This window comes from Gallinula chloropus, assembly GCF_964237585.1.
Source record: "Gallinula chloropus genome assembly, chromosome: 8".
In the NCBI taxonomy this organism is placed as follows: Eukaryota; Metazoa; Chordata; class Aves; order Gruiformes; family Rallidae; genus Gallinula; species Gallinula chloropus.
In genome coordinates, this window is record NC_140093.1 from 14,044,486 (window position 1) to 14,116,574 (window position 72,089).

At 43.2% G+C, this 72,089-nt stretch overlaps 2 protein-coding genes and 1 long non-coding RNA gene across 3 annotated transcripts in view; all 3 read left to right on the forward strand.

Annotated features, from left to right (window-relative positions):
- The first annotated feature begins 43,114 nt into the window (after positions 1-43,114).
- LOC311194105 lies at positions 43,115-47,153 on the forward strand. Its single transcript, XR_014617432.1, has 3 exons — positions 43,115-43,251; positions 44,465-44,592; positions 46,861-47,153. It is a non-coding gene; the product is annotated as an uncharacterized lncRNA (long non-coding RNA).
- A 3,362-nt stretch (positions 47,154-50,515) lies between these two features.
- AHSG (alpha 2-HS glycoprotein) lies at positions 50,516-57,930 on the forward strand. The gene is made up of 7 exons (XM_084267745.1): positions 50,516-50,756; positions 52,130-52,240; positions 53,487-53,571; positions 54,461-54,624; positions 54,911-55,024; positions 56,370-56,450; positions 57,309-57,930. Exons 1-7 carry the CDS (start codon positions 50,553-50,555, stop codon positions 57,585-57,587), a joined length of 1,038 nt encoding a protein of 345 aa, XP_084123871.1. The 5' UTR covers positions 50,516-50,552; the 3' UTR covers positions 57,588-57,930.
- Positions 57,931-63,181: 5,251 nt separating this feature from the next.
- The window catches only part of LOC311194587 (fetuin-B-like), a gene marked incomplete at its 5' end in the record, with an annotated part of 10,066 nt that continues 1,158 nt past the window's right edge, over positions 63,182-72,089 (forward strand). Inside the window, 5 exons of the mRNA XM_084267732.1 lie at positions 63,182-63,403; positions 67,942-68,052; positions 69,424-69,511; positions 70,046-70,212; positions 71,153-71,266. Of these exons, the coding sequence (XP_084123858.1) occupies positions 63,182-63,403; positions 67,942-68,052; positions 69,424-69,511; positions 70,046-70,212; positions 71,153-71,266 (702 nt within the window). The remainder of the gene's footprint in view (positions 63,404-67,941; positions 68,053-69,423; positions 69,512-70,045; positions 70,213-71,152; positions 71,267-72,089) is intronic.

The following is a 72,089-nucleotide window of genomic DNA, read 5'->3' on the forward strand; positions in this document are numbered from 1 at the left end:
TTCAATGAAGCAAGAGCTCTGACAAATCAGTGAGATATATGAGAATACTTTTTATTTCTGAGGTGGGCCAAGAGGCTTTGAAGTTACATTAATACCTCCAGATAAAGGGCCACAGGATCCCTGCTGCTGCAAAGGAAGCCTCAGTAAAATTCTGGCTACATGAAAGTTAGCAGCAGAATTCCCACCAGTTGCACTGTGAACAGGACTTCAGGCCATCAGTCTATTCTGTAGAGGGTTTGCTGCCAAATGTTTGAAAATTATGTTTTCCAAAGGAAAAAAAAAGTCAATTGTTTTATTGTATTTTCTTTAAAGAGCCGTAACCAAGCATTTTGGTTTAGATTGGGGTCAACCCCAATTAAAAAAAATCCCAGTTCCCACACATGTCTTCATGAAGCAGGGGGACTGTATTGGTTGACAAGTTCTGATGCTAAACCAAACTGACACACAATAGCTTGATAATGCCAGGCAATATGTTTTGAACTTTCCAGCCCCACAAAACCAAAAATTCAACATATCACGGTTCTTCTCCACCTCTCAGTTTGGATGTCCCAGTTTGGACAGAAATACAGAACACAGTATTTCAATTTTTCAGACTTTTTTTAAGCTACAACTTGTGTTGACAATGGCACATTGGCACAGCCTGGCACATTGTGCCACCTGGCACAGCCCTGCCAAAGTTACCCAGTTCTTCTGCAATAATAAAGCATAATTCAGAACAGTTTGGCTTGAAGAGCTTCATGTCCCAAAGAGCCCAACAAAACTTTCCCCTTGGCTCTGCTCATTCCTTTTGAGGAAGAACCCAGCGGAAGGGAGGCAGTCAGTGTGACTGCCAGTTTCACAAAGTCCATGAAACTCTTGGGAAACATGATCCCAGTTCTCTGGCTCTTGGATTTCCAACAGAGGATTCCAGTGAAAATGATCCTCTCCGGGGTCCCAAAATCTTCACCCTTACCCTTTCTGAGTCATTAAAGACTATTCAGCCCATAAAACAACAAATAGAGCAAACTTCTATTCGTGGCAGTATAACGATCTCAGAAGCTACTGCAACATTTTAAGCTAGTGGTTCAGCAAGGCTGAAGCCCCATGAATTGAACAGAACTTCAGCACTTGCTTAAATTTAAGCAGAAGCTGAAATGCATGGCTGGATAGGAATGGCCTGAGGAATTATGCAAATGCTTAGATGAATCCGGGTCCAAATATGAATGACTTTAGAAGACAGAGAAGCAAGCGGTACAATTTAATCATTTTTATCTCCTTACCAAGAATGCACAAGTTCTTACAGCTAATATTAGAGCATCTTCTGCTGCTGCCAGAAGCCAAATGACCTATTCTTTAACAGTCAAGCTCTCCTCATTTTCAAACTGAAGATTAGTCCATTTATGCTGAACAGTGGCACGGAATGACAATTTCATAATACACGGATTGAGTGCTGTTCCACTCACATGTTACATTACCTTGCTCTTTCTTCCACTGCACTTCTACTTGCAATTGACTGTCAGGGTAATAAGGTGGTGCTGCTTCTAATCTCAAATTGTATACTTCCAGGGATGCTGTAATTCATTAGATACCTCCATGGAGTGGCCAGCTGGATCTGACCTTGAATCTGAAGAGAAAAAATCAAACCTGTGGAGATATAACTTATTCATATTAACAGTCTGTGTTAAAGTTACAACGTGAGCTGGGTGCTTCCATAAAACGCTGAATAAAATGAACCTTCAGCAATAGGACCGAAAAGGGCAGCCAGCACCTCCCAGCAGACTGACAGTGCTGTCTACAAGTGATCCCACAAACACGAAGGCTGATTGTGGAAATGCTTCTACACGACTGCTCCTTGCTTCTGTGAGTACTCTCACAGGCGTGAGCATTTTCAGGGTCAGACCCCACAGCTGGATTGCCAACAGACGGTGCAGTGTCAGAGATTCAGGCCTGCCCTCACTGCAGAAATACCAGTGAATCTGTAATATAATCTCTGAGAATGTCATGCTAGAAAACGAATGCTGTACAGTAGGATATCATGACCCCTCCAGAAACTAAAGAAAGTCCTTATTTGTGATCTGAGGAGAAATACATAGGGGAGAGTGGGAAGCAATTAAGAAGTTCTGTGACCAAAAAGAAGATTGTTGGTAATTACAGTGCAATTGCCACAGGAAGATATACAAAAGAGCTCACTGAAAAAACATCCCAATTTAGACTGCACGACTCCAGGGACTGCTTGCTAACAAAAAACGGAGTATTTTACTTGTAGGTCACTGATTTCAATCTGGCCTCAAAGGAGAGAATGACTGAAAGTTAATGCTGTCTGGCAGCGGTGTGAAAGCAGTAGGGCGGATCTCAGCCCACTTCTGAGGAGGTTGGAGGACACAACCCAAGTATCTGCGATTTGTGAAAGTGATAAAGCTAAAAATTCCAACTGCGATTCAACGATACAGTAAATCCAGCTGTAAGACTCTTAGGACAAGGAGCTGATGTGATATACAGAGTTCTGCTGATTCCAGCTTGTCTGAAACCCTTTGACAAGTGAACTGTGTACAAACAGGTGCTCGGGCAGCTCAGATATCGTTCCACTTTTTACAGCGGGAAGAAAAATCCAGGTTGTGTGTGCCAACCAGTTCAGGAGGAATACAGGTATGTGCCCGTAGCTCAGTCAGGTCCAAATGGCCTGGTATCAAGGGTCTCCAAACCATGGCCTCCAAGCTTCATCTGTCAGCGACAGCAGGTGCAGGTTAATGCGGGAACAGGCACATTGGAACTACGCTGGTTTATTGCTGCTGGTCACTCTCTGGGCTGGAGACAAATGAAGATGGTGCCTACACCTCCGTCTGTCCTATGGAAGGGTGGAGGGTGCCAGATGGTTAGCAAGTCACTCAGGACACATAAAGCCACACAGGCATTAAATAGCATCAATAGCGAGGCATTAAATGACACCATCCCTGCTGGCACCACATCCCTGCTCATCAGTGCTCCATTCATTTAGACACTTTAAAGAGAGCAGGGAAATAGCAGATTAGAGATATGTGCTGCTGCCTTTGATAAGCCTGAAAATAGGAGCAGTGTTTGTGTTAATCCTGTAGCAGTAATATAGAAAAGGCATGATTAACTGCAGTTGCAGGAACAGTCTAGTGCAATCTATTTTCCCAGTGAATTCCTCCATGGAAAGATGGGTCACAGGGCACACCTGCAAAACGCATCCAGGCGTTTGTGTCTGCACTGTGTCCACGGCCTGTGCTCCAACAGATGGTTGGCCAAAGGTTTTCTTCTCCTTTTATTTTATTTTGAGGGTTTTTTTCTGGACACACAGGAACAGAGCAAGCCCTCCTGCCAACAGTGTGGCGAGTGCAGAGCATTCAGCAGTGAAGGGGTGACCTTGCTAGTGTCTAATGAGCAGAGACCAGTTGCTTTTCAGCACATAATGAAGTAGAAAAGTTCTGCTGTGGCCTGCCAGAGTTCTTGATGCTGCTCTGAGGAATGCTGTCAGAGATGCTGTCCATAGAATCTCTGCTTCAGACCAATCTTTGGTCCCCCTGCACACATGGTATCTCCTGCTTCACTGCAACATCGCTCTTAGAGAAGACTATGTATTTATCTTTATGTGACATGATAACATGCTATCTTTTAATCAGCTGCACAAATGTCAGAGAAGCTCCAGCTGGCTTGAACCTTCAGACAGCAAATATACATAACTCTGGTTTAAATTCTTAATTTTCTTTCTTATTTCTTTTAACAATTATTATTGTATTCTGTAGGTGGCATCTGGCCCTCACTGCTGATCACAGCGGAGAGGAGTAAGCATCCCTGTAGAGAAGGAAAGAAGGAATTCTGGCTCTACTGATGTCAAGGGAAAGTGTCCTTGCAGAGTGTTCCCCTTTGATCAGTACATGGAAAGAATCCAAAAGAGGTTGGGTTAGCTAGTGTGAAGCCACATCAGCTGTGGCTTGGAAAGGCAATACGTCATAAAGGTGCTACTGAGAATGGGCAGGGGTTAGCATGGGCGTTGAAGGTATCCATCCAGGCCTGGGGCAATGGAACTTGAACAGTATGGGCATCACTTGCTCATGATAAGAATAAACTCAGGCTGATGATGTAGAGGGGAAAAAGTGGTGCCTCTTCACTACATAAGAAGCAGTGCTAGTGAGAAGGCTACAGTCCCCCCAATGCCCTTATCTGTGCCTGTAACACCACTGCATTCCACTGGAGCTGCAGAGAAAACCATCCCCTGGAGGCCATGCTACGCATTAGCAGAGGCCACAGAGGAGTAGAGATCAGGAACTGGAGGTAGAACTACAGATGCAGAATAAAACAGGGAATTTACACATGATTTAAAAGCCTGGGGCACTTGTAGAGCAAAAACTTTCCTTGGGGTTGGGGAGGGGTTGAAAATCTGTGCTTTGAAAGGGAGAAAATTTACAGCTTATAAAAAGGAGGGTGGGAGTCACAGCCCCAGGGGCCAAATGCATACAGGGTCTGCGTTCTGCACGCAGAGGGAGGAGTGTTGCAGATGGGAAGAAGGATTTTGTGCTCTTCAGAGGTTTCCAAACCTAGAAAGCTTTTGCCTGCACTTCAACATGGTACTCCTTGTTAAACATAAACTCCCTCTATTCTAGTTCAGATTTTACCTGGAGAGGAAAATGTTAAGCTGTTAGCATTTTTTAAAAAAGAAGAAGAAAAAAGTTTAAATATTTTTAATTTTAAAAAGAAGGAACTTCTTTATAACTGCATAATCAGTTAAAACTTGCCTGTAGTGTTATGTCCATGTGCTAGGTTTCCTTAGGGATCCATTTGCATCTGCAAAGTCATCTACTTTAATTATATGATGCCACAGGGTATATGCTACTGTATGGCCAAGTTAAAAGACAAGGAGATGAAGGTGGGGCAGAAAATAGAGCTACCATATTTCCATCAGCAAAACTGACTGTTGCACACAGTCATGTGCATGGGGCAGGGCAGGGATAGTCATGTGAAATAAATTCCGTCAATCCTTCAAGTACCCAAAATAAATTTCTTCAATCCCATGTGAGGCAGATTATCTCTCTCCTGTCCCACATCTCAAACCCAGCTTCTCTTCCTGCTCCAGACTGTGACAACACTCTTCCAGACAGGGCTTCCATCTTCTCCGGGCCAAGCCTCTGTGATTTCAGAAGCCCCCACCTCACTGCAAACCCCTCCTATCCCAACCCAGGATCCCACCATTTCTACCACTCCCCTATTGTAATTTATACATATATAAACATTGGCATTATCTATACAAATGTGATCAGGAACTTTTGACATCAGAAAAATCCCAGATCACTCTTCTCCCAACCCTGAAATGTTCCCATTTCTAACAGTTTTGTACAGTCTGATAGATCCCAGTTGCATGGTGGTGATACAAAGACCCAGCCTTGTTCACATCAGCCACAGAAGAAGGACCTCCAGGAGCAAGCTGGAGAAACATCAGAGAGATACAGCACATTCACCACCAGATCTCTGAGCAGCACGTGCTGTTTATCACACCAAGCCAGAGTCATGATTGCATCTCTTCCTGACAGATGCATCCTTTCCCTTCTCTTACTTTTCCCTGTCAGCAGCTTGTGTCCTAGCAGCCCTGGTCCCAACACCTCCTCATGGAGCAACAAGAGCAGTGGTATATACAGTGGCAGCATATGTACATCACCCTTTTCCAGTGATCCTTCTTCACTGCCCTGGCCTCCATAAGTTTATGCAGATCTTGTAATGATGGATTCTTACATCTCTTTCTGGTGGTGAGTCCTAGCAAATGACTCCATGAATGGAGCCACGGGACCTGTTGATGAAGCCGTCTCACCTGAGACTCTTGGCACCACCAGACTAAGGATCTACAAAGTTTCCAAACCTGAAACTGCAGGGGCTCGAACTTAGGTACAGGCTGAGACTGCCTGAGCTTTGACTCCTGAGCAGACTTGGACTTTGCTCCAACTACAAGACAAAAGATGTACAGGGCAGAACTAAGCAGTTTGGAAAACAAATGTTGTGGCTCACTTGCAGTTTTGTAAAGAATGATTTAATGCTGCCAAGGTGAAAAGATGGTCCTACAAGAGAGCAAAATACATTAAACAGGGAAAGCAGTGCTAACATGCTTCATGAAGAAAATACTCTGTGCAATTACCAAGGGACAGGATATGGATAAACAGTTTTCTGGAGGAAAGCCCCTCTATCTCATTAAACAGCTGCTTTGCTCCTGTTTTTTTTCCTTGTTCAACTCTTCACCTCTAATCTGCCACACTTGGCTATGCGGCACACACCAAGAATGCAGAGCTGACAGGCAGAGGAGGGCCTCCCTTATCAGCTTAGCGTAAAAGCCAGAGATTGAAAGGATGGATTGGCTGTGATTTCTCATTACAGACTGGCAGATACCTTTGCCCATCGCAGACAAGCTAAAGATCTGGAGACCTGAAGATTTACTTATCTTTGAAGATTTGGAGGAATATTGGTAGAAAGTAACAGTTGAACTTCCACACGGGAAAGAAAGCAGCAGTGCTGCGGTGCCCACACCACCAAACCTGCGGTCCCGCAGGGCTGTTGCTGCTGCATGGTGGGAGCTGGGGGCAGCCTGGCAGTGCCATTGCCCCTCCGCACAGAGGACAGAGTAGTGCTAGGTTTGGCTGAGGGAAGGGGAAGGCCCAATCCAACGAGTCTGCTCTCCCCACAGGCATGCCAGAAAGGGGCATCTGTAGATATAAAATCTGCATCATCCCTAAGGGACGTTTCCTCCTAATCTCAGTGACTGCCTCCTGGCCTGTAGAAGGAGGATTACAGTTTTTCCTGAGGACAGCAGGTAACCCCAGAACACTGCTGAGCCACTGCGGCAGGCTTATACCTACAAGAGGAGCACAGAAACTCCTCCGCCTGCTCCCCTCCTTGCTGCTTGAATAAAGCTCTCGAGTACAGAAAGGACAGCTTCGTCAGGGCCTTCCTTATCCTCCCTTCCCTGCTGGGATTGCAGGGATCTCCCGCTCCAGCCCTCTGATGTGTTGGCAGCCTCTATAATTTAGAGTAGCCGTGATTTATGACTTGGACAGACCCCGTACTTAGGGAGTACAAAGGTAGGGCTGGCCTGACCAGTATAGCTGTGTCTTCGCTGGCCCTTTGTATTGATCAGATGAGTGACAGGAGTGAAGAATTCAATTGTGTTTGCTCTCAGTGAGGATCAGCTAAGGGACAGAGGGCTGGGGGCAGGGGAGAGGTAGGGATTTAATTACCTCTCACACCCAGCACCGGCAGCCAAAAGTGTGATGTTGATGACACTACACGGATGGAGGGAAATCGCTCTCGGCCATCTCCCTCTGGACCTCTCTCTCTCAGTGAGGAAAGAAACAGAAAAAAGAATGAGGAAGTTCTCTGAATGCTTCATCCTGCGTTAATCACATGCCATACCCTTCTCCTCATCCAGTCTCCAGGGGAATGTCGCAGGCACTGGAACAAGAGGAATGAAGGGAAGTTTACAGTTGCCTAAATCTGAGAGAGGTGTTTGTGGCACACAGCGTGTTGCAGCTCCCACTATAAATTTACGGGCAGGTTTCCAACAAGTAATAGGGAGCTGAATCCAAACATAGCACTCAGTGAAAGGCTTGAGCAACCTTTAATCAGACTCCTAATTGGTCTTTCCCTCTGTTTCAACATTTGTTGTTTGAGGAAACCAACAGCAGTTCCCAAATGAGCTTTTTTAAAAGTAACATCCAGGACATAATCAGGTCTCTTTGAAAAGGGACAGTTCTGAATTCAGCCATAAATGTTTGATACTATTGCCTGCCAAATTTAGCAAATGGTTTTAGTGGGACCTGTATTTATCAAATTGCCACCTTCAAGACAAATGCTTATGGGGAATGCATTATGCTCAGGCTGTCTGGACCTTATTTGGCTAATGAGGGCATGCCCCGTCTTCTCTAAAACACTGCTTCTAAAACAATGGTCCAATTTCTACATTACAGCCCTGGCTGCCTTGCACTGACTGAGCAGCTGTCATTTAGATTCCTCCTATCAACTCCAAATTTCCTTTCATCTAGGGTCTGTCTTATGTGATGGCAGCCCAGAGCAGTGACCTATGACTATGCTTGACTTCTTATCTCATGACATGTGGACTAACTTACAAATGTAGGTAATTAGTTAAAGATGTTTCACGACAAATTAGACTAATGGAATTGTAATGGTTAAATTAACGTCTTGGGGTCAATTTTAAGGTCCCTTGTTAGGGGTGATAGTTCAAAATGCAAGCTGTCAGACTCTGGGAAATATCTTGTTTCTTTTAATAAAGTGCTTCTTTTGCATGTGAAAAGCCAAGGACGCAACTGCTGAGATAGGGCCTGATCCAAGGGAAACAGTCTGGTTGGCAGTTTCTGGATAAGGCAGTCTCCTCAGTCCTGCCCCCAAACTTTGTCCTGTAGGCAAGATATGCAGTGGAGCAGAGCAGCAAGCGTGAAGAAGGATCAAAGCACACAGCTTTGCACTGCTGCGAACACTAATCTCTCACTCTCCCCTTGCACCTTTCAACTGAAAATTTCATCTGACATCTTTCTTCAGGGAGGAAGTTAATTTTGCAAAATCAAACAGTCCAACATAAATTAAACAGATAAATCATGTCCTGTTATCCGCATCCTTCCTCCAGGAGGAGCCTGCGAGGCTCTCCCTGTAGGCCCTTCTAACAATAGAGCTGCTTGTTAACTCTCACACAATGCTAAGGACAAATGGGAAGGGAAGAGACAACAAAATGGAAAACATCATTCTCCAATTTTGCCAATCCCTGGCGTGCCCATGTCTTGAGCACTGCATGTAATTCCGGTCACACCAGCTGAAAAAAGTATGGCAGAGTCAAAAGAGGCAGTGAGAGAGAACATCAGAGGTACCAAGCACCTTCTATAATTGAAGAGACTTCCTAGATAAAGACTCATTCACTTATCAAACAGACAGCTGAGCTTGGATGTGATAGAGGTATTTAGCATGGAGGGAGATGGAGAAAGCAAACAGCAAATAGTTACTCTCTGCTCCTTATAACAAAAAGGAAATACTTTTTCATGATGGTAGTTGAATGTGGAGATCATGGAAATATAGTCCAAAGGAATAAGCAGGTTCCAAAAACTTAGATAAATTAATAGGAATCCACCAACAGCCACTGCATACAGCAGTTCAGAGAGAGCCTGGAAGTCACAAGTCCCGCCACACAGAGTGCCAGAAGCTGGAAAGACTTATCAGAAAAAGGACTCTTGTCCAAGTGCTCCTTTTTATGTTCTTTTCTTATGGCTCCAGTACTGCATTCCCTGAGACAGGACACCAGGCTGGACCGGGCTTTGTTCTGACTCAACAGAGCCACTATCATCACCTAATCTTGAGTCTCTCCTTTTTGCAGACAACTAATTATTCACAGATAATGCTAAATCCACTTCCCTTCAAAGGCAGCCCTGACCTCTGATGGCCATCTAAAGAACAGTTTGATTTTCAGAGAAGTGTCTCCTGCCTCAGGTTCCGGGGGTGATGAGGGACAGGGGTACGTCCACCCGTGTAAGTACGTGTACGTATGCATGGGACTGGGAACAAGATGAGGTCCCTAATCACACAGCCTCCATTTTTAACTCCAAGCACATGCTTTGATCTTTCCTTTTGCAGCACAAACACAGAGCAGAGCACACATTTAGATAGACGTTCCCTGCTGCAACAAGCTGCGCTGCTCCCTGCCCGGGCAGAGAACACGACAGCGAATGACACGAGACAGCTGTGAGCTGCGTTACTGAGCCCACCCCCTGGGTATAACGGCAAAACACAGAGCGAGAGAGGACATCTGCAGAGCCCAGAGACTAACATGGGTTTCTGTGTCCATGTACCGTTCCCGAGCTGGTCCAGGCGCAGCACCCTCTGCTGCTGTTCACCTCAGTCTATCACATCTATTAAGTTCACCATTTAAAAAAAACCCCAAAATCCACAGTAAAAGCATGGAGCCTACAATGATTTGTTACCATCTGCTTGGTCTTCTGCCTGTGATACAAATACTGCCCTCCTCAGTCCCACAACAACAGTTGGCTGTCTGAGTTGGAGACCCCTGTGTCCAGTCATGGTGTGTCCTCTTCCTGATTGGTGGCACGACCCACATGTGCCCTTGCACCTGGCTGGATCTTGGGTCAGCCCTAAAACAGACCTGTCTTGTGGTCATGTCACCCTCCTGGGGAATCTCCTTACCCAGGAAAACACTCTCCTGAGATACTTCACAGGACAGCAAAGCGTGCACCTTTCCCTGCATTTCATGAGGGAAAAGAGGTGACAGGTTCCAAAATACAGATCATAGAATCACAGAATGCGTTAGCATGGAAGGGACATTTAAAGGTCATCTAGTCCAACTCCCCTGCAGTAAGCAGGGTCATCTTCACTAGATCAGGTAGATCAGAGCCCCATCAAGCCTGACCTTGAATATGTCCAGGGGTGGGACCTCCACTGCCCCTCTGGGGCAACCCTTTCCAGTGATCTACCACCCTCAGATTGAAGAATTTTTTTGTAATATCCAACCTAAATCTACCCATTTCTAGTCTAAAACCATCACCCTTCATCCTGTTGCTACATTCCCTCCTTAACAGTTCTTCCCCAGATTTCTTATGGATAGCACTGGAACACGTTAGGTTTCTTATAGGTGCTTCATAGGCTCAGCTCCAGTTCCCCTTGGGAGCCGTGGTGCTGGGGCTCCTGCTATGGCAGCTTACACAGTCAGGTCTGGAGCTCCCAGAGTATCAGCCAACATGGATCTGCCATTGCTTCCCTTCTGTCCTGGCCTGTGGAGGCCACGGCCCAGGGGAAGACTGAAGGCACCCGGTCGATGCCCAGCAGGGACAGCCAGGGGTGGGGAACTTCCAATTTCTTCCAGCATACACAAGTGCAGGGTAACAAGCCTGACCTTTGTGCTTAAAAGGAACATTTGAATTATTGGTTGAACATCAAAAAAAAAAAAGAATTATTGCTTACTACACTCACTACATTTTTTTTTCAAGACAAAAACTTTAGGAATGGAAAATTTAGGTATTTAATGTGGATGTAGGATGGCAGTTGTAAGATGACAGGAGGAACAAGCCAAGACAAACAAACCTCCACTCAATGCCTTGAATTCCTTTATCTTTCATTTCCCTAATTCCCGGCACACGTCACTCACACCCTTTTCATTTATACATCAGGACAAATGACAGATGAAAATGCAACAATTTCCCTCTGCAGCCAAACCCAGGATTTAAAAGCCCATTAATAGAACTGTGCAGAATTCATTACGTTGCTCATCCTTGTAAATATACATGTACCCTCTGTTTACATCAGTTCATATATGGGAAATAGTAACAAGTAGTAACCATAAAAACCCAAAATGAGAACCTCCTGCTATTACTACACGACAATTCGTGTTCTTTATGTGAGAGCTTTTAGCATTAATAGCTAGAGGAGTGTGCACACAAGTCACTCTGAGTTTTGAGAGAACTAATTAAGTTTTGCTGGTTCCTGGTATAGAGATGGGACTATTTGGGTCTTGAACATAAGACAGAAGGAAGGGAATAGTGATTTATCTTTAACATAAGAAAGAGAAAATACTTCCCATCAGTGGAATAGTAACAGCTGTTAACTCTGTAGAGCATCTATGCCTTAGTTTGAACAGTCTGTAGGTGAGGAAGATATTTCAGCCTTGAATATCCTCATAAGACACTGACATACTTAAGCTGTATTTCATGACATGTTTGTAAAGTTAATGCTTCACAAGTTTTTGTCTTATGCAGAAATGATATAATTATGGTGCTATCAAATACATTATTATGTGATGCACATAACCGATGGATATAATACAAAAACTCATTTGAAAAGCAGATAATATATCTACTCTAATCTAGTATCTGTTCTTAATCTTGCCCTGAGAGAGCCAGAAAGCAAGGTTATTCAAGAGTTTGCCATTGTTAGAATAATTACTTAATACCAGTAATAAAGGATAATAAATGCTCATCTTGTTTGCTTCCACTGCACAAAGATACAGATATTTCCTAAAATCACTTTGGTACTTGCACGTAGGACAGAGATAATTAGAATCATAAAATCAGAGAAATGCTGGTTGGAGGGAACCTGTGGAGATCCCCAGGCCAACTACTCAAAGCAGGACTCCTCCCACACTAGATTGGTCCCACCATGGCTTGGCCTGATGGCATCTTGAAAATATCCAAGGGCAGAGATTTCACAGCCACTTTGGGTGACCTGTTCCAGAGCTACATCACCATCTTGATGAAGAAAGCAAGCACAGAAGTTTACTGAGAGTTGTAATATCTTTTGAAAGACTAACGAAGGTCAACTAAAGTTTGGTCTGATGGAGGAGGCTGTCCCTTCCTAAGAGTCTTGTCTCACTGCTAATTCTCACAGAGTAAAAGCCAATTAAAAATTTAACTGGCCTATCTCTGTTTTACCTCCAAGCACTAAACAATGTGGAATATTTCAATGTCTTGATCAATATTGAGAGAATATTCAATCTCTCAATATATCCTCAAAATCACCTTCTGATGGTATGGAAATGTGCTTAGTTTTATCTGATGGAAGGAACATCGAGGTGAACAGATGATGTATTCAGTGACACAGGGCATCCAAAACGAAGCCAGGAACTGAATTACTATACACTGCTTAACTGAGTTGACCACAAGATCCCTTTATTGTTACTCAGTCTTCCCATAAGCTACCACAAAGATAAGTTAAAAAAGGTCAAAACAACTCTCTTAGGGCAGCATCAGTGATGACAGCATTTGCCAGGATCTGAAATTCAGACTCTATGTAAGAAGGAGCCACACTTTATAATCACAAAAAGTATGGAGCTCACCAGGATCTGAGTCTGCCACTCTTTGACTTCATCTTCACTAAGATGGATCCTGCAGTTCTTCCTGGAGAATGTAAAACAGTTGCTGACTGACACACACACTGACTTTAGATTTCTAGATTTCAAAGATGCCACTGGAGCCTTTAGGAAGGCTTCAGTCTTTAAGGAAACACCTAAAATTGACAAGCAGGTGATGGGAATGAAAAGGCAGCAATAGGGATGGCAAAAGCAGGGTTCAGTGTGTGTCTTTACACTCCTCAGATGAATCAGCTGGAATGTCATTGAGCATCTTACCTGAAGAGTGAAAGAAGTGCCAGGTCTCTGTGCTCACTTCCTATCATTTCATTTCCCATCATCACCGTGTCGCAGAGTCAGCTCATGTAACAGTAGGAAATGACTTCATGGAAGTGGGATTTACTCCTGAGAATGGGACCACTCAAGCCCCTGCAGCGGTGCTATTCTGTACCTGCAAACCTTCTTTGCCTTCATCTCGAGAGTGATAGCTGAAAGATGCTGGATCCCATTACTATCTCTAAACACACAGTCCCTGGTTAGCCAAGATCACGCAGTGTCCCTTTTACTGCAGCAATGTAAACATTTACCAAGAGAAGACAGGGAAATATGATCTGACACACGAAGATTAAGCTGTATGGGTTTTTCACAGGAAGCCAAGTTCTTTAGCTGTCAGATAGAAGCCACAGAGTGACGCCTATTGTTTCTTAAAGAGTAATTACTTCTGATTGCTTCCGAGTACACTAATTTGTCTTGATACCGAATGACAGCATAACCCAGAGCAGTGGATAACTGCATTGCTTTACCTGTGTACAGGTTTTCTGGGGCATACACACACTGGTTTGAGTGGCATTTCTTTTTGCCAGGTCACTGTACAACCACATTGGAGCTCTGTACCAAAGCAAGCACAAAACCTGCTGCCTTGTGAAGCGAGGGGCAGTGGCCCAGCTTTGAGGTGAGAAGGGGTCTCAGAAATTCATGGCTGGTCAGGCATGGCACTGGCTCCATGGGCAGCAGCAACATTACTGAAAGGCAAGGCAAAGGAGACTAAGAACAGCCAGTTTCTAGAAAGGAACAACTAGACTGAAGTAATGGATGCCAACTGTATCCTAGGCTGCATCCCAAGAGGCGTGACCCTCTACTCTGCTCTCATGAGACTTCACCTCAAGTACTGCATCCAGCTCTGGGGTCCCCAGCAGAAGAGGGACATGGAGCTGTTGGAGTGAGCCCAGAGGAGGGCCACAAAGATCATCAGAGGGCTCCCGTGAAGACAGGTTGAGAGAGTTGGGCTTGTTCAGCCAGGAGAAGGCTCTGGGGAGACGTTATTGCAACCTTCCAGTACCTGAAGGGGCTGCAGGAAAGCTGGAGAGGGACTGTTTCAAGGGCACAGGGTGACAGGTAAGGGCCAATGTCTTTAAACTGAAGGAGAGGAGATTTAGAGTAGATATTAGAAATAAATTCTGTACTATGTGGGTGGTGAGGCCCTGGCACAAGCTGTCCAGTGAAGCTGTGGCTGCCCCTGGATCCCTGGCAGGGTTCAAGGCCAGGCTGGATGGGGCTTTGAGCACCCTGGGCTAGTGGATGGGCTTTGAGGCACCCCCCAACACAAACCAGTCTGTGGTTCTGTGATGAAGAATGATAGGATTGCAATTTCCAATATTCTGATCTGCTCTTGTTCTCTTATATTCTTAAATACATGATATGGACTGCTTCCTGAATCCACCCATGGACTTAAGAAAAGCCGTTTGCTAATTTCATCCAAAAGAATTATTTCCAGCAGTTCAAGAGAGGCAGGAATAGAAACATAGGAAAAACTTGCCACTTCCAAACTTGTTGGAAATGACAGAATACTCCCTGGACCCCAGTCTAAATCTTTTTCCTCAAGGATGATTTGGTGTGCCACAATTTTATATGGTTGTTGCAGGGCAGGAGGAGCCTCTACATTAACCAAAGAATGCTGCTTTGCCAATGCTTTGCATCTGTAGTGCAGTCAAATAAGGAAAACCTGGAAATTTTGCAAAGTGAAAGCAGAACAAAACGTTCAGGTTAGGTCACTGAGCGTGTTTTGTTGTCATAATTTTTAAACAATTTGTTTCATTTACATTTTTTTTTTCATTTAAATTTTCTGATCTCCATTTTCTTGAAACTTCAAAGTAGAAAGTGACTTCAATTGAAATAAAAATACGAAGATTTCAGGTTAAAAATGTCAAAACATCCTGTCATGCAACTTCTGAAAAAGCAGATCCATGCTTGGGCTGAGTTAGAAGAGATGGGGAAGAGAAGCCTGGTTTATGAATCGTTTCAGTTTTGATGAATCAGGGTTTTCCTGAGGGGAAAACCAGCAACAGACAAAAACCTCATCAAAGAATTGCTGACTGTCCCTAAACAAAGTTCACCCAGGATATCATCCAGTGGTACTGTCTATTTGCAGAAAAGAACATTTTTGTAGTTACTGGGTGTATTTTTAGTAGTTGATGCTAGTCCATCAGAAGCTTCCTAGGATTTCTACATCAAAACCACAGAGCCGTAGCGAGGGGTCACAGAGCTGACCATCATGTTCCCAAATTTCATCTGTCTTCCAGAAATCCTAAAGGCAGAGAGCAAGTGCTGCACTAACTGATTTTCTACCCTCCTGGCATCACTCTGCTTCTCTTTATGGCACCTTAGAAGCCGTAGCAGCTCCCTGATGCTATTCACATTTTCTGACACTTTTCTAATAATTCTGATCGTAACATCTCTTCTTTGCAGGGGTTTCAACACTTATTGTAGGGTCATTGCAACCTAAGAAAACCAATGCTCACCCCACATTATCTCTGTGGTGATAAAATTATTAATATTTAAGATTTGAATGGTCTGGCTGAGAAGTTTATCCTAACTAAAGTAACACTTCTTTTGACTGAAAGTTCACGTTCTGTGATTGTTCACAACTCCCCACTTCTGAGCTAAGGTAATACTGGGTTTACCACTCCTACAGGCTCCACCAAGAACCATGGTCACATTATGTACCTTAGATTATGATTCCTTAGAGCTGTGGCAGTTAGCAAGCTACTTAAGGAGACCAGCCTTTCCAGGGATGGAGGCCTGGCTTTGTTTGCAGTGAAATGATTGCTTTCTTCAGCTGTTTTTTTCTCTGAAACAGCATATAGTCTGGGTGTCTGCAATCACTTGGCAGAGGACAGGAGAGCTGAGGGAGAGATGCTGTCCAAATCTTTTCTCACTATGATCATAGTTAATAAAGCTTCGGTCTGACCTGTCCTAAATTGTTCTTGTGCTATTATGCTGTTGGAGCCCCTGGGTTCTCCAACACCTCTTACATGGGATCACATCCCACCGTACTCTACCTGGCCACAAGCTCTGCAAAGGGAGACAAAAACTTACCAGAAAATGCATATAAATCTATAGATATCATCCCAGTATACATCAAAGCATCCGTGGGCTGCGCAGTGGGCTGGATGTTGGTATGTGAACCAGCCAGACTGAGAACTTTTCACTGCTGGTAAGTTCACTCTAGTAAATAACAAGAACTCAGAAAAACAAAGCCTGCATAGCTTTATATAACTGATTGGCAAAATGAATGCCACAGAGATCAGGAGTAGTCATGGCCACTTATTCCTTTCTCAAACATCCAGAGCTCCTGCTGCCTGCAGCGCAGCCCAGGAGCCTGCTCTCTGAAGTCAGAGCAAACGTGGGCACAAGCTGTAACTGGAACAGGACCAAGTCTGATGGTTCAGCATCTGGTCCTCCATCATCCATCAGCATGTCACAGCCACGCGCTCCCAGTCGGCACAGCAGGCCCCGGAAGAGTACAGCCTCAGCTTCCTACGCTCCCCAAGTGCCCGAAGCACAGGGAAGCAGAGAAAAGCCCCCTACGACTTGTGCAGAGAGATCTTGGAGAAGTTATCTCCATGTGTACAGACCTTTCAAGTGTCAGTGAATGAGATGCTAATGACAGTCAGTGCAAGCACCTGTCCCGTGTACAGCACCCCTGTCACAGCACTCCAAAAGCAAAGAGCATTTCAGAGTGACTTCAGGTATGTACTCTGAAAATTTTGCTAGAGTAGCAAAGGTCGGCTCATGCAAGTATAAAAGTAACTTCAAGTATAATTTTTAGTAAGAATCTATTGATCTAAATCTGTCTACAAGTAGAACACGAGATTTAATTTTCCACTGGACATTAATTTAGAGAGTTTCCTGAATTTAAACACAATAAAAATAAAGACCTGGATGTGACCAGTTCTTGAAATATCCTACAGAAAATAAAATTGGAGAAAAGTGTTAAAATAAGTGTATAAACACATAAACAATATTTCCAGATTTGAATTATGCATTGCAAAATAAAAAGAACATAATAAATGTCTCTCCTCATTTGCGTGGGCTTCATGATGAAAAGAACTGATAAATAGGCCAAGATAAAAAACCGAGTGGATGCTAGGGCTTGAAAGTCTGGTCTTGTGTTATAGAAGTAATAAAGTAATAAATCAGCATTAACATAAATACATTTACTCCTCCTCTCCAAAGTAGTTAATTGTTTCGTGTTATCGATAAATATGTAACATTATTGATGGCATTTTCTGTTCTTAAATCAACCCTGGAGTCATTCTATCGATTTCAACTGAGTCCCTAAAGAACAGCTTAGACCCACTATATCCATTTAAATATATAACTCTGGAAAGCACCTTTCCATAAGATCTGTGACACTAGTTGCCATTATTCAGTGTTTCCAAATACAGTTCTACCATAAAAGTTATTTACCGGCTTCTTACACTGCAGTTTATCACAACCTTCATTATTCCCTATAGGAGTTGTACTAAATCACCCAGCTGACAGCTCAAGTGAGCCAGTTCCCTGACTGCTGGTGCTTCTGAAATAATCAAGGCCCCAAACCGCCTTCTATAAAGCTTCCGTTTAATCAGTGCTGACATGCACCTTAGATTGCACTTCGGAAGGTGCCAGGAGTGCCTCGGGGCTTGGTGGCTTATCGCTAGGAAGATGGACGTTGTTCCGCTGGCAGGTCACAGCAAGGAACCTAACTGGTCACGTGAAAATCAGGGACTAGGAAGGTTACTCACTTTACCCACCAAATCCATCTGCACTTTTGTAATTTTGACCCAAGTACCTGGGGGGTGGGAAGTGGTGTTATTTGGGTTTACTACCAGGGAGCAAGGAGAGCAGAAAACCCTTTGCAGGGTTGGCCAGGACCAGATGCTGCTTCTGAGGCCTTGCCTGCACGTAACGCGTCCGGTCATACGACTGGCTCGGTCAGAGGTTGGATATTTTTCTTCTTCTAACAAAAGCAGTGTCAGCAGAAACTTTTCTTCCAGACAAAGCTCATGTGGTATGGGAAACTAGTTTGAAGTATATTGGCAAAAGGTGACTATTACTCTGCCAATATAAGCCATGTCTGCACCAGGGAGCTCTGCCCCCGATGCTCAACCAGTCAAGAAGCCCTGTGGATAGACTGACAGATACACAAAGAAATTACCTTGCTTTCAGTGGCGTTAGAGTGGATTTATCCCAGTGAGACTGTGAAATAGATACTGGCCCTCTGTTCATTCTTTGGCACTTCAGTGGTATGCTGAAGAACCACAAGAGCCAGTGCTATGATGGTGAGCCATAAAAACAGACAGAAAATATAAACACATCTGTCCCTACATTGCATAGAAATTAACAGCATTGCACTAAAGAAATGCCTTCTGAAAGTTTCGGGGGGGGGGGGGGGGGGGGGAACAAATCTATTATTTGAATGATTTTTAATTTAAAAAAGCAAATTTTTCCTACCAATGGTGAAAGTTTAAGCAAAACAATTTTGTCAAGAATCCAGCTTTCCATTGAAAAGCATGGTGTACTATCTCTTAATAATAATAACAATGACAGTCACCACTGCCAGTGTGCTAGAGATGAAGTAATGAAGCAAGAAAATAGCATGTTCTCTAAGAGAACAAAAAGAATAGGCAGCATTGCCCCGGACACCATGCTAATATCAGGGTTTGATCTCGCTACAGCAGTGTTTCCTGCTAGAGAGCTACAGCTGACATGGAGCACTGCGGGCTGCTTTTCAACACCTTCACACTTGCTGCTCTCACTCAGAAAACTGTCGAGAGGGAAACCACCACATACTGCAGCAGGATGAATTTTAATTCCAGTTTTATGAATTTGCATCAGAAAACAGTGAAGGACTGATGGAAGGAGGCTTATCTGTTTCAGGAGTTACTGCCAGAAGAAGATAAGATGGAGCAGGAAAAGTTACTTCTTCCATTTCTTGAATAGAAGACTGCTGTTTGCAGCAGAGAAAATTATCAAAACCAAATACATAAATCAAGATATATCAGTCTTTGGGGTATAGAAACACACAAGGTTTGGAGCAGAAGACGGAGGAGAAGGGGGGAATGCTTTTTCAGCATGCACGTTCTGGTTCAGCTGAGGTGCCAGCCAAAAAGCAGAGCTGGAAAAGGCTGCAGGGCTCAAAAGTCCTAAATTGAACTGCAGAGAAAAAACCGATCCACTTATGGAATTCTGAGTAATGCCCATGGTGGTAAAGAAGCAGAGGCAGGAAATATCTATATTTGGTTGGTGGGGTTTTTCCCTTCTTTTTCGTAGATTGGTGCATTTTTGTGCTACTAAGTAAAACGAATTGTGCTGTAAAACCCCGTGCAAAGCCGGTGCATTCCGTGCAAGTCCATACTCCTGCATGTGTGAATGGAAAATGTCTGAGTCTCCATGTGTCTGAGTCTGGGAAAATCCGTGTTCAAGTGTGAACAGAGACCTCAGGCCAGGGCTGAGCACAGGCTCTTAAGAGCACACGCTTAACACCCACAGCAGCTAAAAAGTCAAGCCTCTCCCAGAGCAGCCTAGGCGAGGTTTGAGGCAGGGGAGCTCTGCCAGTGCTTCGTGGGTATGACAGAAGCCTTTGAATATTTTAAGTGCATGAACATTTAAGCAGGCTTGACTTAACAACAAAGCCTCCCAGATTATGCACCGGAAAGACTGCACGAGGATTCAGCGAGTACTGTAGAGCTGTGAGTGAACGTGGCTGCTGCTAGTGCAGTGGCTTAACTCATCATATGGACACGAGTGACACGGATCACAAGGTAGCTGATGGGCTTTTCCCTCTGATTGGAAGAGTGTAGCAGGAATTGTGTGACACAACTGTCGGATCATGTTCAAGCTTTGCCAGTTTTCTAAGACATGACTACTTGCTGTGTTGCTTCCTCAGAATTAGATTTACATGTTTCACCTGTTGACAGCATCAATAAATTGGTGACTGTGTGTGTCTTTGGAGCATCCTGAGAACAGTGGGTGCTTTTCCAGTGATGCCACGAGGAGCTGGGATGAGCTGAAAGGGGAGAAAAGAGGTAGATCACTTGGTGGATCTCCTTTAAAAAATGCCTTCTAATCAAAGAAGGGGCAAAGCTGTTAGCTTTACAGATGGAACTACAGTAGAATTTGGGAAGAGTTCTTCAGTGTGGTGTCTCAATGTAGGTCTCTGCAGCAAATAGGCTTCTATAGAGAATCTACATACATTTAAAGACCTAAGTGCTCAGATACTCCTAAATGGCAAGCAGCCATAATTCCTCCTGAAACCGGTGGAGTCTTATGGATTGAGCCGAGGAAACACTCTTTCCACAAGAGAACTTGCTGACAGTAAATCAGCAGCAAGTGTTGCAATTACTGCCCCACGCAGTGTGATGCCTTGCTTGATGCTCCCTCCACAGCAAAGAAATTCTATTGATGGTGTTTCTCACAGTGGCACTGGAAAAAACCCAAAGAAAACCAACTTCACAGCAATTTTGGCACAAGGAAAGCTACAGACAACTGCCAGTCCTCACTTCAATACAAAATCCTGACCAGGAGGAAAATGACTCATGCAAAGTCTGGAGCAAGACATGGTATAATGCTTTCATATGGCCCCAGACACAATTATAATTCCTCCTGTCAGCTCTTCCTGCTGGCATCAGCTTTCACATTGGTTTGGCCTAATAATTAGAAAAGTTCTTAGAACTTAACCAGAACATCATTGTTCCCATGGAAAACACCCCACTGCTCCTGTGATGGGAAATAGCTTTTTTCCTCTTTCCTTTTGAAAATTTTATTGCTGATCTGGCTAGGCCAGGCTCCAAGTCTAAGCTAGGTTGCAGTGTGCTTTTACAACGCTGGCTTCACATCAGCATCTCCCACTGCTTCTGAAATCAGCCTGAGAAAATGAGGCTTTGTAGGGAGCAAGGAGAAATGTGTCAGTAAAGCAGACAAGCAGCCTGGAATGTACGCTGGGACAAGAGTAGGAGAGGGAATGGCTTCTGATGGCATCCTCCCTGCCCCTGATCCTGTCCCTTGACTCCATCCTGCTGGGGAAGGAGGAACCTTGGGCTACCAAAAACCTGTGCAAAGCTGACAGTGGCCATGGAGACATCCATGGAGAGAAGACTAATGTCATTTGAGACAGCGTGAGCTGCTTCTGTGTCTTACTGCATGGCAAGCAGAGAAGCGATCAGAGGTAGCAGCAGCTAACAGATGTCTGGCAGTGCTGCTCCAAGGGAGCCCTGGCATGGTGGAGATGAGGGAGGCAGAGATGGCCTCTGAGGACTGGAGTGGATGGTTCCCATTTGCAGGAGGCTGCCAGGAGATGTTCCTGCAATCCCAACCCACTCTTGAGGGCTTCTCTGGGAAATCCCATCTCTCACCCTCCCCTCACTATGTCTGTATTTGATTACGAGAGGTGCTGCTGCACTGTGAATGCTCAGAGGATCAGACGCCCTTTGGATATGGAGAAGGTAAGGGCTGGTCCTCAACTGTGTCGGGTGCTGTGGTTGTAGCTCCACCCAAAGCTGCTGTGGTCAAACCATGTGACAACAGGATTTGGTTCTGTGCCTTCACAGGAAGGATTTAAGTGTCAGGAGCTTGCATGAGCTTCCAGCGGGTAAGTTACGACAGTGTCTGTCAGTTAACTGTCCCATTTACTTTTGCATGATGTTTTAGGGATTTGGAGACTGAGGCTCCCAGCTTTAAGATGGTAATAACCCTTTTGCAGCTTAAAATAAAAAACAGTAAACCCAGTAGAGGATACAGTTAAGCAGTAAAACAGCTTAAACTCAGTATGTTTAATTTGCTTTTCTCACCATCCATCATACCATCTTGGGAGAGCTGAAAGCATCTTATAATAATTTGAAGAGTGTGAATTTTCTGGAAGGATACTTACTTGAAAATAGATTTTTGACTCCTGGGCTATAGTGATATTGCAAACCCACTTCCTTTGCACACTGACCCTCTGCTGCTTCCAAGTAATAGTTGTTAATTTTCATTTTAAGGGCTCAATTTTATATTCTTCCAGCCACATAAGCAGCCTTCCCCTACCCTAGATGCTCCACTGGAAGAGTTACTCAGCCCATATTACAGATTACATATATATATTCACATCCCCCTGTACTGCTCTGCAAAGCCAGAGTGGTGTAAGGAGGAACATCAGCCAAGCTGTGGAGCAACCCAGCCATGCACCACCTTAGCAGACACTTTCAGGCATACGTACATACTCTGTTCAGTGCTACCCTGGGCTGTAGTCTGCTGCCAACAGAGATGACCACTGAAGGGACTGTGCTCTGTCACTGGAGTGAGCCAGGCAGGCCAGCCATGGCAACTCCTCAAGATGCCATTCCTGACAAGTATTTTATACCACAGAGCTGTGGTTTTAGATTCCTATGAGGTTACACACCATTGCTCTATGTGCCTGTCTTCAGGAGGAGAAAAGGCATTCCTGACTTGTGTTAGTGTTGGAAGGGGACTCTTCCCTTCCGCTGCTCTCACCAACATGTAGGGTGACATGTAGGTGCTTGCCTACAAGTCTTGCCTACACTGAAGTCTTAGCAACACAGCTAGCATGTAACAACCACTTTTATCCCCCATCAATAGCTAACATCACCCTACGGCCAAAAATAAAGTCAGAGTAATTTCAGATAAGGAGCCAGGGCTGATGTTGCTTACTCCAGGGTTAGTTCATCTCTCCCAGAAGCTGATGTGAGTTTTAGTTGAATAAACATAAGAATGCACCCAGCAATACGAAGTCAAACTAAATTTCAGGGGCACCCAAACATCCCATTTTAGCCCTCACATGCAGACAGCTGAATAGTTTGGGGTGATGTTCCTGCGAATTGTGTGCTTGGTCTGTTGAGGGCTGAGAAGGAGAATTCCTTGCTGGGCCACTTAACATAGCAACAATCCAGATAGTGAGTCATCAGAATAAACAGCATTCTTCAAATGAAGTTTAGTTTCCCATTGTGAACACAAATTTGGATTTTCATTTCCTCAAGATATCAGAAAGAAAAAAGAGTTAGTTCTTCTGAAGCACAGAAGTAGCATCAGTCGCCCGTAACTCAGCACCAAGGGGATCAAATCACTCTACAATTAACTCTCACAGTCCTGCTGTGAAGATGATTATGCCTTGATGTAGAAACTGAGTCACAGATGGTTGATGTGCTCAAGACTATGTAGTGGGCCAGCAGCTAAATCAGGAACATAACCAGGAGCCCCAGCCCACCACCGCTGGTGTCAGTGGGGATGAGGAGTTACTCTGGGATGTTGGGTGGGTGCACTCTATGCAAATTCATGAGCAGTTGCTGTCTCCAGCTACTTGCCACCAGATCAGTGGGCAGGCAGGACATAGCCTCTTAAGGGCTGATCTTTTAAGCATTCCCAACCCTTATCAATCAAAATAAGACAGGTTTACTTAAGATGGCTTAAGTAATAGCTCTTTGCTAACCCAGAGGGGTTTGTCAGAAGCAATCCAAAGACCCTCTTCTGAACATCTCCACAAACAACCTGAGGACAAGATAACATCTGGCAGGGGCACACCAACAAACAACCGGGAGAGGAGGAAAGTCTGGGAGACAATAACCTCTTCTTCTCAGCACAATTGGATTCAGAGATGGGTATCTGATCCTGGCTTATCGCACTACCTGAGCTGAGTCATCTGGCAAGACAGGTCCCACAGAGGAAAAGAAAGCTTTTTGAGCACTTACCCAAGAACACCTCCTGTGGCCCACACACCAGGTCAAGATTTTGGCACACTAAAGAAAGAGAACACAGTTAATTAAATTAGTATTTCTTTGCAGAGTAGAAAAAATACCCAGAGATGATGTCTCTTTGAGCTTCACTTTAAGGTAAACTAAGACAAACCTCTCATACGCCAGAAGAAGAATGTCCACATAAATTTTCACCCAACCTTAAATTCATGCACCAGTTTAATCCTCTATTTTCTCACATAGACAAAGCTTTAGTTATCCTGGAGAGATCATATATTTTGCAACAAATGATGTTGTCCTCCAGTACAAAAGCAGCACCGATAAGCAGATGCAGACACAGATCTAGTTTTGATTCTCTCTGTGCCATGGAGGAAGCATTGGTCAATTAGTATCAATTAAAAAAAACACCCACAAAAAAACCCAAAGAAACAAAACCCCCTCAAATAATATCTAGTGTAAACCTTTTAGAGGTTTGGGCTGTGTTTTCATGACATTGGTGTTAGTGAAGAATAACTCGGTGGAGAGCTGTGTATCAGTGCATGGAATCAGGCCTTTTATCGGCATTGAACACGGATGCTGTCCTGCTGAGGGGATCAGTGAGGCTCCATCCGAGGTCATGAGTTTTACTAAGTGTCACTGACCCCAGGCAGGCTGCTAGATAAACCCAGTTAACCAAGGTGAGGGATAAATCTGCGAGGTCTGCAGAGGTTGGTCACATTGGCATGAAGCAGAGAGGTTACAAAATCCAGCTACTAAAGTGCTCCAAGTTTGTTTTGCCCCTTGGATGACCACGAAGAGTAATACATCACTTTTTCTGGGTTGACAGTGCTCATTTTCTGGGCTACTATTGAAAGGTGAAAGTGTCACACAGGCATTGGAAAGATTTGGAGGGCTGAAGCAATTAGAGCTGCCTTTCCTCATGGCCAGGAGAGTCAAGGATTGTAATGGCTCTGTAATATTAACCCAGGGCAGCTCTGAGGTCCTGCTGCTCCCAGTCACTCCAGGGAGACTTGCTCTGTCAAAGGAGCCAGGAAGCTGCTCTGTTCTGTACCGAAGGGAGCCAGTGTTTCATATAATGGTGAGCACAACCATGAAAGCACGAAAAGCAGCACCTCCAGGTCCTTCCTGGGAGTTCAGCCACAGTGAGAACTTTGAGAGCCGTGTTTATGGGATGAAAAGATTGATTTAGGGAGTGAGTTGTCTATACATCAGAGTTCATATAAGGACATCTAAAATCTCTAGTCTGCAGAAAATCTCCGGTCTTAGGGGATGACTCTTAACTCTACTGAAAGCATTTCAGTCACTGACTTCATCTCTCAGCTGCGTTAGCCCAGTCCAGGGCCCAGTCTCTCAGGCTGCTACTCAATCAATACAGGCATCGATTTCATCAGGAGCACTGTCTGCATCAGATCAAATGCTAAGGAGTTTGCAAGTTGCCAGGCTGATAAAGAGTTTCTCCATTGAAGAGTGGCTCTCTTTGTTGGAGAAAATGGCTCACAAATGTTAACTCTTAGTGAGTTAAGTGGAGCAGAGATTCAGTTGGTGCATGAGATGCCAAAAAAGTGATTTATTAGACTATATACGTTGCAGTAACAGGCTGAAGGGGAAAACTCAAAGAGACATCAGGAGGTGGTAAGTAAGCAGCAACTAGTGCAGTTTTGCTGCCTTCTACACACCTGCAGTTTGCCCACTTGTTCTGGTTCAGAGCCTAATCTCACATTCTGCTCTGGCTTGAATCCTGCAAACCCTGGCACCCATGAGTACTCTCACTGAGCGCTGCGAGACATCACAGCATGCATACAGCTAATAAAGCAGAAAACGTTTTCTGTTGCAGACCTTGAACCAGAAAGCATCCATCCCACCATCCCTTCGGCACGGTGCATGCATTTAAAACAGCCACTGGTACACTGGTACAAGGAGAGCTGGAAGGTCTGCCTCACATTGTAGCTGTGTATAATTCCACTGCTCAGGCTAAAAATGTGGCAGTGGGGACCTGATTCCTCATCTCAGATTTTGTATGCTCTCAGTCTCATTTGTCCTGCTCTTCATCTTAAACTAAATCCTAAAGGATAAGAGAGTCATTAGCAGACTGCCATCGAATTTGACCAATTCCAATCTCAGTACCTGGAAAACACTGAGAGGCAATTTTAAATTTTTTTTTTTGTTTCAGGGATTTCTCTCTCCCCACTTTCAGCTTTGAATTCTTTGGAGTGGGGTCCAGTCCTCTGAAGAGTTGGGAAGTACATACTGATTTCAGACAGCAGTTGCAATGAGTATCATTGACTCGGGGATATTTCCGAACCTTGATTAATCCTTCCACTGCAATAATCTTGCCAAATTATTCATAAGACTGAAGTATATTTAATGCCAGTAATAGTTAACTGATTTGAAATGCATAGTTATGCTTTTTCTCCTTTTAAATGTATTTTATGCCTAATAAATTGTTCTGCAGGGTTTATAAAAATGAAGGACAACTCACATTTCCACCAAATAGAATCCTGGATCTTGCACTGGTTTCCAGAGGCATAGGACTGACCATGAAATGCAATTCTGGCCCCACACTCTTAATCTTTGACGAGGTTAAGACTACTCCCATACCACCCAGAGCATGGCTCTCTAACGTGAATAGTCTTTTAGACAGTGCTGCATGGAGTAGGACAGTATATTTAGAATAAATATGCATTGTTATTTAATACTAATACTAATAATATTTTGTAGTTTAATTGCATTCTGCATCCTAGGAGTCCAGAGCACCTCCTGCTCCCATTTCTGAATTAAGCTGCACAGCAGGCACACAACGGAGAGATTCTCCCTCCTGTTCAGGTGCAGGAACTGAAGCTACAGAGACGTTAGGCAACTCACCCAAGGCTATAGAGGAAGTCAGGAATATCATCTTCAGACATTTTAAAATATTGCCAGTGGCCTAAAATGTCTAATTTCTGAAAATTACAATTTTGGAGCGGCCCAAAAAAACACCAACAGAGATGAGATTCAAGGCAGCACTGAAGAACATATCTCTAAAGCATGAGGCAGGGAAACACAGTGATTATAAATCCCTCAAACTGTGCAGACGACACTGAGGTTCAGAGTCAGCAAATACCTTCTGAAAACTCTGGTGGGAGGCATCTAGAAAAATTAATGGTCTTATGGAAGAAGAACAGCCTTTTGCATTATTTGTCGTTCTAAAAATACCCAGCCTGTGTGTCACGTGCACTGTGAGAAATGTTTCACTGTGAGAGAAAGTTCCTGAGAGCATCCTGAAGAGACAGATCCTCGCAGGCTTGATGCTGTTCTCTCTTTCACACCTAAACCTGTTTAGCTAAACACAAGTTTTATGTTAGGCACAACTCTACCTACATCTAAACCCTTCATGAAGAAGTGCTTACATACCTTCTTTTATACTTTACTGAACTAGGTCTGATTGCAGCTCACAGTATCTGGTTTCCACTGGAATCAGTTTGTTTCTTGCATTCTGCTACTGAGAAAATGATGGGCACAAAGAGAGGATCTTCTACAGGTTTTAAAGGATGAATTTTTATGAATTTATTTGGATCCTCAAACACGAGTTCAGTATATTAAAAAACCCAATGTATTATTTCTTTGAATTAGTTCCACTTCCTTTTGCAGCAAGGCCTGACTGAAAGATGCTCCCCAACATTAAACTACACAACAGCTCCACCAGACTACCGCATCATACGAGGTTCACAGTGCTCAGTGATAGCTGCATGCTGAATTTGCACCCTCCCCATCTGAAGGCTCACAGAAGCCTGTATTCCACCCAGTAATAGCTTTAAAAGCCAAAGCTCACATCTTTGGAATTAGATGATCTTTGAGGTCCCTTCCAACCCAAAGCATTCTGTGATTCTGTGATTCTGTGATCTTGAACAGCACCCAGTGAGGAGCTGGAAGATAGTGCAGTCTACAGAGCTTCAGCACAGCATCCCCCACGCAAGAAACCCAAAGGATCACCTCGTTCTGCTTATGCTGGCATCTCCACACGCAGCATTACGTGCTTCCTTCAGATGGCAGTTCCCAGGGAGCATAACAACGTTCACATCCAAAAGGCACGGGTTAAGTGTATCCAAGAGCACTGTAAGCTGTGAGTCTTCATCAAAACAGCCGAAATCACCTTGTTCTTTACCTCATTTCACAGCAATTCTTTTCCACATTAACAGGAAATTTTTTCTTTCTCTTGATTTCCTCAGAGTGTCCTTAAGGTTCCTTTAAACTTCAAAATTACCAGGGAAATTTGGGGTTGCTAACATTACTCTGTAAGTTAGGAATCTGAGGGAGTTCATTCTTTGTGCTGGCAAGCCTTCAAACTATCTTGATTTTATCAGCTATAATTCATGTTTTGTTCACAGGACAAGCTTGTTTCTTTTGTATTATTTTGAGTCATCTCTGGAAAAAATCACCTCGCACTAAAATGTAATAAAATATGAGAAGAGATTATGACTTATTAAATTAAGCCAAAGCATACACTGTGTTTTGGTATAGTACCATCCCTGGAGGGAAAGCAAATACATTTTCAAATGAGTTCTGCTTCCAATTAGGCAGGAAAACAAGTACCCACATTTTCAAAGGAGCCAAACACACAAGGTGCACAATGAGCACAGGATACCGAAAATCTCAGCCCATAAGCAGCACAACAGAAACTGCTGGGTGCTGACAGCTTCAGCCAAGACTGTGAGCTGCACAATATGTTATTTGTAATTTTTTAACTCCAATCCTCCCCCTACAAACTCTGCTTGCTCTGCATGTATTTTGCTACATGGGTGAATCTGGAAGAAACGGTGAAGGATTTTTCCTAGGCATCTTAATTCACACCTATAAACAGCTTAAGAAGAAAATGACCTTCTGCCTGTTGGATGTGTGCCTCATACCACTATGGGTCACATTTCAATTATTTAAGTTTGCAACACGAAATCCTCCATGATTGGAACAAACAAGGACTTCAGTCACTGAATTTAACAGTAGCTGGATCAGACAGGTATTTACTTTCAGGCTCACAGGAAAATGAAATAAGATAAAGAAAAAACAACCTATCCATTCAGCACACAGTGCCCCAGTATTGATAACCTTTAAAAATTATGTCAAATATACATGGCACAGGAGATGACTCAGCAGCTACTAGATTTTCAGAGCAGATGGGATGTCGATGTCCCCATATGAGAGATTTCTATACACCTGCCTCCTGCTGAAGACACTGGTTCCAGTCACGGAAGCAAAGATTTTCTCTCCAAAGCTGGCTTTGCTAATAATAAGTGTGAAATAAGGATATTTCTCAAGGGGATTTTCTAAATTTAAAATGCATTCTGCTTCTTAACACCTCCTATCCTACTGAGTGCTTTAGCCTACCACAGCCTAAGTGCAGTAATTAAGCGTAAGTGTAATTGTTACAACTGTCTATGACAGGACAAAAGTAACTGTCAGAAACTGTCACATCTCCATACTGTCCTTCTTCCAGCCTGTAAATCACAGTTGTGGGACTGAATTATTCCTCCTGATTCAACCTCAACTCCCAGTTCCACTCCAGTGTATTTAACTTGGCCAGTGGCACCATGACAAATGTTAGTTACACTCCATCTGACTCCCAGGTCAAGAAAAGCAGCAATATACCATGCTTCTTGTTACACAGCCACAACAAAATATCAACCAGCCCCACTGATATTTAACTTCCCTGATCCTTTTAGTCGTAATATTGGTTAAGAGGAGACACAGAGTGATATCTGAATGTGAAGCTCAACGTTTGGTTTCCTTATGGATTCTGCATCCTCCGTCCATTCTCTTGCAAAACGATGGCCACTTCTACCCTTAAAATAAAACCATCATCCAAATTCTTTGACACTACTGACACTGATCTGTTTGGGCTCTGTAGCTTTATTTTCAGAATTTTTATGTGGAGACAGTGACTGTAGCATCTAGCCAGGAAGGATTTTCAAGTAGTAAGTAGTAGGGCTGGGAACTAATTTGAGATGAGGTGGGCATTTGAGATGGGCTGACAAGCTCCCCTTCTGCAGGGCTGGTGGTGTTTCCCAGCCCCTTGGCTCTGCTGCAGATGGGGCTTTGCCAGCCCAGGGAGAGGCAAGCACCACCAGAGATAGGGCTCAGGGGAGACCTTCTTGCTCTCTACACGGAACTGAAAGGAGGTTGTGGTGAGCTGGCGGTCAGCCTCTTCTCACAGAAAGTAGCAAGGAGGATGGCGTGGCTGGGTGCACATAGAGCAAGGGACTTTCCCCATACATCCTCACCCTCAGCTGGGCACAGTCCTCTGCCTTCAGCTTCCTGTTTTCTAGCCCCCACCTGCTGCCAGCACCTCCTGGACCCAGGTACCTTGCAGGATGCACCAAAAGGGCAGTATGTAAGGCAGAGTCAGCTGGAGAAAGTGCTAAGTGCTGCAAGAGGCACTGAATCCTGGGAACCAAGGGCAGAGCTGTTTTCAATTGCTGCTGGCAGCAAGACACTCTGGTCCCTGCAGGGGCTCTGAGTTGCTTTCCTGACCTGGCTGAAGCTGTCCCAGTAGTTTTCCTGTTCCTTGCCATGTCACCGGGCCTGGCAGAAGGACAGAGGTTTTCTCCTGCTCTGCAAAAACATCCACGTGGAAGGCAAAAAGCCATTTGGCCCATCTCAGAGCTCTCACAAGACCAGACCCATGGGCAGCAGCGGTACTGGCAATACTGGCCTTTGTGCCCTCCACCTTGTTCCATGAATCCTGAAATGATCCTGCCTAATGAATCTCAGTGGCAGTTCAAATCATCCACCCTTATTTCATTAGTTTTGCTGCTCTGAGAATGGCAGGCCAGGTTTTCCTGTAGCCTTTCCGAATTTTATACGTTCCTTGAACTCTCAGCATTTATTTTCCCTGTGGAGTCTGAAGTAATCTGAGAGAGCAACAAGCCACCACACCATTATAAACCCCAGTTTCTCTATCAGCAGAGCACAAACACGCTTCTTATTGTGTTTCTGTAATAGAGACAGAGGTTTGTACAAGCCACCTGCCAGAGACTGATGGTACACAAGATAGGTAATTTCCGCCCAGAAAACAAGAAACATTATTAGGCAGGGCACAGTTAAGAGCAAAAATTGCTAGGATTTGACTTCACTTTGCTCGCTTCCTTGCTTAAAATGAGCAACAAAGACAAGACTTCTGATGCAATATAAAGGCAACTCTTGGGTGAGATGAGCTAGTGTGGGTAAAGAAATACTGGTCAAGGTCGATTTGGTACAAGTCTGTCCCATATAAGTGCACTGAAACGCCTAATATTCACAGAGATTAAATGGACATCACTTTAAGCCATGTCTGGAAACTCCCTGCCTACCAAATGGCCTATCACTTGGTCATTAAGAGCAAAGTTCAAAAACATCTTCTGTAAGTCCGGTGAAATATTATTTCAGAGCTTTGGTGCTTTACTCAACAAAAACAATTTTCTCATTTTTAAATGCCATGCCAAGTGTTCTAACAACTGTAGCTACAGATCATGTAACTGAAAACCTTCCTAATGTGAGCTTGAGAATTTTTACTAGCTCTAAAAACAGCTGGTCATGAACATGCTACTCAGAAAAGAATGCAAAACAAAACTAGTAAAAAAAGTGTTGATTGGTAGCTCTCTCACGGGTGTATTTAACCATTTCTTAAATAGGTTTTGCCTGTCTGGAAGTGAGAATATTTACATTATTAATTTCACAGCTATCTGGGAAAAAAAAATCCCCGAAAATCCTAATGAAGTACATTTGTTTCTGACAGAGACTTCTAAACTGAAACCTGGAGTATGTTCTTAGACAAAAGGTTTATTAATTTTGACTGTTCTAGGATGAAGAAAAACTCCTTGAAGACGAGTCCTAACCTCAAAAATGTTTTTGAACAGATTTCAGGGATCTGTCTTCTGTAACTCTGTGTGTGCTTGCACATGCATGTGGGTGCAAAGGTGATGGTGTATGCCTACAGGGAGAAGACAGACCCTGGCTCTGTTCATCCACTGGAGTGGATAAACATCCTTGCAGTGATTTCAGTGTACGTGGCCAGACTAGACCAACCTGTTTGCTCATACAGTCTACAGGAACCTTTGCTGATTCCATCCCAACCTGGATTGATTGCTGGCTTTGATTTTAATCACTAACATTTTTGGCAACAAGGATCTGGATATAAGTAGTGACTGGGAACCATAAGAGCTCAGCAATCTTAGCTTCAAGGGCAATACAAAGACATACTCAGGACATCAGTCAGTGAGTGGGCATCGGCAAGCTTGCTTTTACCACTGCTTTGCCTATTACCTTTGCACTGTGCAAAGCTGTACTAGTGAATGGCTGCAGATGGAGAAAGAAAACATACTTTATGCTCCTATCACTGGCACAAGAAAGAGAAGTAGATAACTGGATGTCTCACACATTTAAATGAATAGTTGGAGATTACTATAAAACTTACAAAACAGGATGCCCAGAGGCTGGGACAGTTATACTACATTCCTGGCCAAAACCAAACCTGTTCTCTAAGATCTTCATCTCTTTCTATTTATACTGTACATGAACTTTCACTAGCAGGCAGGGATGCAGCCTTCAAGCCAAACTGTAGTTCACCTTATCACTGAAGAGGCTGTGGAGCCCAGTGGTTCATACTGGTTAGCAAGTATTTCATTGACCTTTCAGTGGCTGCTGGAATGAATTGTCGTATTGCAAGTCTGATCATCTCCCTTGAGTCAGTCCTTACTGCAATTTTCAGAGGGTATGTCTAAGAAGAGCACTGAGACGCTTGAAATCCAATAAGGACATTGATTAGCACTAGTGACCTCTACCAAAAAGGTCAAAGGGAAAATTCTCTTTCAAGTCCTCATCAGCTCTTAGCAAATGAGCCCAGATCACACACTTTCAGCTTAACGGCACCATGGAAGCCGGTCCAGGTGAACTGCTGCCCATTACAAGAATCTGTGTTAATCACATGCATGAGGATGATAGAAATGCTCCCTGGCCTCCCCAGTGCAATGAAACAATGTGACTTGATGACATTTGCAGGATCCTGCATGCAAAGGGAGGAAAGAGTAGGATTTCCTTCGGAGTTAATTAAGATACGGAACAGAGCCATCGGGAGGGTAAGAAAGGTTAAAATAAGGAGTAAAAACCTATGCTGCTGGAGCTCAGAAGTTTTCCACCTTGGCCTTTCATATCTTTGCAGTAATTTTTCAGAGTGCTTCCCCAGTGCAGGCCAGAGAGAATTTTTTATGAACTCCTGAAAATAGATTTAAAATTCACAAAGTCTCATAACAACCGCTATGCTTCCTGCCACTCTCCTATATGGTCGTTTTTCAGCTGAGAACTCAGCAAAGCTCAACAGACTGACATATGGCCGTGACTGGGCTGCTAAACACCCTCTGATGTTGAGGAGATGATATTCTACAGCCTTTGGCTTGTATGAATTTTAGCGGATTCAGGTCTAAGCCTCTTTTGGCCTTTCAAATCCCCTCAGAAAGATGTTACTGGAGATGCATTAGTACCATCTACTGTTAGTAAGTCAGTACTGCACCTTATGCTGTTTGTATCTCCCCATGCTTTTTTTGTGCTTCTGCCTATTTATCTTTCGAGGTTATTTATTTATCTTGTAAGGTAAGATGAATAAAAACAGGGGTCACTTAGGCAGGGGTTATGACATAGACACTCTCGACCTCACAGGTGAACACGTGTTGCTGCTGTCAAAACAGAGTCTGGCCTCAGAGAGAAGGGGAGATGGAACAAACACATCCCAGTGGCTTGGGAAACAGTTTCTCACCTCCCCAACAAATACACACACAATAAATATGTTCCCAACTCATGAAATGAAGAAAGACTTTATCTTTTATCGCTAATTTAAGCTCACTGAAAAATCCATCCAGCTCTTTTACATAAGGAAATGGAGTGGCTAGGTCAGAACATTTTCTGCTAAAAACCAGCATAGCTCCAGGGACCTCCGCTCGGGTGGATCTGAGCCAATTAACTCTGCCTTGTGTACAGAGGTCTGATAAGTAAGCCTGAGCTGGGGATTAAGTCACCAAAAAGAGCTCAGACAAGGCCAACTTTTATCTGCTGCTGTTTGCGAGCAAAGGTAAAAAGATAGTTGGTCAAGCGAACAAAACTGGGCTGAAAGCCAACTGGTGTAACCTCATTGACTCCAGCAGAGCCGCTCCAGATTCAGGTCTGCATAATGCAGACTGCAATCCAGGCTCCAGCCCTGCAGCTCCCAGCCATTTCTCTTAGGTATGTACCCTTCCTGCACACTGAAGTAAAGCTGCCTCGCCATAGGGTCTTGTACAGCGCACCTTCATGTGGCATCACTTCTGTTTGTTTTAGCCATCTCTGAAGGCAGATCTTGAACAAGTCTGTGCAGTGGATCTCAAGATCTAGGTGTTTTATCAGCATCCTCTAACTCTCCTTTTTAAAGGATACATAGACAAATACCTAATAGTTCTGCAGTCAGTGCACGCCAGCCTCCCACACAAGGGAGATGGAATTATCTCCACATTGCTGTTCCTCATCTCTGCAGTTTTCCCTTTTTATTTTTTTTTCCTCTTTTTGTTTCAGATGAGCCTGATTAGGGCTGTCTTTGCTCTAACAAGGGCCACTGCTGGGCCTGCAGGGACTGGCCTGTGCCTGGGGCTTCCAGATCACTGCACAATGCAGACGCAGGCTGTGGAAGCACGGGTGAGCTGCTCTGTTTCAGACAGACAGACCATTCGGTCTGTCCAGGTTCTAGTGACTGACAATGTCTGACAGGCTGTACTGTTAAAAAAAAAAAAAAAAAAAAAAGCCACATTTGCTGTTATCCCACCTTACTTTCCATTTTGCAAGACTACAGTAGCTACACTTGCCTGATCTGCCTCTGTGTAAGAGACTCTGCTCATCTTCAAAGCCTTCAGCCACCTCCACTGAAGCTCACTCCTGAGTGGGGTGACCAGAGCGACACTGCAGGCATCATACCAGTTCCTGGGCAAAGGCATTCACATGTCCCTGATCTGCTGCTACTCACCATCAGACACTGCATTTCTTTTCCAGATGCTAGCAGTCCAATCATCCTGAAATCAGACTAAATGCCCACATTTTCCTGTCCTCTCGGTTATGCTTCTGATGAGCTTACAGCACTACTACATTCCCAACCACATGGCTCAGCTTTTCTCTTCTTTCCTTTGTTAAGTGTTATTCCACTTCTGTTACTTCACTTCTCAAGGTCACCCTTCCCTTTGTGTAGCATATCCTCATCCTCCTTTACGGATGGTGCTCTCTAAATGCTACCAGCAACTTGCATAAATGTGTCTCTTACGTTTGTGCTGAGGACATTAATGAATATATTTCAGCAGGATCAGTTTTAAGACCAACCTGCCTGGGAACCGTAACTATCAGCTTTCCTCCAAGCCGATACTTTTCCTATTTATAGTACATATTTCTGCCTCCCCTTTAGCCAGCAGAATTGTAACATGTAAGTAACATCTTTAGTAATTCCCCATATGGCAGCTATCAGATACTTACTAAGGCTGAGGGGATCTACTGTGTTATCCCTGGCTATGAAAATTGATCATCTTAAAAATAATAGTGTGACACGACCCAACACTGGTATAAGCTTTTTACATATTATTCCACTTATTCCACTTTTCTCTCTCCCCCCATCCTATCATCCTGCTCATGCTATTCTTTCCCCCCCAGGTTGATTCATAAGCCTTTTGTGCTACTGTTACAAGTCTAACAACCCAATTGCTACTACTCCTAAATATGGGATTGGGTTTTTTTCTGTTCTCCAATCACAAGCCTGATGTCCAGTTTGCTCATTTATGATATATGCTTGGGATAAACAATTTTGTGCACCCAGTCTGTCAAAGTTCTAGGACAAAAAGTGCTTTGTCCCCACTGCCTACCTCCCTCCATGAAAGTGCAGAGAGCTCTCCAGGTTTTGCTGTGATATTCTCTCTTTTCCACCTCTGCCAATGGCTTTTCTATTCCTTGGGGAAGGGGAACACAGTTTGCTGCTAATTCATGTTGGGGTCGCAACAAGGGTACAGATAGTGACAGAATGAAAAGATGCAGCAAAAAGTTCATGTACCATTCCCAGCAGGCTAAAAAGGCCAGGTTTGTCCCTTGCACAGACCACAAACTCCTTGTGCATGTCAACAAAGATCTTGCTCTTTTCAAGACTTAGTCCTCAGGTCTGCTCAGCTACTGGAGTGTCCTCACACTAGCCAGCAGTCTCCAGTTCTGAACCCAAACAGTGTGGGCTTGATCTGGGGAGATCCTCACCCCCAGAAAGGAAACCAAACTCTGTTTCTTCCTTGGCACAGGACTCACAGGCAAGACCCCTGCCATAGGCTGAGATCACAGACTATCTGGTATTTCTTACTTCCTCCATCTCTCTCTGTTCTCTTGCCAGCCTGGCAGTCCTTTTTTCCAAGAACCCCACAGTATCAGTCACCAGGCCCTTTCTTCCTCTAGAGAGGATTCTAAGGCTCTCTCCTCTCATTGTCATTTATTTCTAATATTTTAATATAATTCTCCCTCAGACCTGTCTAATAAGCTCAGCCTCACCCTGAGGTGGATATATGCATTAATACTCCCCGCCTGCAGTTAACTCTTTCAAGGCCAGAGCAAGATTTTTACATGAGGTCTCAAAAATGCACTACAGAGCGAGATGAAAGAGCCTGACCATGAACTTCTCCTTCTTGCATCACAGCGTGATGGTCTGGGTATTTACTAGAGAAAGAAAGTGCTTTGATGTTGACTTAAACGTTGTTCATTAACTTTCTTTCCATCTCCCATGTTTCAAACTATGCTGAAACACAGTGTTTGTTCCTTTGGAGAACATGTTATGTAAACTTCTGATGAAAAGTAAATATTTTTTTTAAGGAACTGGTTATAACTGATCCAGTCTGAAACAGCCGCTATAAAGATGCAAAGAAGGTCTTTCTTTTCTGACATCACTGTGTTTAGGTAGACAAATATGACAGCCATTATCACATCAGGAATAGCTTCCAGGCAATCACTGGTTTTAAACCTACTGAGAAACAGATGAATATTTAGGGCTCTGTATCATCCCCCCTTCCATGACATATGGTTGTATTTTTCCATAGGCTGTGCTTAGAAGTCTTACATATTTGAAGAAATTCAGCCCTGCACCTAAAACATCAGTCCACATGACAAACACAATTCCTATCCCTGGCACCCAGCAGCGTTGCGCGGTCTTATAAATCCTTGGTGCTAAGGCGGTACTTGTCACCTACAGGTTTCAAGACACATCACCAAACAGTTATTCAGCTTCGTCCATGTGGGGTTACCCTGATTTCACATGCAAAGAAACTGAAGCAGCTGGAGCAGTCGGTGCTTCCCACCACCACCACCACGAAGCCAGCGATCATCTTGCTGTGCATCGGCGGTTGTGTCGGCGGTTTGCCCAAATGGTCTGTGGAGATCCCCTCCAAACGGATCTTTCTGACTCAGTGACCTGACTGGTCGGATTATCCAGGTTCCCCACTGGCCACTGTCATTTCCCCTGTGCTGGCACAGCCATTGGATCTCTCTTCACACAACTGGTGGAGTTAATCTGCCGAAGGGCTAACCTTACCATAATGAATGATTCATTTTCTCCTGGCATAGCTCCCTGCGTCGCCTTGCCACATGGTCAGATGAATGCTGTAGGAATACCATAGAAGGTTGAGAGCCTGTGGTTAGGAGCAGGGGATGGGACCTCCCCTTCCGTGGCAGGTAGCCGGTACATTGTCCGACCGGTAACGTCAAACCCATGCTTTAGGGGCTGACATGGGAATCGAGCCTGCTCCATTCTCCACGCCTTCCCCATTTTCCCGACCTGTCACAGTGTCACAGATGTGGTTGAGTACCTCCGATGGACATCTGCCAGATTGCCCCGAGCCTGCTCCAGTTGGGAAGCATTAGGCATGGATCCTGGCATTCAGTCTGCAGCACGGGCCAATGGCTGTAAAACACTTGGCAGTGGCAATCCCCAAGCGCACCGCTCAATACCTGCAGCTAACACCATCTCCTTAACTTTCTCCCAGCACGTTCATCAGCTCACTGAAGGTAAAAACCCCTGAATCCAGAATACACCTCTCTGGGACATGTCACTGGTGCAGGTTTTCTACAGCTTTCTGAACACTAACAATTATAAGCAGAAGATAGTTTGGCTGCAGGTAAAGTGCTTAACCCCAAACACAGTGCCTCCTCTAGCTCCTAGCTACTCTGAAGCATTTTTTGTTTGTAGGCTCAGGTTCTTCTGACCTAATAGCTTCTCTTAAAAAACATGGACACCTTTCTGCTCTTATTTCAGGCCACATTGCTTTGATCTTTGTGACACAGCAAACTTGAATGTCTCCTCTAGGAAAGCCTGTTCATCCTCCCCTCTCGCTTTCCACAAGCTTCCCATAGTATTCTGCAAGTCTGTTTAACACCATCTTGATGCCTGCTTTGCTCTTAGTAACTGACCATCCTGCAGTCCCTTCAAACTTGGCTGAACTGGTTTCCATTTAAAAATCCAGCACCTGAAAGCCCAAGTACAAACTTTTGTCTTAACTCCCCCACAGTGTCTCTAATCTGAGAGGACAGGTTATAGACCTAGCCAGTAAGTGAGAAAAGTTTTAAAATAACTACAGAAGTTCTGTACTAGTCTTCTTTAAAGCTCTTCCAACCCAATTAGTTTCAGTGGAATTTAATAGGTTTTCCTATTTTTCCCTCCCACAATTCTTTTCACAGGCTTCAGCTGCTGCCAGTTTCCATCTGTGCCGCCCAAGATCAAAACTATCAGAAGATCTCCAGCCACCGGCTCTGCTCTGCCCGAGACACCAACCAGTCTGGCTCATTGCTCCAATGGTTTTTCCACAGGCACTGTTGCACCCTCTCCAGAGTTTTTGGTAAAGACAAACTGGAGGGAGAAGGGGTGGGAACTCAATATGGAAACAGCTACTTCAGAAATAACCTAATGTGTAGGCACTTCTGCCCCAAAATAAGATGTTTTGCTCCCAGCTCCAGCTGCAGAAAGGGTCTCTGGACAGGGGAAGTGACTTCTGAATAAAGCATGGTGCTGATGGGTTGGAGCCATACGTATCTTCTCACTGAGACATGCCTCCTAAGGAATTATTGCTTTTTCTGGATTTATTGGGGGGCAGCTTTGGGGTGAGCTACACTTGATTTCAGAATGCAGAAGAAGCCAAAGGGAATGAATTCCTTGGACAGCAAACTGGCTTTTCCTTATAAACATACACTGATCCCACCAATGGGACCCAATTGTGACCAAGATCTGTAGGCCCTAATAGTTTATTACTTAGTGATGCAAGAAAATAAGGTTTTTCCCCTTCTTTACTGCCACAATAGAGAACAGAAATTGTTCTTTTCTTGCTGGCTTAGATTTTACTTCCAGCAAAAGTGAATAGAAATGATTTAATCATTCACCCTCTATTTACCTTTGATATCAAAGCAAAGTTAACATAGGCAGCTTCATGATGCATGTAAAACAAATCCCACCAGGGACCATTCCAGGATTTTAGGGGAAATTATTTGTATCATTACTATTCTACTGGGCTGTCTGCAATTTTCAGATCAAATCCAATACATTTTTCCCCAAGTATCTACAATGACTTCCAAAATTATGCAGATGATTATTTTATTAGCATGTACCCAGATGGTAGACTGCCAGGCACAGTTACTGTCATTGCATCTAGCTCTCTGTAATGCAAGAATTGCAAAGAAAACAGTGTATTTGGCCACTGGTTATATAAATTAAGACCAAACCAACAGTTACAAACTCAATTCAAACAAAATCAATAAGAGGTATGTGAATCATCGGATTAGTAACATTAGATGTAATGTTGACACTAATCTTTTCATGTAAGGTGTCTAACACAGCCCTGAGATGTGGGAAGTGTCTGACAGGCTACTCCTGCCCCATATCATCATTTCTCATTGACTTTATTAAAGCCAGTTCTATTTAGAGCAGTTCATCACCAGTCTTGCAAGTTACTCTGTGGGCATACCTTAGACTACAACTGAAAGACAAGGACCTAACAGCAGAGCAGACCACAGTAAACAGGGAAAAATGCATATCCACTTCAAAGACCATTTTTGCACCATAGCAAGCAGGTCCATTTGTGACATTTACAATATCAGAATGGCAGGGATGTTTATTCCAAGATTATATTTTGCATAAATGCAGTGTTTGTCTCTTCCTACCTCCAAGGGAAGATTACCCATATAGTTTGTCAAACCATTTTGGATATGAAAAGCACTGAGGCTATCAGCTGTGAAGATAAAGTACCCAGTGTACTGTAAGATTACTTATTGAATCACAACACTACAGAACTGCACAGCTGCAAAGATCCTCCAGAGATGATGTTGTACAGTGAAGCTGGATCAACTGCCTGGTACACATGGGGGCTAATGAGCTGTTTGCAGCAGGCAGCCATTAGAGATCCCATTATTTCAGCACCCATTTTCACCCTGGGATCTTTTTAGTTGCTGAGTACTCCCCTCCTCTTCTTGCTTTGAATTGACACCTTTGGGTGTCCATCTCATCTCTGTGCTCCCTCTCAGTAGCTGTGGACTCCTATTTTCTGGCAGCAGCACCAGCCCTTCTTGGATATTCACAGTGGCCAGCCAGCCTCAGATGTATTTACCCTTACTTAGACCCTAGTCTACACAGTATTTTATCTTTGCTGGGCACAAGGACCAAATACAATCTGGGGATTCCTTCCCCACTAAATCTTAACCCTCCCTCTCTCCTCTGCAGCAAGTTGCCCACTGCACTCTGTTTTCTACCCCAGACAGATTGCTGGGGAGGAAGGTGATGGCAGCAAAAATCACCTCTGTAGGTATGTAGAGAACTATGGTAGTATTTGCTGCTTGGAAAACTGCTCCCCACCTTCTTCAGGAAGGCCCACAGACTACCAGCTTAACCACATGGGTTAAGCCATGCCCCAAAAGTCTGAAAGCACAGTCCACAAGAGCAGGATTTAACATATCAAGGAGACAGCAATTTAAATACACCTTATGCTGTTTCAGAAACCTGTTCTCTGTCTTTTCAGGCATGGGTGGGAAGATTGTACTATGGGACCTGGATAAGCCAGAAGCCAAGTGTTATATTAAAATCTCTATGCCACAGGAGGCTTGTGAACACAGTTCTTTTGTTGAAATGTTCTATATATATATATTATATCTACAGATTGGGTTTAGCTTTACACCTTGGTTCTTCTGGTACAGCTGTTCACATTAGGAAAGCCAAACATGATGACAGCTCTGATAGCCAGCACTGTCTGATGCAAACATGGGAAGCAGGAAGCAAGAGAAATCAAAGAAAAATGCGCCTCTCCATTAATGCACAACAGCAAACAGCCCAGCCATATTCTTGCTGAAAGGAATTTGATGTCTCGGTCAGTGCTTTGCCTAATGAGCTACCAACATCAATCTGTCATCATCTGTATTATTTGAAATGGCCTCTGCTGACATAAGGTATATTCATGGACTGGCCCTCCTGGGCACTTGAGAGTTCAAGTCCTGGCCAGTTTATACCAAACTGAATGATAATGTAGGGTAACAGAATAATCACTGGCTTCCTTCCCTCAAGGGGAGACAAGAATGTTGTTCTAGGGATCTCCCCCAGCCAAGAATGGCTTTTGATTACAGAACAGGGAATATGAATTATTTGGTTCTCTGTGTACAAATAGTCTCCAGCAGTTCTTCGCTACAGTGCTTCAGCTCTCCAAAGCACATGTAGCACATCTGTCCATCTGTACTGGCATTTCCATAAGCCTGGCCCCGCTACCTGACTCTCAAAAACTTTCAGGGCTATATCAAAAGAAGCCAAGAAAGGGATGAACACTGACAATAGATAGGATTTTCAAGCAAAGAAATCCCCTTTTGTGCTCTATATCTACCTGTTCTTATGATACATGCATAATATTACACATTAATCCTGAAACAACTCTTAAACAGAAAATTATTTCCTCTGGAAACACCCACCAAGTGAGATTCCAGAGCGCAGCATTTCTAATCAACACCCAGCAGTTCTCTCAGAAACCGAATCCTTAACTTGCATCATTATACAACAGCATAACACCTTCATACAGCAAAGCAAATAATTTGTCATGAAAGTTATGGCAAATGACATCTACTGCATTCTTATTGGTGCAAAGTTAACAAAAGATCCTGTTTCCTTTCAGAAAGTACCTGGCAGTTGTCACAGCCTAATCTGAGTCAAGCCTTATGCTCCAGTGTTGATGCACACTTACAACTGCAGCTGAGGTCCAGGCAAGTTCCACAGCAAGGTAAACAGCAATGTTTGACACCAGAATTAACAGCTTTTCTGCTGGGAACTCATAGGTTTCAAAATGTATGAACTAGACTTGTCTTCCTCTTCTACAGCAAGTAAATATTATGTCTTCCATTTTGTCAGTGAAAGGCTTTCCTCCAACTATCCCAAGGGCAGGCTCATTTTCAAGACCTGTGTGTGGACTACAAGGGGTAGAGGATGGTTTCCTCTCTCCTTACATATAGCAGCATGCAGGAAAGTTTTTGGAAGCTGAGACATCCATTTTCAAAGGAACATTTCATACCAAAGTGCTCTGGTAAGCTACTAAGATAAATGCTGTCCCTAGAGTGGCATTGCCATGTGTGCTCTTCAAGGCAAATCCCTGACAAACCAGAAGTGGAGCAGAGAAGCTCACCATTTCAGTTGGGCTTCAAATGTTTTGACTTTTCAGTGCCAGTGCAGCTCTCTGTATACTAAATGCAGGTTTAAAAGTCGTGTGACACAGTGCTCTAGATAATGTGTCAAGGGGCAGTTCCCCAGTTGCTGGGGAATTCAGAGAGGTGACAGACTCAAGGACACTCTCGGAAATGGGATCCTTTCTGAAGAGAGTGAAAGAGATGTTTCTGTCAGTGACATGAGTGAGTGGCTCAAAGGGCGATGGCAGTGGGAATGAGGGGAGATCCAGGTGAACAGTTGAACGAGAGGATCAGGTCTTGGCCAAGGCTTTGCAGATGAGAGGAAAAAATTTAGCTTGATGATCTCATGAATGGAGAGTGACTTGGAGAAAGAATGGCAGACTTGGTGGACTTGCAGAGGGAGTGGTTGGGACTGTGGGAGATTAGTGGTTGTGCTGAGGAGGTCATCATATGGAAATCAGCATATATGAACAAGTTGAGCTATAGTGACAGATGAAATAGGGATGTCTGATTTGTTTGGCAGGAAGATTATGTTGCAGACCCAATCTGATTGTGTTAAACAAGAGGACTCAAAAAGACCCAAGATCACCTTCAAGAGGCAGACCAAGGTGTCAGGGAAAGGGTGCTGCCACCAGCAATGAAGAATGGAAATAAGGAATGGAAAAATTAGAAACCCGTGGTGACCAATAATACTCAACAGAACAGCAGAGACAAAGGCTGAGATGCCCGCTACAAACTCATGTATCCTCACCAAAGATGTTCTGTGAGCTATCTTTATATGCTTTATTCAGAAATCCAGGAGTACGAAAGCAGCATTCTGCACGAGCCAGTTGTATGTACAATTTCTAACTGCAGAATTCAATATTGCTGTTAGGTTCAGAATTTCTGGGCTGAAGGTAAACAAAGATACAGCTCTCTCTCCTTTGGCATTCCAAAACTTAAATTCATAAACATATCAGGAAAAGGTGTTGACGTGCATCTGTTTATACAAATGTGACACTGGATGTTGTTTTTATCAGCCCATAATGCTAACATTCACGTCTCCCTTTCTTTTAGACACTAAAGAGAAGGTCACCTGGGCACCTGTGTCTGTTCAGAGTGCCACACGTTTATTGCTCTTGACAGCTTGGAGTCCCTGTCTGCTGTGAAGCTGATGTTGTGTAAATTAAGTGAGGAAAGCTGTAACTCTAGCTACTTTGTTGTCATAAAAGTCATCCGTGCTTTATGTCTAACATGCAAAATTTCAGCTCCTTAAGCAGGAACGTCTGTATCATCCCTTTCAAATGCTCCAACTCGGGAAGACCCATTATTGTCACTACTACCTTACTGCAAATGTGTTATTAATATATTGTCTCTGTGCTATGAAATTAAAACATCCCCCTCATGTTTCCTGTCCCAATTCCAGTTTTTCAGCCATGTGGCTGGAAGGAAACAGAAAGAGTTGAATAAATGGATGATTTAGGGACATGTGACAGTAAAAACATCTTAATCATCTGCCTCACTAAAAATAAATAACTTTAATTTTTTTGAAAACCCTCTTACTTGTCAAAATTATGTAAATCTCACTGGGATATCAACTGGGTTTGTCATACCCCTGAAGGAGAGCTCCAAGGTGAGAAGGTGTATATGTTTGCCACCCACCCACCTGCCATTCCTTAACCCGGCCTGTGCAGCATGGACACTCCTGTCACTCATGCCCACGAGCCTCCATGGGAAAACACACGTGCCGTTTTCCAAACAGTGGCTTGGTATAAGTAGGTAACAACATTATGTTCTTAGGCTGTCACAGCATAAGAATGAATGTACAGCCTTTTCTCCCAAACTCAGTAGAAAAAGCACTTACAGTGCCAAGAGTGAACTTGGTTTCTCACATCAAAAACATGTCATTGCAGCTGAGCATGTGGGAATCCAGAGAGCACAGCAGGTTTCCCTAACACTCGCTACTAAATTTCAGGATTTAACTCAGCAAGGGATGACAACGTGTGGAGTTATCATGTGGAGTTCTCCATCAAAGAGACTAACAGCATCATAGGACATGACAGCATCCAGACCAATTGTGCATTTACATCTTCAAACGTTCCTGTAAGTAGAAGGAATTAATGTAGCATGTTTCAATGTGCCTTTTTAAACCAGAGTCATGTGTCTGTGCTGGTAATGCCAAGGCAGTCACTGGTTCTCATAGTGAGTGAAGTTTAAATTCACTTTGGTTGATGTGCTGTTCACTCAGACAAGGAGATGTCAGTTTGACTGCACAGTGTCTGTTTACTCCGTGAGAAATACTGTTTCTGCTGTCTGACCTGCTGTTTGCTCCTGCTGTTCAGCTCTGCAGCCTCTTCCCAGGTATCTTGCTTTATTTGTTCTAGGTTCTGATATGAAGTGATGATCATGGGGAGCATCCATACATGCTGGAAACCCAAACTATAGCACAAGGACATAGAGCCAAAAGAAAAACTTTAGCCTCTGCCCATCCCTGATTTCACAGTTGCCACCTATCCATCTCCAGTGCAGCTTTCCCACACCCAGAAAATTGCACAGGCATGATACTGAGAGGACCATGACAGCCCTGCAGGGCTGAAGCAAAAATATCCCACTGTTAAGAGTTGCATGGCAACATAAATATCTTTGGCCTTGTTAAAAGGGTAAAAAAGTATAAAAATTTGAGAAGAGGAGTGGGATTTCATACATACCAGGACAGCATAACACAGGATAAGCCACACAGGGGCTTGGAAACTCAGAAAACTGTGCTTGTCACTGGCTGCAGCATCAAAATGAAGAACAGAGAAAATGCGGAAATGGGGAGGAAAATTTAAATCAATCCAACACTTCACTAAGACAAAACATCTTATATAATCTTCCCACTGGGAAGAGAAGGAGAACAGACTTTCATGTAACAAATGCTAGTTATGTCACTTGATGTACTTCTGGAAGGCACTCAAGTATTTCAGTGGCATAGACAATAGGAGAGCAAAATAGAACAAGAGAGAACAGAACAGAAATAGATGTGGATGGCTTTGTCTGAGAGAGCTGGTCAAAAATGAGAATTTCTATTCCGATAAAAATTTCAGAATTCTTGAAAACCTTTCAGGCTCTTTCAGGGAAGAAAAAAAAATCAGTACAGTTTTGGAAAGGCACACCAGAAAATAAAATTTCTCTGAAATAATCAATACTTAATCTGGGATCCTAAATTTCAAGCCTTATCAATCCTGCTACATCTCCAGTAAATCCAGGAATCCCTAAAATTTTACTGGCTGGCACCTGGCATCTGGTTTGCCTGACTCTTAGATTCTTCTTCTGTTTTCTACCCAGCGATATCAAAACTTTTTACAATATTTGGTGAGTTATTTCAGATTGCAGAAGTGAAATAGAAAATAGTTATTTTCATTTTACAGTTAAAGGAAACCAGGGATTAACAGATTGAGATCAGCAAAGATGGGTGCAAAGGAATCTGTAGCTGGCCACTCAAAATTAGGGGCTCTCAAATTCAATGCCATGTCTGCATATTTTATTTCTCACAGTAAGAAATCTCCCAACAGCAAATACTACAGCAATCTACGGCACATGATCAGCCTGGCTTCCTTTAAAGACACATTTAGGGAAGAAAAAATGAATGAATACTTAATATTCTACTATTACAGTTGGGGAAAACTGTTCAGACTTCACAGGTTTTTCTGCAGCCTGGTATTTCTGGTATAGGGAGACTGGGGGACTTGGACTGTAATGAATCTACGCTAACTGACATCTGCGGATGATTTGCCCATCTATTGGAAAGGGGCCAATAAGATTATGTAAATCAATTAGTCTAATGTGTCTTGAGGTTTTTCTCAGAGCTCTGTGGGGTTTCACACACGTTATTTTTAAGTGGTGATTATACTTTCATTTAAGGAAGCAACGTGCTGCCGTGACAAGATCGGTCACTGCAGCTACCTGACGTTATCCCTGCACTTTCTTGCCATAGTGTGCAGGTTTCTGTGGAGGTGATGGCCATATAGAAGACAGCCCTGATGTTCCAATATCTTGTGAACTCTGTGATCCAAAAGTAATGTACTTAATCAAGTGTAAAGCAAGAGGTGATTAAGTTTTGCAGTACTGTACAATGCCTGACTGCTCTGAAATGCACCTTTTGATGTGGTGCAGAGAATTGGACCAGTTCTGTCTGCTTTACCAAAAAATGATGTCTTAGTAATCTGCAAAGAGAGCCTCAGAAATCCCCACAAGTGTTCAACTTTGATCTGAAGCTTTAAAAAGATGATATTTATCTGTTTGCTTGTTTAATTTGTTTGAATTTTAAGCTCAGGAAGGTGTCAATATGACATCTTTTGGAAGCAATTCTTTGCCTTTTTTTTTTTTTAGGTGAGGTTGAGCAGGAGCAGCGAGTTCCCAATCATCAGTAGTTGTTCTAAGCATCCAACCAAAAAAAAAAAGAAAAAAGAAAAAGAGAAAGCAAAAAAGAAAACCATCAACTCACCTTTCCATTGCAGTTTATATGAATTATTAAGAACTGAGATTCAGTGGAGCCTCAATTCTCGAGCACAGAATCAATACTGTATTTTATATAACAAGGGCAGTAAACCCAGCTTGTTCTACTTCCATCACAGTGAAGCCTTGTCAAGTCTCTCAGGCAACCTAATTCTCTGGGGCCAAAGTCTAACACTACTGATGTGAAAGGTGGATTGGGGTGGATTGAGGTGGATTGAAAACTGGCTGAACGGCTGGGCCTGGAGGGTGGTGATCAGTGGCACAAAGTCTAGTTGGAAGCCAGTAACTGGCAGTGTACCCCTGGGGCCAATACTGGGGTCCAGTCTTGTTTAACATCCTCATTAATGATCTGTATGATGGGGCAGAGTGTACCCTCAGTAAGTTTGTAGATGACACAAAACTGGGAGAAGGAGCTGATATGCCAGAAGGTCATGCTGCCATCCAGAAGGACCACTGGAGAAATGTCCTGACAGAAACCTCCTGAAGTTCCACAAGAAATCTGAAACCCTGGGAACAAAGGACCAACACCATGTCCAAATACAAGGTGGGGCCCACCTAGCTGGAAAGCAGCTTGGGAGAAAAGGACCTGGGGCAAGCTGAATAAGCCAACAAGGTGCCCTTGCTGCAAAGAGGGCTAATGGTATCCTGGGCTGCACTAGGCAGCAGCTTTAAGGCAGTTGATCTTTCCCCTTTATCAGCACTGATGAGGCCACCCCTAGAGTGCTGTGCCCAGTTCTGGGCTCCTCAGGACAGAAAAGACATGGACATACTGGAAACTACCTAGGGGCTACAAAGATGATTAAGGTACTGGACCATCTCTCCTATGTGGAAAGACTGAGAGAGCTGGGACTACTTAGCATAGAGAAGAGAAGGCCTGGAGAGATCTTAATGTATATTAATACCTGAAGGGAGGGTGCAAAGGGAATCGAGCCAGGCTCTTTGCTGCAGTGCCCAATGACGGGACCAAAGGCAATGAGAACAGACTGAAAAAGGAGTTCTGTCTGAACATCAGGAAACACTGTTTTACTTTGAGGGTTACCAAGCATGGGCACAGGTTGCTCAGAGAGGCTGGAGATATTCAATAATGATCTGGAGATGGTTCTGGGCAACTGTCTGTAGGTGGCCTTGCTGGTTTAGTGGGATTGGACAAGATGACCTCATGAGATCCATTACAACATCATCTATTCTGTGACAGTGTGATTATGTGAAGGACTTGTTCACTTCAGCGGTGTTAAAATGTGACCTTCTGTCCAGGAGCTCATGGAATTCAACTCACTTTCTTGTGCTATAACTATTTGCTAAAGGACTATGCCCCAGACATGGAAGAGACAGAATAGATCTGCATGGAGCTCAATGAGGAGTTATTTCTGCAGTTATTGCCTCTTGAGCGAGGGTGGTAAAAAAGAGCCTGTCATGAGGGGACACACAGGCCTGAAGGGAACTGCTATCACCAATCTCACTTCCAGAAAAGAATAATTAAGCAGCTTTGTATCAGTCTGTATCCAAAAAGTGAAAGGCTTCTTTGTCATATTGCCAGCAGCCAAACTACCTGATTGCACTTTCAAACACCATTCCCAAACACAAGATAATAAATCCTGTTTGTTGTTTGAGTTCTTTAAGTTCTTTGAAAATGGAAGCTGAAGTTGACTGAACTGGGTTATATATTATATTTAGGAACACCAAGAGCTTGGCTGCAGAAACATTATACATCCTACAGTATTTGCAACTCTGAAGTGGAGAAGATGTCACCTAAGAAACTGAGTAATGACCACACTAAATTTATAAGTAATGGTCTAATTCATTTGCTGGTGTAATTGTATGTCACATAGGTGAAAACCAATTTCAGTCTGCACCTGTTGGAAGTTTACCCGTGTTTCATACCAGAAAAGGTAAAAGGGAATTAAAAGATTCACAGGTTAGAAACTGAACTGTGGGTTAAATTTGTTTTTTCTAGACAAATTTACCAAGATTCAAAAGATACCCACAAGGAACATTCAGAGTGCGTTTTGGTACACTGAACCTTCATCCCTCAAGTGTTCCAGGCCAAAGACAAGAAGACAAATGATCCTCCACTCAGCAGAACAAATGCCAAACAACACCTGCTGCAAATGAGGAGAAGAAACAAATCATGCTCAGAGCATATTTTTTCCTGCAAGAGAGAGGAAGAGCTTTTCTTTTCCCCAGGAATCTTGTCAATATGTAAATATGCTGAAGAAAATAATTTAATCTTTTTAATCTCTTCTTACTCTCCTTCTTCATCACTTAATCTATCCAACAGAACCGTTTCTATTTCTGCTATCTTCCATATTTCCAGATTCTAGAAGAGAGAGCCATGACTCAAGACTGATTTTTTTCACCAATCTTTCAGCCCCACTGACACTATCTTGCAAGCTGAGAAATGCTCATCTGAAGTGAAAACTTCTAAATATGCTGAAGTCCTCCTATTCATCTCAAATCTGCAGCTAATTCCTGAACTGCTTGAAAATGATGACAGAGATTCAGATATTTTAAAGCCAAAAGGGAACTTTGTTATTCTGCAGCCTGATCACCACCATAACATAGATCATAGAAAACTACTCTGAAATCCCAGCAGAAAAACCTTTGCTACTGGTTGAGCTAGAGTCTATCTTGCTAAAGTAATTTCAGTTTAAATTAAAGACCTTAAATGCTGGGCATATCATAGAAGCTATATTCTGCTCCATAGAACCGTTTTGTTATCCAGTTACTGTTTTGTAAACATATACACTGCAAATGTAAATATAAGTTGGGGTCCAGCACTCCTGAGCATTTAGCCAGCTAATTTTCATCTACATTCCCCTTAAAACTCTTCTGTGACCTTTAGGATCTTCTGCCAAGTCCTCAAATCAAAATAGTCAAGAAAAATTTCTATAAGACACTTAATTCGCAAACTAAAATTCTAGAAACTACTGGAAGTATTCAGATTATTCAGAGAAACAAAGAGCTGATGCAAAAGATTTAGAAACTATGTCTCATTTCCTATTCCAAATTAATTCAGTAGCAGAAGTTGCTATATAATTACATTTAGTTTTGAATGTGATCCTTAGAACTGATTCAAATTCCATTTTCTAACTTATCATGTTACTGATCTCACAATTTAGACTGGTGTCTGGCGAGATCTGGGCCCTAACAAAATGTGTCCTGTTTACCAGAAAGCTCAATTAACGCTAGCATCTCTCCACATTTAACTGGAGGGATCACATTCCTCCTGCACATACTGTATTCGGTTGGTAGAAGAGTGTCTAAAAATTATGTTCCATTTTTGCTGATGCTTTCTCCTTTAGCTGCTTTCGCAGACTTCGCAACATCCTACCTGATAAAATTTACTTTGGCCAATATTAATCAGTCAGCTTGATGTCCTAACATTTACTTTTCTCTTTTGTTGTTTGCAATGCCTCTTGGAACTGGGACAAATCTCAGACATGCGCTCATGCAAAGTCTGTGGTATGTACTATATAAATGAGACCCCAGTTCTAGCTACCTCGCTTCCATCTGAACAGTATTCTTAGATCTTTATTTCTGAAGGGGATTGGTTTTCCTCGGGTGCCATGAAGGCACTAGTAGCTTTCATATTGCTTATTCAGCTTCCAATTCACAAAGCTGCACCAGCAGCACCCCCTGCTCCCTTGGGCTGTGATGACCCAAAATCTGAAGCAGCAGCTGAATTTGCTGTGAATTATATTAATGGCCACAGCCATCATGGATACAAGTTTGCCTTAAACAGGATCGACAATATCGTCGTGCGACCCCAGGTAAGTGAGGAGCTTGCAGGCAGAGCATTGCCTTAACCTGGAGGTGCCTGGCGATGACCAGCAAGCCCTGCCAAGGGCTGTATCCTCACATGGGGTAAATCTGCATGGCTCTGTTGATTTAAATGGGGCAATGCCACCTTAGAGCAGTTGAGAATCCAGGTCACTCAAAGAACAGAACAGGGAGGGCGGGGGGAAAAGAACTGTTCAGGTACTTTTGTACGATGCTCAGAAGGGCTCAGTTTGCAAAAGCAGCCTGTTTGCCAGGGCAAAATATGGATTCATGAGCCCAGTATCTAATCTGGAGAAAAACTGTGAGGATAATCTTAATGAAGCAGGTAATTATTTATTGGCTAAATGCATACCTATCATAACTCCACGCTATTGGGGATTTTGCAGTAGGCATGAATTTCACCTAATATCCCGTTGAGCTGCCAAGGAAGCTGAATGGAAGTAACTGTGGCTTGCAGTCTCATTTGCACTCAGATCTACTGACATCATTGTAGCCCTATAGAAAGCTGTAGAGATCATCATGAATACAATGCAGGCACCTATTCAAAATATTTGGCTCTCAAAATACTGAAAATCGTCCCAAATATTAACAAGAATTAAACTCTATGGCTTTTTTCCTAATTGATACGAGAGAAAGGATACCAAAGTCATTTACAAGAGACTAAAAATGGACATTAATGAGATTAGAAGTGTGCCCACAGTTACCTACATGAACTACTGGTGACACCACTTTGCTCATATTTAATACTTAGACTAAAATAACTTCATAAGTTTAAATGGAATCACTCAAACCCCAGAGTCAATTTGGAGCTAGGGAACTTCACTTCTGCCCTTTCACCAACATCTTATGTTATAGTTGCAAAGGTTCAGGAACAGCCATAAAAGATCCTGCAGTCCACACACAACATGAGTGTTGGGGCTGGAACTTGTCTGGTGTAATTCAGTGTAATTGCAATGGGCTAAATGGGACAGGCCAATGTACACCAGTGTGTGCTTGGTATCTGGCTATAGAAACACAAAGGTTTTTCATCAATGAAGCCAGATGTTGATTTTTAAAAACTACCCAACAAAATAAAATCAGGTTAACTTCAGAGAACCACATGCAGGCTGGACTTTCCAAAATCTATGGACCAGTTCCTTAGCTGGAAAACAAATCAGTGTGACTATCTTGACTTATGCCAGCTAAAATTCTAGGTCCTGCTTTTTACAAAGTTAAATAATAAGGACTTATTCAGTTACATTAGCATATGCCTGGAGTTACCCAATGACAGTCAGCAACAGAGACCACAGCACTGCCCCCGAGAAGAAATCTGGTTATATTTTGTGAAGTAATTACTACAATTGTGGTTTTTTTTTCCTTCCAGGGGCCAAATAATGAAATAGTGTTTCTTGAACTTGACTTACTAGAGACCACGTGCCACATTCTCAGCCCTACACCTCTCGCAAATTGCACAGTAAGGAGCTTCACAGAGCATGTGAGTATCTAAACCACTCCTAGCTTGGTCCAAAGGTATGTGTTCAGTATGTTGATGCTAGAGGCCAGGCTATCATCAGTTACATTGCTGAGCAAATGTTATATCACTGTAACAGCCTGTAACCATCCAATCATTTGTAATGCCCTTCTTGATATAGCTGCCTTCATGTCATGAAGGATTTCACTCCTGGGTTTCTTTCATGTCCTGTTATCTAAAGAGGACAGGTCACTGTGAGTGTAATGTCCCACATACAGTTCAGGAATGCCATGGGGCCTTGTTTATGAGCTCCAGATTCACCCCTCCATGCTCAGCTCAGGTGTTACTGCCTTGTTGCAGACTGTAGACAGGGTGGGTTGTGAATCTGTGAAACGCAACCTGCCCTTGGCTACAGGAGGGGTGTTAACAAGGGAAATTCCATTCAGTCTTCTGGCCACCTAGTCCCAGTCAAGGCTCCAAGAAAGCTATTCCCTTCAGGCAAGTTTCTGCCTTCAAAGTAACACTCAGCTGGTAAGTACTCAAATATTTGGTTCTTATGCAAGTGTGATCCAACTGTGAAAAGCCTTGACCAAAGTAGTGGAAGTGCTGAGTATGGGCAGCTCTGGTTTGTAAGCAGAAAGAAGCATGAGCAGTTAACAATTTAAGTCTGCTGTTTACAGAATGGGGCCCCATTCACAGGGCTTATGACTACATTTGAATCATTATCTACCCCTGTATTCACCAGGACCTGTTTTTTATCACTAATTTTTAGCTGTTTTTATCATTTATTTTTACCTGTTTCCTCTTCCCAAGGAATCCAGCTTTCTCTTTGACATCTCCTCCCCTCCTGGATGGATCATCTTGCATGTTAGCCAGCTCACACAGGGCACCATGCTCTGCTGTTAGCATGGCCATGGACCAGCTGAGATTAGTGAGAATGTTAGCATACAGCTCTGCAGGTCTTCATTCATAAGCCTTCATATTCTTTGCTCTTTATGAGAGAGGAGCCTGAACAAAACATCCATAACCTGGCTATCCTGGCACTCCTGATATATCAAGATCCAGATTCGGATCTAAATTTTGCAGCTCAGGTCTGCCTTTCCCAAAATGACAGACACCTGGACTTGCCCAGCAGCACCTTGGCAATCAGACTGCTTTCACCAGAAACATGTGGGCAGGATCTCTTCTTTTGAATTTAGTAGTGGTTGCCCTTTTCAGAAATTCCTATTTATCTGAATGATGTAACCCTTTGATTTTTGTCTCTCTCTAGGCAGTTGAGGGGGACTGTGATGTCAAACTGCAGAATTTGGATGGAAAGTTCTCTGTAGTTGCTAGTAAATGCCACTCACATGCAGGTAAAGACTTTGTTCATTAGATTTGAATCTAGAGGATGGAGTATTGTTACAGCAGTGGGTACAGTTCACTAGATTTTCTGATTCTAAAATGCCAGGAAGTGCTGTGCATAAATATGGCATAAAGGGTGACATTGATGAGTTTTATAAACTCAGGTGCTTTGAAACCAATTTTTTCCCCTTTTCTGATTTCATTTCCCTACAAACCCAGCCCTCTCTCTTTGCTCCTCTTTACTATGACAATTAAGATACTCTAAGACTACCTGGGGAGCCATTCCCAGATTTTACCTAGAGATTGCTGCTACTGAGGCTTTTCACTTAGGAGTTTAGCCTCCAGAATTTGTTTCCTTGTTGGTCTGAATTTACTAGAGCTTGTTGATCTTTAGGGCCCCTTTACCAGATGCATCTTATTTACTAAGCATTTTCAATTACCAGCACTTTCAATATTGCCACAGGAAAGTGGAATCTCTGTTCTGTACGAGATCTTTTTGATCTATACAAGATTTCCCCGGTGCTACTTTCAAAACTACTGAGTGAACGAAAAACCACAAATCCAAGAAATCAAAATATATTCTCTTTTTCCACCATTCTTTGTGTGAGCTGCGAGATCTTTTAATTGGTATCATGGATAATATGCTAGAAAGAGAATTGATTAAAACCTGAGTAAGAACATTCAAAATGTGCTACTGACGTCCAGAGCACTTCTGCTGCAGACTCGAATATCAAAAGCAGTGCGAGATGCTGCCATCTATATAGTCTGTGCTGCAAAAACTCCTTCCCCTGTAATTTGGGAGAGGCCATGAAGCAGTGTTTGTGTGACTGGATAGGTCTGTAATGCCTTTCAAAACAACCTGGGCTGATGGAAGCATCACCTGTCCGGTTCCTCCTGCAGACTCACGTGAAGATGTTCTCCGACTCTGCCCTGACTGTCCACTGCTGGCAACTCTGAATAACACCGAGGTGTTATCAACAGTTACAGCTGCACTCAACGACCACAACAGCAAAACTGCTGATGCTTACCTCAGGCTCCTTGAGATCGGAAGAGCCAGGATACAGGTAATTGCTAGAACTATGCCCAGCCTTCCATGTAAACAGAGTATTTCTACTGTGGTAATTGTGCAGTGCTAACTAGTTATGTTTGCAAACTGATTTAGCTCATTCTAAATCACCCTACCCAATTGCTCTTGATTTCCCAAGCAATTTGTGTCACTTTAGCCACAGGATTCCCTTTGACTTCAGTGGGAGATGCAGAGCTAGAAGCCACATTTGCCTTTTATCTTTTCTCAGCAGCTCTGCAGCTTCACAGTGCAAAGTCAGTTAAACGATTTTCCTGTTTTATCAGTATCACCCAGTGCATGTTGTCTCTGTTGAGTTTGCTGTGGCTGCCACGAACTGCTCAGCAGAAGAAGCTAAAGATAATGCAGAGGCTTGTCAACTGCTGCCTGACGATCAGTCTGTAAGTATGCCAGCACATCAGTCCCCCAGCTCAGAGGTGGGAAAATGGCACCTGTGATGCGCTTAAACTTGTGCAGGAATAGACCTTTGTGAGGATGAAAGTGCAAGCCTTGCACACCATCATGACATGCTGCTGGGGTTTAACTCCAGCCAGTCACTGAGCACCACAGCTGCTCACTCACACCCCTTCTCCCCTAGAGGGGATGGGGATGAGAATGGAAAAAACCTTGTGGGTTGAGATAAAGATTTTTTAATAGGATAGCAAAGGAGGATGATGATGATGATAGTTATAATAACAACAATAATGATAATAAAACAAGTGATGCACAAATGCAATTGCTCACATGCAGAAGGAAAAAACCCACCAATCTGATGCCCAGTCTGTTTCCAAGCAGCAATCCCACCTCCTAGCTCACTTCCCCAGCTATATCCAGGGCATGATGCTCTGTGGCAGGGAACATCCCCTGGGTCAGCCTGGGCCAGCTGTCCTGGCTGTGCTCTCCCAGCTTCTTGTGCACCTGGCAGGGCATGGGAAGCTGAAAAGTCCTTGTCTTTGCATAGACATTACAACTACCTAGCAACAACTACAAACATCAGTGTGTTATCAACATTATACTCACACTAAATCCAAACACAGCACTACACCAGCTACTAGGAAGAGAATTAACTCAATCCCAGCTGAAACCAGGACATACGCTTTTCAATATATAATTCCTAAACTATGTCACACATTCCTCTCTGAGGTATCTGGACTGAATCCTGATGTACTGGAATATGTTTCAAAAAGGCTCAAGGGCAAAACAATCCTTAACACAAAATATGTTTGATCAACATAATACAAATATTATTGTTTGCTCTTCTTAACATGAACACCTGAGAAAATCAGGCTCTTTGTACTGGATAGTACAACAACACATAACAAAAGGGCAGATTGTTTCATCTTCCTACAATTTAAGTGCTGTCAGTGTGCTTTGGTTTGATATGTAGGCTCCTGAGAGCTATACCGTGTAGTTTTTCATGCAAGGAGTTTTCTTTTGTTTCTGACTGAGTCCCAGGCAGTTTTAGTGGCTGGGAATCTTTTACCTAGATTCCTAGATATTCTTTCCACCCATCATGTCCAGACATACATGTCTTACTCTGGAAGAATACAGGTGCTTCACTTATTTTCTGGTTATGCACATAAACAGCTTGGATTTTGTGTCCAACAAACTAAAAAACAAGCACTTTACTGCTCAGATAAAACATGAGAAGATGTAGCTGCTTCTAAACATATTGAAATTAAAATTGTAATGCATGTCTCCTTAATTTTATAACTATTTTGTCTCGACTATGTTCTGCTTTGTCAGAATTTTGGTTTCTGCACAGCAGCAGAAACCAAACAGCCCTCACAGAGCCTCCAGGTGGACTGCCAGCTCTACGGACATCAGGTACTGACTCCAGATGTTCCCTCCCTTTCCTGAGTATTCTACCCTACTAGTTAGAAGCCATCACCCTGCAGACCACGTTAGCTCTCTATGATAATTCCAGTTCAACTTTACAGCCTAAAATAACCAAGATAAGGTAGCTCCTAGTTGTCCTATGGATTTCTGTGTCAGGAATTCTGTCACCTCTGTCATCCATGCCTGACACACCTTGTTCTCCTAATCATCTGTGAGCCTCACATGTCAGGTAGGGCAAAGGGAACCAAACTGCTCAGCTAGGGGAAGGGACAACTAGATGTGAAACATAAATGAGCCACTGTGGTCAGTGAAATCAGCTGGGTTGTTTTGCTTGGTCCCTAGATGTGACTGAGTGCAGGGACCCTGACCTGACCTGCTATAGAAAAGGAGGGAAGCCTGTATGGGCTGGAGCTGAGTGCTCTCCAGGTATTTTAGCTTCCATTTGATCTGAGAAGGGCGAGGTGGTGGTGGAACACTTCCTACAGACCAGAGGTCTTGGAACTAGCTGGCTGGGAGGTATGTGACAGAAAGAGTAAGACTGCTGGGCCTGAATGTTTCACTAGCTGCACAGAAGGTCCTCAAAGTTCACCGAGCACAGAATTTGGTGTAATGACACGCTGGATATTGAAAATGTTTTCCTGGGCTCCTGTGTCTGTGTTCAAATGCAAAGTGAACTTTTGTGATGCTCAGGAACACTTTGTATCTAAGTTAGAAGCCTATATCTAGTTGGGAGCAGGGTACCTAATAAGACATCAATGACCTGTATATTATGAACCTCAAGGCAGACAGACAGACACACAGACACAGACACACACACAAACAAACCCTGTTTTTTTTCTTTTCCAGCCTGGAGTCACCTACTTTCAAGCAGGACAAGGTACATCAGCAGGACTTGTTCCCAGTGTGGTACAAGGTTTCACAAACCATAATCTCAGGATTTCCCACAATAGCCCTGTTGCATCTGAATCCAGCTCTTCAGAATTCCCTTCTTCTGCTCTCTCAGCTAAAGCTGTAGCAAAGAGAGCAGTTGCAGAGGTTGCTCAGCATGACAAAGTACCACGTCCAGTTGGCTTTGTGCCTCCTCCTCCTCCATGCCCTGGGAGGATTCGCCATTTCAAGATATAGGCTGTTTCAGCCATGGCAGTGCAGCTGACTGAAGGATCAGCATGCAGCAGCAGCAACACACAGACAACATCGAGTGCAAATAGGAGAGAACACTTGACTCTGAACCCAAATGAGTTTTAACCTACAGAGAGCAGAGCTGTGGCCAGGATCTTGCAAAGGCCTTCTTCAAAATATAAGTGATTACAACATAGAGCAGTTTTTTTCTCTACATACAGGGATGCTTTAGTTAAACTACAGGAAATACTGTTTCAATGAAACTGTTGTAAAAGCTATACAACAGTTGTAGCTTCGTGACGGAAACACCACCTGAAAGGTTACTTCACAATAAAATGTTCAACAGAAATGCTTTGGTCCTTTCTATCTGTATATATTTTCATTTCATTGTCAAGTATCTCCTTCAGAGCATTATGACTCATATTCTGGGCTTGATTTCAAAAACAGTAAGCTCCTGCACTTCTCATCAGCTTCACTGGGACGTGTGGGTGCTGCAGAAAATCAGGTCAGTCTTTTCTTTTGATCACACACCAGTAATACTAAAGAAGTGGCAGGAAAAGTTGTATTTTTCCCTTCCACCTGTAGTGTTTCCCAGCATGTACCTACATTTAATATCCACCAGAAGTACCTCAATACTTTTGGACATGGCATAAGGAATACAGTAAGAGCATCCCTGCTCATGAAAAGAACAAAGCCTCAGGACACATTCACTGCTGCACAGGCACAGGCTGAACACATCAACCCTTCCGGCCAAGCACATGTGTATTCTCTGCCTTCCAGCAGATACACAGGTTGGAAATGATCACAGGGCACTGTATGCCCTGTGTACCTGTGAGAGAATACTAATTCAAGGGAATAAAAATATACTACAAACATGTAGCTCGTCTAATAGGACCCAAGCAGCGATGGCAATTTACCATTGTCCTAGCAGTCAAATCTTCTTCAAATTTGACATGTGTTAGAGGCAAAATCTATTCTAGGTAGAGAAGTAATAAGGGACAGGGGCCAGAAGGATCTTTGCTGCCAGGCAGACTGGAATTCTGCAGACCCGGGGGAGCAGTCTCAAAGACAGTCATGAATCTTTAACCAGGAACAGCACTTGCTACAAGATAATTATCATGCAGGCAGCAAAAGCTGCAGAACACATGTCATTTCTGAACTGTTTGAAACAACCACCCTGTTCTCTTAGTTACAACCTCCCGGTATTCAGTAAGCAACACAACTAACATTTGTTCTTGGTGACAGTGCAACAGGTTGCACTACAGGGGAGCTCTGTTTGTGCTTCATCAGGGCTGCAACAGGGTGTGTGGAGGGGAAAGAGAAAGGGAAATCAGCTCGAACTCTATGAGTACAATGTGGTGGCAACACACTGCCAACAGGGTCTCCCCATGAAGGCAGCAGCCTTCAAGAATATGCTGAGTTCTTGCAGGAAGTGTGTGGCATGGAGTTGCACAAGCTACTGCGGTCCCTTGCTCAGTGATTTTTTGCTGCTCCAGTCACTCCAGTATGTCCTGCTTGCAGCCCTTCATTTAAGATGTGGTAAGGTGGGGGTTCCTCCATCCCGCTGCACGGGACACAGAATGGGAGTTAATGAAATGACTGCTATTACGATCTGCATGACTGTAACATCAGTGACATGAGACTGAGTTTTAACTCACCTGGAGCAACTATTTTTCTCAGCTTTTGTATTTTTAAAACATAATGAAGTGGGCACTAAGTTACAGAACAGACAATGTTTTCCAGCCTTAGAAAATTTTCTATCTTATGGCAGAAACAGAATGTTTATAGAAGGGTCCCTGCCCGTGGGGATCTCTCAACTCCAGAAACATGCATTTTCTTGCTACCTTTTCCAACCACACAAAGCAAAGATATGTGGCTGAACACCTGCAGCCTCCACACTTCGCAGATGTTCTTCTACACCTGGCCTAACTGCTCCATTGGTTCTTAAAGCAAGGGGGAAAAAAAGCAGAATTGCTCTGTGCTCTTCTTTCTCGTTATCACTTGCCCTCTTAAGGACACGTTTTACCTCACGTCAGGATACGTTTCCTATGACTGCTTTGAGCCAGTCACTTTGTCTCCCCCAGTATGGCCTCACATTACCTTAGTAACAGATCCGGTAATTAGCAATAGATTCTCTGGGCAGTGAGAAATGGCAAAACATAAAATACAAATGCCTCCCTCCCTGAAATGCAGCAGGACTGGTTTTTTTCAGGTCTGCATCGCTGGCTGACAATGTTTTTCAGCTTTTTCAAACCCTGTTTTGCTAAAGCATATGTATTTCATGTGCTGCTTTGGCTAGGCACACTCAGATTTCCAAGCTGCATCCATGTTTTGAGGTCAGCTACTTCAAGAGAGAAATTTTTTCCATTCCAGTGGGAGGAAGAGTACAAAGAACAGAGTCAGGGATATAACAATTCCCCATTATAAGAGGCATTGACACAGCCAGCACTAACTGGCACCCATCTCCATAGAAATGCCATGCACTGTAAGGATAAAGAAAATGAGTTATTATCCTTTAGCTGCAGGGGAAGCATTCCCAGGCACAAGAAACAATGCGAGTGAGTCTGCATTGCTGTTTCTGCTGTTCCTGTACTATGGCTACAGCAGTGTTTCCCAACATTCATCCCTTGTATCCCTTCCCTCCAGGATACAGTCCGTACATTATCCCTCACCCTCAGTTTGCAAAGCAACTGGCAACACATGAGGTGGCTCAGCCTAGCAGCCTTGTGCCCTGATATCTGAGTTTTCCACCTCTGCCACCAGCCAGAGTCTTCTTAGAAGAGTTTCATCCCCAGAGCTGTTGCTGGTATTCCTGCCTGTATCTGTAATCCCACCCGGCTTTCTGTGGACTCTCTGGGACAGGCTCAGCTGTCTCCCAGAGGACCATGCTTTGAGTGCTGCTGGGATACAGAGATGACACTCTTTATACCACCAGTAAATAAAAAAAGTGACAACATATAAAATTTTAACATTGCCCCCAAACTTTACAGCAGCATTAGAGACAATTACGTCCTTCACTTGCACTTTTCCTTCTTCACTCCAGTCAGAAGCAACTCTCAAACCTAAATATATACTCGGTAACATCCAGCAGAGAGCTGTGTTCACAGAGACTCCCAGTACAGAAAATGAGGGTCAGGGAAATGGTTACCCAGCTTCCTTCAAGGTGAAAGAATTGCCCCTTTGAAGAAAACCAGTGACTTTCACTGGGATCCTCCCCAAGTGATGGTGGTTGTCATTTCTCCAGATCTTCAAGATAACAGCTACCTGTACAGCTATTCCCCCTCTGACTCCAGCCTGGAGTTCTTGACAGGTTAGCCCCAAGGCACACTGCTGTCACTGCAAACTAAAGTTTCTCCAGGCAGAATTTTCCATGACCCTTTTTCATCTGTACTCAGCAAATCACTTGAGAAGCAATAGTGACCACAGTGTGGTCCCTCGGCTGGCAAATCAACCTCTAAATTCAGTGGTGAGGGGATAAGTCCAAGGTACAAATAAGCCTGCACAGGTTAGTGTGAGCGCTGTGAATCTGTGGGGGGAGCAGTGGAGTCAGTGACTGGCTCCCCCCAGAGTCACAGTCTCCAGTCACACCAGGGTTGTGGTATGAAAGCACAGCACTGAGTAGTGCTAAAATAATTAAAATAGTGACATTGCTGGCCCAGTGCCCTTACGATTCTCCTATCACTTCCTACAGTTTAAACTGGGGTAGGCTGTGGCAGTGGTTAGAGGAGCCAAAGAGCTAAAGATTTTGTGACTCTTTTCCTTGGGCCAATTCTGACCATACAATAAGGGAGACTGTAACAGTGAACAAGATAGAAAACTTAAGGTCCTCAATCATCCAAGACTGCCAAGAGGCAGTTATGGGATCAATAGCTGCAGTTCACAGAGCAGTCTGGACTAAATTTGGGAGAGCTATGGAGGGTGATGTGAACTGGCAAAAAAAATAACTGGATGTATACTTTCCTTGATTTAAAGTACAAAAAGACTAATTTACAGACTAAAAATAGTAAGAGGTGTCATAAGGAGGAAGGCTTTGGCTACAAGAAGTCAAATGAAGGCAGTTCACCCTCCAATTTACGTTGCACACTCATTTTAAAAAAGTTCTTTCTGCTACATGTTCCCCTTCCAACCTTTGGCACCGAGATGAGCTTAATGAGCCCCAGGTCCATAACTTCCTTACAGGCCACCTTCCTCTCCCCTCCCCTCTCAGCATATAATTCAGATGGTTCTTATTTCATCACTGAGCTTGGTTCTCAGGCAATAAAATGCAGCAGCATGTTATAATTAGCAGTGGAGTTCATACGCGACTGCACCTGCCCCTAAACCCACAGGGATATAAAGCCAGGCATTGCCTGGGGGGTGAAACCAGGTGCAGCCAAAAAACTTAAGACGGGAGGAGGTAAAAGGAAACAAGCCTTGCTCTTTGGCATCAGAAGCTACATGCAGTGATGGCAAGTACACAAAGTACTTTGTACAATGTGATGGTGAGAATAAAGTCAGAGGTTGGGGGAAGATGGGATGAAATAGCAAATGTTCAGGGCTCAAGAAAATCAGACAGAGGGGGTTGTGTGTGTCAAAAACCTGGTAGGTGTCAATAAATTGTGAGTTTTAGGCAACAAAAGACAGTTTTAGGCTGGAGCCCAGGCACTGAAAGGGAACAAATCCTGAAATGGAGCCTTTAATAGCCTATTTTGGTAGTCCTGGATCGCTTATTGTCTGTTTCTTCCTTCCAACCCCTTAAAGCAGCTCACTTTGCACCATCCCACCAACAGAAGTGGAGTCTTTGGGTGACAACAAAACTTACCCCATCTATGCATGCTATTATGTTCGATTACAGTGAAGGTTAAATCTCAAATAAACACAATGGAAATTTCTGCTTAAAAGCAGCAGACACCACAATGCAACCATTAATTCTTTACAATGCCTTGTTATCATGTTATCTAAGAGTATTTAACAGCTTGAGCAGACCATTTATCCACAGGATTTTGCCTGGACATGAACTGCATTCTGCTGGCTTGGCTTCATCTGTAGGTATCCACCTGAGCAGAGATGCTCAAAGAATGGATGCAAACTGAGTTTTCTATCCCATCCAAGCTGATTGCATGTAATAGTCAGTATGTTTGTTTACAAACAGCATTTAATAAATACAAAGTATAAAATCAGTCAGTCTTGTGGCCCTTACCCAGGTCCTTTGTCATTGTCTTATTTGGGACAACTGGATCACCAACAGAACAGAGGTGAAGCCAGACCTGATCTGCATGTAGGTTTAAGCAATTCTGGTTTCTTAAGAAAGCCACTTTGTGTGTATATTCTTGTCCCTTGCAACAAAGGTCAAAATTATATGATCTGGCCAGTGAAGTCTGAACTGGAGATGTAAAGTCAGAAGGAGAAAGTGCTCTCTGGTCTCATAAAGTCTTGTAATCATTGACTTAGTGTTTGCTGTTGCAGTTGCAGGTTTAGAGGTAATGGTCAGCCTGTGATAAAATGGGGCCACAATTTTATACAATGACGTGGCTCCACTACAGAAGTCCACATTTTCACATGGGTCAGCCCCTCCATACTGACTTACTGGTCTGATCTGCTGCTCTGGTTTTCTAAGCAGAATGGTTTTACTTTTTTCAGTGCTCTTTGGCATACAAGCGCTTTGCTCCTGGGCTGCCTCTCCTCCTGCCAGAGAAGCACCAACTGCATTGCTTTCCCCAAACTGTGATGACACTGCAGTTGAGGAGGCTGCAGATCTGGCTCTTCAACAGATCAATGCTGACCGAAAGGAGGGTTACATTCTCAGCCTCTACCGAATTTTCAGCGTCCGAGAACATCCTCAGGTAAGTCACCTGCTTGTTCTGTCTCCGTGTCTCCCATGACGAGCCCTGCATCTATCACTATTCCTTAGCAATATCTATTTGAACTAAGAAATATTTCAAAAGGCAAATGTAAAGTTACGTTCACAGGACTCCAGAGGCCACGTCAACTTTACGCACAGCTGACTAGGAACAGTTTCATCACCACTGAGGGCAATTAGAGAGCAAATCTCAGTCACAATTCTCTGTTGCCTGCCCCTGGAATAGCTCCAGGCATCAGCTCAGACTTCATATGAAACACCACTACTCTGATTTAATTTCATTTTACACCTTCCTCCCACTGCCTTCAGCAGTTGGAGTGTAAAGGCTATTAAGTCATCGTGTGCTTTGCACAAAAGATATAAGCACTAACACATCCAGCTTGGGACCAGGGAATTCCTTCACAGACCCCTAAATGATGACTCATTCTCCAGAAGAAACCCGAAACCTGTTCAAGTGCGAACATTACACTGGAAATACCTATGGAATATTGCTCTCCTATCCTCAAATATCTCATTTCTCTGTGTGTGCTTAATTTATAACTGTTTTCTGTTACAATAGCTGAATCTGCTGACGCTGGCCAGGGAGAACCTGAAATGACTGCACAAGGCCCCTAACACATCAGGTACTTTGGAGTATGGCACTAACATTCCCTGCCATGGTGGCTCACTTACCTGAAAAAAAAAAATCTTACCTGAAAGGCTCAGTTCTGAATCCCTAAAGAAAATCATGTTTGGTGCCAGATGTTTAAAGATCTTTACAGCAAGGATATGACATTACTTCCCACTCCTGTCCCAAGGATATAGTTTCTGCAGGCTCACTGTGGCCTCCAGCAATCTGAGATCTCACCACTAAAGATGCATGCTTTGCTGTGCTTCACACTGTGTTCTCTGTATCACTTTGCTGAGAATGTGCCCCCTAAGCAACTGGATCAGGTCCCTTGTGAATTTTTCCCACGTGGGATGCCTCTGAGTTGTCCCAGAACCCACATTGCCAGTTAAGTTCCATCCTGGAGCTATTTCCTACTGACAGTAATTTGTACACCCCTGTGACCACCCCAGCGTGGTGCAGAGATGCTGTAACCCATTTGTCTCCCTGCTTCTCCCTTCACCGGTGCCAAGTATCTCAGCACAGGGGAATCTTGTTCCTTGTTTGTGATGTCCTCTGTCACTTAATTCCCTAGAGACTTATTGCCTGAGGGCATACTTTGCTCTTTGTTAATTTGGGGGGTTAATTTACTTTTATTCTTATTTTTTGCATCTAATATGCTTATTCTGTAAATAAGGTGTTTCAAGACACTGCAACAAGAAACTAGATAATCTAAGCCCTTTGTCACATTTTTGCTGCTGCTGGGACTGAGTACATAGTAAGCAGTCAGTGGTGTCAGGGATGTTCATGGTCAGTAGCAACCTTATGAATCCTCCTCTTCCCCTCAAAAAAATAAAGATTTTTTAAAAAAATCAGTTAGTGGTCCTTCTTCCGATTTTTTTACCCAATACTCAACATAAAAACATTTTCAAAGTTACTTCAAATTCAAATCTGCCCTTAAGCAACCTGTGGTTCAGTTTTGCTCTAATTGAAACTAATGAGCCATCTGCTATTAACTTATATGCAAGTAGGACAGAGCCTTTCTTTCATACAAGATACTCACGATTAACTTCACTGACAGGCACTTAACCAAAATTACAAAACATGCCAAAATATTTCATTTCTTCCCCTTGCCCCAGGTCACCCTGCCACAAAGGCGATGCTGCGCTCCTGCTGAATCTCTTCTGGCTCCCAGGCTCCCCAGCACGCATTGCAGTGGCAATCCTAGCATCAGCAGTGCTGAGAAAAGGACCTTTTTGGCAATGCAGGAAAGATACAAGTCTTTATTCGATACTAAGCAGATGTGGAAAGACCTTTGCATAACGGTCTTTTAATGAAAATTAAAATAAGGATGATGAAATCTTTGGAGAGCTGCTGAGCTCTGAATAAACCCCCAATTATTCTTTTCCCAGTGGAGGATGATACATACAGGAGCAGGTAGACGAAAAGATGCATATATTCTATAACAACCTCATCTGCATATTAGAGATGATATTATATGAGAGAGCTACAGGCAACAGGAAATATAATTTGGTCCAGCCTGGTTGCATTTACTATTTGAAAGATCACCAAGCTTTACAGTAAGTCTTCACGATTCATCTGAGTAAACCCATCTAACATCAAACACATTTGATTATAAGAGCATTTCTTTAATGAGATATGTGTGTGCTTTTGCCTCCAGAATACCTGAATAACCAACTAGAAAGCACCAGGCCCAGCTCTGGGACTCCTTAAAGACACACCTTTTTCTTGGCTATTACTTCTGCATGCAGGACAATCTTAGTGAGGTTTCTTGTTTCTCATAGAGGACATATTTAAAGTTATGAGCTTGTACCGAATGCTGCATTCTCAGCAAATGGCAACTACACATTGACCAGTCTTAGTCTGTGTTTGCTGAGTTAACCTGTGTCAGCTCTCATATTAAGGAGACATATCAGCATGGTATTTAGGTACCTGGTATGTAAACAGAAAATCAGGATTAGATCCTTCCACAGAATCATAGAATCATAGGGGTTGGAAGGGACCTTGAGAGATCATCGGGTCCAACCCCCCTGCCAAAGCAGCTCCCCAGCTCATATTGCACAGATAGGTGTTCAGACAGGTCTCGAATATCTCCAGAGATGGAGATTCCACCACCTCCCTGGGCAGCCTGTCCCAGGGCTCTGTAACCCTCACTGTGAAAAAGTTCTTCTGCATGTTGGTGCGGAACTTCCTATGCTCCAACTTGCAGCCATTGCCCCTTGTTCTTTCTCCACAGACCACTGAAAAGGGGCTGGCCATTTCCCCCTGCATCCCATACTTAAGATATTTATAAGCATTAATAAGGTCCCCCCTTATTCTTCTTTTCTCTAGGCTGAACAGTCCCAGGTCTCTCAGCCTTTCCTCATAGGAGAGATGCTCCAGGCTTTAATTCGTCTTTGTGGACCCTCTGGACTCTTTCCAGGAGATCCCTGTCCTTTTTATACCAGGGAGCCCAGAACTGGACACAATCCTCCAGGTGGGGCCTGACCAGGGCAGAGTAGAGGGGGAGGATCACCTCCTTTGACCTGCTGGCCACACTCCTTCTGATGCACCCCAGGATCCCATTGGCTCTCTTAGCCACCGATGCACACTGCTGGCTCGTGGCCAACCTGTCATCAACCAGGACCCCCAGGTCCTTCTCCACAGAGCTCTTCTCCAGCAAGTCATCCCCCAGCCTGTACTGACAAGCAGTTATTCCTCCCCAGGTGCAAGACTCTACACTTGCTTTTGTTGAATCTCATCTGGTTTCTCCCTGCCCAGCATTCCAGCCTGTCCAGGTCTCGCTGAATGGCAGCGCAATGGGTCCCTTACAGCTCAGGACATTCCATGATTATCTTTTGAAGTCATTTACCTCACACACCTTACAGGTTGGAAGGACATGTGCAGCCAGCTTGGGGGCACTGCCATGCCACCGCGCCCAGTGCTGCTGCACCTCAGCTCCACTCTTTGTCAAAATAGCTTTTGATCTTTTCACGACCTTCAAAATGACACTCATAATGAAACCTCAGGATTAGTGTAGGCAAACCCTGAGAGCTCAGTGCAAGGCATTACCAGATCAGTCCATAGAACACTTTAGGAAAAAAAAGAGGCTAAAAAAAGAGGCTATGAAAATACAGAAAATGCTAAGTTGCATATGTAACTATATAACTTAGAGGCAAAGCTAATGAAACAATTTACTCATTCTTTTATTTATTTTCTATGTATTTTTCTCTTTTATATTTTAAGTGTTCAGTGTTACATTTAAAATTATATATGGTTAAGGTTTCTGGACTTAGGCAGGGGTTAAGAACTCAAGCACTGGATTCAATCTTTGAGTGAGTCAGAGACATCCATGTAGATATGAAAGGTATCTTATAGCACTTTCTGATATCCAAGAGCATATTTGTCTGCAATGAAGCAGTCATTGCCTCTGTACGGCAAGTGCAGAGCATCCACACTTGAAGAAGACCCTAAGAAATAAGATGTTCCCAGGTTGCTAATGCCTACTGGGAATGTTCCATATTAGTAGGTTTTTATTATTTGTGGTATTTATAATCTCATTCTCATGGAAGGCAAAATAAGCCACCTTTCAAATCTAATAATAAAATGCAGTTGACAATGAAAACATCACCATATTTCGTCCTCATTCTTGGGTTCTGATTGTTACCAGAATCATAAGAAAAAAAATACTCTAAAAGGATGTTCTTCAATTAAAGCTGGCTACATGCAGGACCAAACCTGTTCTAACAGGGCCTGAATTCAACCTGATTTGCCACCATAGAGAACTTGTCCTACAGAATGTTCAGTTTCCAGGACACGTGTCCCACATGTGTGTTTTGTGTTTCTTCCTCTCTCTCTTTTATGTGTCCCCACTTTGTTCTGTGCAAAACTGGAAAACTGGGATATGACCTTTTCTTTTTTGTTTTTGTTTTCAGGAGATCACTGGTTCTGTCTTCTATCTCATCTTGGATGTAGTAGATACCGAATGCCATGTACTCAGCAAAAAGTCGTGGAAGAACTGTAAGGCCGGATTAGATTATACAACCGTAAGGATTTTATTTTCTTATTTAATCTCAGGTATGGTGAGTTACTCCGGTACTACTGATGACAGCAAAATCCCTACACATGCATTTTAGTAGGCAGCAGAGCTTAGAAGAAATCAAACCCAAATTTTTAAGGTTCACGGTTTTCCTCTCTACCTTTTAATCAGTTTATAGACTGGTAAGATTTATTTTTAAAAATGGAAAATGAAAAGAAAGTTTTTGACCAGAGCTAATAAGCAGACATAACTAAATAGCCATGCTAGGACACTATTTAGAATAAATGGTTTGCTTTTTATAGCAACCCTGTAAAAATTTATTTTAAAGACAGCCTGTCAAGAAGGGAATAAAAGAAACCCACTTTTATATAACATGCAGGTTTTTGGTTTAGTTTAATTCCACTTTTATTCTCACACCTTTGCAAAAATGGCAATGGAAGAGGAGAAAAGAGAAAGCTCAGCAAGATAAGCTGCAGAGGGATCTAAGGCTGTTGCAACAGGTGACCAAAATGATTCTGAACAAGTGAAAAAAACCCTTACAAAATGAATGACGAGAAAGAAGCTTAATATGGAAAAAAAAACCCAAAATGTGATGATTAAATTGTCCTCGGCTGATTCTTAGGTCAATCAGTTTTCATTTTTAAATGAAAAAGTGGGAAAAATAAAAAGAATTCTGCTCACTTCTGCTAACTTCTGCTCACAGCACTTTGAGCATGAAAAGGGTTCAAAGCAGGTATGGTCGATACGGCTTCTGAAATGTCAAGAAATAAATGTCCTAGAAGCTGTGATCATCCAAGTGGCCATATTTAAGAAGCAGCTGGAGAATATACATTCAAATTTTAAACATAAAAGTCACAGTGGATATTAGTAGGCCAGGTTTTGGTTTTCTCCAAAGTTTTTTGGCATGCAACGGTGATCTTACTGTGCCACAAAACTGTTACAGGGTCTTTGGTACCCTTGGAGGGAGGTAGAAGGCAGGTCACTGGATCCAGACACTCTGAGCTGCTGTCCAGAGGTTTAAGCTCTCAAGGTTCTCGACCATGGAGTCAGCTCTGGGAGCAGGGATCTGGCCAGGGAAAGCACTCTGTGATACCTGGGCACTTGATAGCTGCCAGAGGAGTGGCCTTGTGCAGACCACCTTGCAGGCAAGTACTGCACCTGTATATCTTAGAATTACACCAGAGGAAGACCTGGCCTTTTCCTTCCTAAAGGAGATACTTAGAAATGTGCTTCACTGCCATTTGAGTATTAATTCAACTTTTTTGTTGAAAATAATTTTCTGACTGCAAGGAGAAAATGCAATACTCACTGTGTAGGTACTAGCAGACCAGGCAAAGGATACAATATTAACTGTTTCTAAATGTTTATATTGTTTTAGGTTTATGGTCAATGCAAAGCAATTATCTACATTAATCAGGCAAGAAATATTGCTCATCTGAATACTTATGAATGCATTTTACAACCAGGTATGTATTTATTTAACACACTCACTTTAAAAGAGGACTGAAAAAATACTCTTTGCCACATAGCATTACTATAAATTTTAATTGTAATTATGGCACCACCGCATCTTCATTAGCTTTCAGCTGCCCTAATTTTCTCAAGTCAGTGATCATAAGGCCAGTGTGGACCTGCAGTTCAGATCAGTGCAGTAATAATTGTTTTCATCTCTTGGAAACCCAGAAGAACCTTTATATGGCCTATTAGTCTGTGGTCCACAAAGCATTTTTCTGGGTTAGTGAAAGGCAAATACAATGAGCAAGCCCACTGTCAGAGCTTTTTTTCTGCCATGTCTCTGCCTGCACATCAACATGTTTATGTGTGCAAATTCATAAAGAGGCAAAATCATTGGGTGAATCAAACCACATATTGTTACTCCAGGGGACTGGAGGACAAGCAAGTAGGATTTGGGGCATAGGTGCATTTACAGTGCCCTACACTACCTACAGGCTCCTACAGTTATGCTTTCTCTAATGACGTTGTTTTGTTTGAATAAAAAGTTCCACACACAAATATTTTGGAAACATGTCCTGACTGCCCAGTTGATGACGATCCAACTGAGCCCAGGTATTTGGAGGCTGCTGCCCAAATCCTTGCCAAGTTCAATGAGAGGAGTGAACAAACTCATTATTTCTCTGTCCTCAATGTCACAAGAGCTTCAATGCAGGTAAGCCAAGGCTCATCTGACTTGCTTTAGTCCTTAAGAAGTATGGATCCACCAGTTGTACTCGTATGATTTGTTACATCTCACAGATTGATTAGAATTTGTATCTGTATGGTACAGAGAATAGTTCTATGCAGAATTCTCCTGGAACCTTAGGGTCTGCATTGATCCAAGACTTTGACTCCATTTATTGCAAAATGAAGGGCTTTATGCAAAACTCAAGGCACAGATTAGTGTTCCAGAGTTTGGGAAAGCTTCACTGTGAGCTCTTTCTTCTACCACCACCATGAATTAGTGACACCCTAATAGAAAATATTTCATAAAACACAGTCATACCTTTCAACAGATGCCTGTAATTCACTGAATGAGCTTAAACATGGTTTTGAACTAATTGTAGATTAACAGAGAATTAATGACCTCCTGGCTAAATCCTGTTTGTTTACCACAGTAATATCCAGTCTCTTTAAAGTTCAGTATGAATTGATAACACAGTCATTTTCACTTTTTCTCTCCAACTATTAGATATTACTACAATACAGTATTTAATCGGTCTCATTGTCCAACCCTGATGTAGTTGTATTTCAGAAATGGAAAAACTGATGCTGTTCATTAATGCAGCCAGAAATGACCAACAAGGCACTGAAGAGGGTCTTTGGATAAGCAGTTCTATATGGATGCTAACCTATTACAAAACCCAAACTAATTTGAACCACACCTGATCTGTGAATTACTAAGATTGTGCGTATACAAATAAAAAAATAACCAGGCAATAAAGCAGCACTGGCAAAAAACCTATTCTCCTGTAATACAACTAACAGTAATGCCCAAATATAACCATCTGCTTCCACTCTTAGCAGGAGTTTTACATCCATTTCAAGGTCTGTAGGATTCTTCCTTCTTCCCGAAACATGCACAAGGCCTAATTGCCATGTCTCATTAACAGTGGGTCGTTGGTCCTGCATATTTTGTGGAGTTTTTAATACAGGAGACATTCTGCTCCAAAAATGACACAATTGCTGACATCTCCAAGTGCAAGCCACTTCCATCAGAACTAGCTGTAAGTACTTCCCCTTGTATAAACACCTATTTTTCAGACACTAGGATTCCTCAGTGAATACTTAGCCTACCCCTTTGGTTCTTTGCAGACAAGAATCAAAGCCCACAGGCACGTATTAATGGGTTGTAGCTCTATATGGTCTTGCAACTGTACAAACTGCTTTAGAATAGAGAAAACATTTCAGTAGAAGATCTGATTTCTTACCTAGAAGTCCATGAACAAAGAAAATGGAAAAAAAGAAAAAGGCAGAGAAGCCATCACTTTACAAAACTTAAGGATTTCTTCCAAGTAAACAGACATAGACAGTAAATCACAAACAACACATAGAGTATATTTGTACTACAATCAGGTCAGCTAAGGAAAACATTAAGGATCTAAGGAAAAAAATGTAAGAGAAACTGAAAGACTAACCAGGAATGCTGCCAAGAGATAATATTTCAAGCCCCATCTTAACTGAGATCGAGCCGTGTTACCTACAGCCCACTAAAAACACGACTATTAGGAACAATATTTTTTTCATGGTTTCTTTCACTAGTATGGTATGAAAAATGATTTAATGTTCTATTACACAGTATTCCTGTATGGGGATATTCTGCTGCAGCAGAATTTAAGTGTGCTGTTGTAATTGGGCCTTAAGTGGCCAGCTTATTTTTACTATCATGTTCCCTAACCCTCCTTTGCAAACATAAAGCATTTTTCAAAATGCTGCATCCCTCTGTAAGCTTGCCAATCCCAAAATAAAAATTTGCTCAAGCTGCTTACCCCTACAAATACATGTAGGAGCTATAGCTATTCAGCTTTTCATAATCATTTCACAAGACAA

Bases quoted from the DNA above. Each gene is read 5' to 3' on its own strand.
- AHSG (XM_084267745.1), top strand. From the start codon at position 50,553: ATGAAGGCACTAGTAGCTTTCATATTGCTTATTCAGCTTCCAATTCAC. The intron at 50,757-52,129 runs GTAAGTGAGGAG...TTTTCCTTCCAG, and splicing joins ATATCGTCGTGCGACCCCAG to GGGCCAAATAATGAAATAGT. The intron at 56,451-57,308 runs GTACTGACTCCA...TTTCTTTTCCAG, and splicing joins GCCAGCTCTACGGACATCAG to CCTGGAGTCACCTACTTTCA.